Raw genomic sequence first — 71,088 nt, forward strand, 5'->3', positions numbered from 1 at the left:
AGAGATTAAACAGCAAGTTGTTGTTGTTTTTTTTTTTTTTTTTTTTTTTTTTAAAGATTTATTTATTTTGTCTACAGTGAGTATTCGCCTACAGGTCAGAAGAGAGCGCCAGATCTCATTGTAGATGGTTGTGAGCCACCATGTGGTTGCTGGGAATTGAACTCAGGACCTCTGGAAGAACAGCCAGTACTCTTAACCTCTGAGCCATCTCTCCAGCCCCTAAACAGTAAGTTCTAAAAGGACTGGCTACCACTTACGAGGGCATGAAGGGCTTGTTTTTGTTTTTGAATTGCGGAGTCTGAGATAAAACTCAGATGGCCTGGCACTGAACTGCCTACATCCTCATCTTGGGGTAAGTTCTAACTGGGTTGTTTGACTGGAAAACTTCTAATTTTACTCCCTGAGAAAGCTGAATGACTCATCAGAAATCATTCATAATAGGTCCAAGATGAAGATAAAAAGTTTGGCATGTTTTAGACCTACTATGTTTAAGAAACTTCTTTGCATTTCCCCCATGGTGGTATGGACAAACTTTCTCTTGCTAATACAAGATTCTGAACCTTGGCAGTGGCATTTACTTATCCTGACAGAGCTTCAGAAATGGCCCAGGGATTTAGAGCATTTGCTGCTCTTCAAGATGACCAGAGTTCACAACCCCAGCACCAGGGTTACAACACCCTCTGTGGACAACTGCACACATGTACAGACAGAAACACAGACATAAATAGAAACAAATCTTTACAAAAACAATCAAGACAGGATGGGAACATTCCCAGAAGAGTAGAAGGCAAAGATTTTATCCACCTTCCTCGAGTCTAAACACTACCCTAACCTTGTGGAGTAAGAAAAAATGGATAGCTATTCTTGGTTGTCAACTTGACTATATTTGGAATTAACTAAAACCCAAAAATGGAGGGCACACCTGTAATGGATTTTTGCTTAACTTGAAGTAGGAAAATTCACTTCCAATCAGGATCTTGAGTTGAGAAGACACACTTTTAATCCACATCCTTTGAACTGGGAAAACACATTATTCTGGACCACACCTTCTGCTGAAAGCCTATTTAAGGACACTGAGCAACTACTAGATTATTGGATTTTCCATTCATGGCCAGCCACTGTTGGATTAGCAACACTGCAGCCTATAAGTCATTCTAATAAATCCCCTTTTTATACAAAGTTCTGTTACTCTAGAGAGCCCTAACACAGAGGGGCTTGGTTTCTGGCTGGTTGGTTTTGTATTATTAGCTATCCCTGGCTGCTCTGGAACTCACTATGTAGTCCAGGCCATGTTTGTTCTGTCTTGGTCAGGGTTTTTATTGCTATGATAAAACACCATAACCAAAGCAACTTGGGAAGGAAAGGGTTTATTTCAGCTTAAAACTTTCAGGTCACAACACTCCATCACTGAGGGAAGTCAGAGCAGGAACTGAAGCAGAGGCCATGGAGGTGTGATGCTTACTGGTTTGCTTTCTTATACCATCCAGGACCACCTGCCCAGGAATGGCACCACCTAAAATGGGCTGGGCCCTCCCACATCAATTTTAAATCAAGAAAATGTCCCGCAGACATGCCTACAAGCCCATCTTATGTATGTTCTCAATTAAGATTCCCTCTTCTCAGCTATGTCTAAATTTGTTAGGTTGTCAAAAACCAACCAGCAGAGAGATCCACTTGCCTCTGCTGAGACTGAGGCAGACTGAGGTACCACCAGGCCATTTTGTTTCGTTTGTTTTTCGAGACAGGGTTTCTCTGTGTAAATTCTGCCCATCCTGGAACTCTCTCTGTAGACCAGGCTGACCTCAAACTCAGAGATCCACTTGCGTCAGCCTCCTGAGTGCTGGAATTAAAAGCATATACCACCATGTTTTTTTTTGTTTTTTGTTTTTTTTTTGTTTGTTTGTTTGTTTGTTTTTTAAATATACTTAAATTTTCACAAGTCTACCAACCTACTTTTGGGACTGATCATGTATGATTTGGTCCACAAAGAGGGTACTACTTATCATTGACTGTGTCCTATCCCCAATCCTATCAACACCTACATACCAGGCTAGTATACTGTTTCTTGTAAATTCTCAGGTAGCTTTATCTGAGTTTTTTGATAGTGAAGTCTTCACCCATTGCTTTATTTGCAAAGCATACACAGTTTGTTAGCTAAAGGAATTCTCATGAATTGCATCATTAGAAACACTTTAATAATTTGTTTTATGAATTCATTTTTTTACCTAAGAGCAAATGAGTACAATGAAGTCTTAAGAAAATTACTTACTTTTTTTAAGTCGGGGTAGAAAATACACTGTGATGATGCAAGCCTTTCAAAAACACTTTATTAGTACGTTTCTCACAATTAGGGGAATCTTATTTACCAAGTAACAGAAAAATTCTTATTCTCCAGGAAGGAGAAAAAGAAGCACCATGAAGCATGAGGCACTGTAACTGCTGGGTGACAGGGCTACTGGTTTCCAGGATTTCTGAGCTCCACGTCACCCGAATCTAAAGCTTTCACAAACTCCAAACCCAGTAACTCCTGAATGACACACAGCAAGCACCACCACTCCTGTTTTTATACATTCACGCTCCTTAGCTGACCAGCACGGACCTTCTCTTGCAACTAAACAAATTAAATATACAATACTATCTTTCATGAAGCAGGATTACTAACTCTGGAGAAGAGCAAACATGAATGTACTCGTTGAATCAGTAATTCATTCTTTGTTCAGCTTCTGGTGTCCAACGATACTTTAAACCACTCTTCATTTATGAGAGAAATGTGCGCACAGTCCCCTTGATCGTGCCCCTGCAGATGGGGCACTTCCTCAGGGAAGGGGCACACTCCTGGCAGACTACCAGATGACCACAAGGAATGAACACAATAGAAACCTCTCTGTCCATACACACTTTGCAAGTTCGTTCTTCTTGCAGTCTCCGCAACTGCTCTTCCAAGGACAAGCCTAAGTTAGAGAAAAAGAGCATTGGTAAATGCAGCTTCTCAAGAGTGACAGAAACAATGTCGAGTATTAACTGTGCTTTACCTGAAACGTCTTCTGTTGGAATATACTTCATGTTCTTTTCCACTGAAAAAAGAAAGCATACAAAAATCTATCTCTATCAATACAAAACACTTTAAATCTACTATTTTTATATGGATTTTTAATATATATTATAAAGAATACAACCTAGACAGCAAAATACACCAGGTTTCTGTTTTTGTTTTGAATAGGTAAAATGTAAAGATTACAATTTAACTGGGTTTATTCTGCTTGCTCAACAGAGAGATGAACAAAAACCTATATAGCTATTTAAATAATTTTCCCAAAAAAACTCACCAAATAAGTTTTCATATAATGTGGAGTCAATTTCCTTCAGACAGTTTTTGAAGATATTGGCTGCAGCATTTCCTTTGACTAAAACAGTGTCAATCAGCTCTCGTGCTTGTAAGGGCACCTGTGTTTTCTGTCGGATGATATCATGTTCCTGTCTAGTGATTACACTGGCCTCAAGAAGATGATCCAGGATCGGAAGGACACACGTCAACTGTTGAAAGAGGGCCATCCTATTCTTCCGAATTAATGACAAGTCACCTTCAGTTCAAAACAAGCAAGAAAAAAGTGCATTACATTTCAAATGCCCCCAACTACACCCAACCAACCCTATGCACAAATGAGGCACTAAGCTGAGCTGCAGGAAACTGACTTGTGTGCACCTCGCTGCTGCCATCTCAAACTTCCAGATTAAACTCAGACGGCCCACAAAGCACATACACAAGCTTTCAAGTCTAAATACTGATGAATAGTAAAGCATGTGCCTCTTTTTCTTTCTCTTTCCCCACCATGGAATGCAAAAGTAATTTATTTTTATCTATATTATATCACTTTGCTTACAAGCAGAGGCACACAAATTATCATATTCAAAATGTCAACTATCTTCCAGATAGGGAGCCTCAGAATAGCATGAGTGGCTTGTCAAAGGCCACAAAATGAGCTGTCAACCCAGTCCTAAACTAGCTGAATTTTTTGGTTTGTTATTTACTAAGATAGGACCTTAAGTATTCAAGCTCCATATGTAGCCAAGAATGGCCCTGATCCTCATGACTCTTCTTCCCTTCTAAGTGCTGGGGTTCCACACATGAACCACTAAGCCTGGTTTGCATCGTGCTGACATCCTTTGTGACATCTATGAACTACAGCACTCAAAAGCTTAAGCTACAAGTCAAGACGGACTTAGCGGGCTCACAGTTAAGTCTAGCCATTCCCCTGCCATACACCTCAGCTTCCTGATCTGAAATATGAATAACAGCACCTTCCTTAAAGAGTTCAATAAAATACACATAAACCACTTAGCACAATACCAGGCGCATTTCATAAATCTAAATTTATAGTGCAGCTTTAGAAACTGAATCTAGCTTGTTCATAAGAGAATACCTTACTTCGGAGGTAAGAAACTCCAAATTTAGTTGAATGAGCTGCTTACCTATTAACCAAACAGGCCAGAATTTAAACGCCAATCTGTCTCAATCTGGAAGTTAGACTTTTAAACACGTTGCTATATGGTCATACAACAAGGCTATCTTGGACTAGTCCTTTTTTTTCCTAACATTTTCTTCCTGGGGGTGGGGGGGGGATGTGCCACATCAAGCAACTTGTAGGAGAACTGATCAGTTCTCACCTTCCACCATGTTGGTCCTGGCAGCAAACTCGGCCGTCAGGCTTGGCAGCAAGTGCCCCTGGCCTGAACTATGCCTACCTTTACTTAAGGACAAAGCTGTCTTCCAACCCAGTACCCCATTTACACTACACATACAGCCGCCACTTCTCTGTCAGCTCTTTTAGGGTTTTGTACTGTGTGTGTGTGTGTGTGTGTGTGTGTGTGTGTGTGTGTGTGTGTGTATGAGAAGCGCCATAGCAGCAGTCAGAGGACAGTCTGTAGGAGCTGGCTCTCTCCTCCGACCATGGCGTCTCAGGTCCTGAGCTAGGCTGTCAGGGTAGACAGCAGGCACCCTTCTCCACTGAGCCCCCTTACCGGCCCTCTGCTGGCTCTCAGACCGTCTTCTGTAACCTAGTTTTCCCAGCTGCTCTGCACGCTCGAGAGCAGCCAGCACTTTCACATACTTACCTCCGCGGTTCACATACTTAGACATATGAAAATATTTCTTAGATGTAATTACTCAGACTTGTTCTGGGAGGTTAAGATATGAAAAAAAAAATCTACACAAATAATCAAAATCCTTGGGTTGGGCAAAGGACCACAGGCCAGGATGTCACCTTAAATTGTTTTTTTGGTGTAAGAAGCACCTACCAAGGATTACTAGTAAAATACCATATAGATTTGAAGGAACTTTATTTAAAAAGTAGGAAAATCAGAATCTTTTAAAAAGAGATTCTTGCTATGTAGCCCAGGCAGATTGTGAACTTGGCATACTCCTGCCTCTCTCTCCTGAATTCCAGGAGTATAGGAATTAGGCATGTTCCACTACAACAAGCTCAGAATCAGTTTTTAAATACTGCTTTAGAAAAAAAAAAGTATTCATTTTTATGTGTGTGTATATGAGCCTGAGTGTATGTATGTATACCAGGTGCATGCAAAGGTCACAAGTATTCATTTTTGTGTATGTGTACGGGCCTGAGTGTATGTATGTGTACCAGGTCACAAGAGGGTGTCAGATACCCTGGAACTGGAGTTTCAGACACTGGACTGACTCCACATGGGTGATAAGAACCAACTCAGGCCCTTCGCAAGAACAGCAAAAGCTCTTAGTCACTGAGCTGTCTCCCCAACCCTTGAAATCATGCTTTTTAAATTTAGCTATGTAAAAAGAAAAACTGCAATATAGCTTAAGAAAAAAGTTTATTATGAATCTGGGTATGGTGGCACATATATGTAATCCCAGTACTTTGGTGGTGGGGTTAGGGAATTCAACGGCAGTACTCGCTACAGATCAAATCTAAAGCCAGCCTGGGCTTGGCAAACAGAGTTTAGAAATACTGGGGCGGGGAGCGGTGTCAGCAGCAATGCATGGGTGAGCTGAGGGTGCTGCCCTGTAACGTGTGACTGAGAAACTGTCGCCACCAACCCTACAATACCTGACGCCGCTTCTTCAGTCTGTCTGTCCCTCTCCTCCTCTCTTCTTTCATCCTCAGCATTAAGAAGTGCGGAGACAATGTCACTGACGGTCCTGTAATTGTCCCCGGTGGCCAGGATCTGACGCTGAACCGTCTGTCTCACCAGGCTCCTACTGAAGCCCATTTCCAAAGCCGCTTTAACCACGGGCGTGCTCATCATGACCGCATCTTCTGAACTTTCGCCAGGTCCAAAATGCACAACTGATCATAAACAAATTTGATAATGTTAAACTCCATATATTTAAAAGTATGGAAAATAATGACTGTAGCACCTTTATTCTCATATCCTGATAAGAGAGATATAGCATATGCATCAATTAAATTAAATTAACTTCAATAAAATTTAAACTTGATAATGGGTAAATGAGAGTCCAGTTAATGCACTATGCATTTAACAAATTACTTCCTATGGTTCATACATCCTAGACACACTTAATAAAAAGAATCTCTTAGCAACAGGCCTAGGCATCTGTGCTGTTAAACATTTCACCAGTGTTGAGGAGATGGCTCGGTGGTAAAGGCACTTCTTGCCAACCTGAAGTTCAAATCACAGGACCCATAAGGAGGAGAAAAGAACCAACTCCCCAAAGCCTTCCTCTTTTTTTAAAATTTATTTATTTATTTATTTATTTATTTTATGTGGACTGGTGTTTTGCCTGCATGTGTATCTGTATAAGGGCATCAGATTCCCCTGGAACTGGAGCCACAGACTCCAGTTGTGAGCTGCCATGTAAGTGCTAGAAATCGAACCTGGGTCCTCTGGAAGAGCAGCCAGTGCTCTTAACTGCTGAGCCATCTCTCCAGCCCCCAAAGTTGTCCTCTTAACCTCCATACACATGCTGTGGCATGGGCACCCACACATGCTGTGGAATATTCCTTTACACTGTGTGAATACATGTTGCTGTGATTGGTTTAATAAACAACCTGACTGGCCAATAGCTCAACAGGATACAGTTGGTGGGAAAGCCAAACTGAGAACAATGGAATGAGGAAGGGCAGAGTCAGGAGTCTCTGGCAAAATGCAGAGAAGCAAGATGAGAACGTCATACTGAGAAAAAGTACCAAGCCACATGGCTAAACATAGGTAAGAATTATGGGTTAGTTTAAGTGTAAGAGCTAGTCAGTAATAAGTATGAGCTAATGGTCGAGCATTTATAGGTAATATGAAGCCACTGAGTGGTTATTTGGGAAATAGCTGGTTGGAGAGAAACGTCTGACTACACACACATACACAATAAATAAATAAATACGCTCTTTTTAATTTTTCAAAAATTAAGCAGGCAAGATGGGTCATGGTACAAGTGTTTTCTGCACAAGCCTACCCAAATTCAATTCCTGAAGCTCACAATAGAGGACTGACTCCCGAAGTAATTAACCCTCTCTGTCTCTGTGTCTCTCTCACACCCAATTAAATGGAATACAAGATCTTCCTAAATGATTCTAATATAAATCCTTTTTAAAAAACTAATGTGCTAGCCAGGCGGTGGCGGCGCACGCCTTTAATCCCAGCACTCAGGAGGCAGAGGCAGGCGGATCTCTGTGAGTTCGAGGCCAGCCTGGTCTCCAAAGCGTGTTCCAGGAAAGGCGCAAAGCTACACAGAGAAACCCTGTCTCGAAAATTAAAAAAAAAAAAAAAAAAAAAAAAAACTAATGTGCTACAAAAATAAAGGAGTGAGAAATTACCTCCAAGCAGGAAAATCGGGGAAACTGAACATGTGACAGCAAAAATAAAGCCTTGGGTCCTTTCCTGACACTCAAAAACAAGATTTAATAAGCTACACCCTTAAAAAATAAAAATAAAAAAATAAACACAGGAAATAGGGTTAACATGGAGGTACAGCTCCTTGGTAGAATGCTTATCTAGCATTTGGTTGATAGCACATTAAAAATTTTAATTAAGAAATAGGGGTGTAGCCTAGGTAGAGGACTTGTCTGGCATGCTTGAAGATTCCATTTCTAGCAATCATATATCCATCTACTCCCTTCCCCCATAAAGGGATTAGGTGTGGGGCTGGGGCTTTGCACAGTGTGGTGAGTTCTTGCCAAGCACACATGAACACTTGGGCTGGATTCACACCACCAATGGAGATCTATCAGACTTGAAGATGAAGAATGTCTAAACAGGTACATAAATGAGACAGAAAAAACAACAAAGATGGGAAGCATAAAGAAAGAATGAAAACACATAGTTAATAAGCAAAGCAATGATATTCTAAACAGAGAGGCTATCGAGATGAAAATCTAAGGTGATGAAAACAGGAACTGGGAGGCCATTTCTGAGAGGATGGGCTGGGGAAGCATTTCTGTTAACGGAGTCAGTGCGAGCTCATCCTGTGCTGCGCTGTCACAGATAATTTTCCAAGACACTCTACTGCCATCTGCTGGAAACTGGTACAATAAACACACAAATGTCCAATGTCAAAAGTGTGGAGAGCAACCTCCCCAAAAGCATGTCTGAAGAGACCAAAACAGCCTTGATCTCTGACACCTCCTACAGAAAATAACACTGAAAAATAAATAAAATCTTGAAACTGATGTGATAAAGTAAGTGATGGAATGTCTGAAAGAGACCAGCAAGCGTTAAGTCTTTTTTTTTTTAAGATTTATTTATTTATTATGTATACAGTGTTCTACCTACATGCATGCTTGTAGGCCAGAAGGAGGGCACCAGATCTCATTACAGATGGTTATGAGCCACCACATGGTTGCTGGGAATTGAACTCAGGACCTCTGGAAGAACAACCAGTGCCCTTAACCACTGAGCCATCTCTCCAGCCCCGAGTTAACAGTCTTAAACAGGACAAAGCTTGGCATGATCAAGAAATAAAGACAGTAGTAGACAGTGAGGACAGCAGCCAATGGATGGAGTGTCTCCACCACCCCAAGTTTGCCAGAATACTCTAGGAGGGTCTTGAGCAGAGGACTATTCCAAAGGTGACTAGAAATGCTGCAGATGGGCTTGGGGCAACCTAGGATGAGGGAGAACTGTGCAGGCAGATCAGGTAGCACGGATGAGGCTGGCAGTGGGTAGTCGGTGAGCATCTGGACATCTTGTGCAGGCCCAGCTGGTTCTGTAGCTGGTGCTATGAACTGCAATGAGGAGAGTGAGAGCAGAAGCTCTGAGGAACAAAACTGAGGAACCCTGTGCTTTGGCGTGTTTACTGAAACGGCTCTTCAGCCAGAAATGGAGGCACTTTAAATTTAAGCGGGTAACTGGACATTGCCACCTGGCACCCATCTGACTGACACTTCATATGGTAGCCTGTCACTCAGAAATATGAAAAAGGAGCTAGCAAAGGAGACTGCTCAGAATCAACACAAGACACAGGAAAAACCCAAGAATGTCAAGGAAGCCAACCAAAGGGTGTGCTGAGGACAAAAGCCCACGTGCTGGAGTGTGCTTGTCACCCAGTGCTGGGGAGGAAAAGCTGCAGGATCCCAAGTTTAGGGCAGCCAAGAATACAGCACTCAACTGTACCAAATAACAGCTATCGCTAAGTAAGAGGCCTGCTAATACAGCAGTTTCCGGTGACCACGACACGAGGGGACCTTTGCCTCATGTCATTACCAAAGCTACATTTACAAATTGGCAGCCGGGGGCATGATCCAGAGGATGAAGCCAGGTATGACGGCATTTCCTGTAACAGAGCATGCAGAGGCAGAGCCAGAGGATTCAAAGTTCAAAGCCAGCTCGGGCCACATTATGAAACCGCGTCTCAGAAATGAACGAATAAAGGGGAAATAAAGAAAGAATGAACAGAGAAGAGTTCATGGAGACCAGTGGTTCTGATACGTAGACAAGAGTTCTCTTCTCATTCTTCTGTTTTCTCAGTGAAGCACATGACCTAGGAAAACTGTGGGAAGAGCCTAGTGCCGCTGAGATGTCGCCCAGTGGAAAGCACTTGCCAGGCAAGCCAGAGTGATTCCCAGACCCCACCCATGTAAAGCTAAGAGAACTGACTCCTGAGAACTGTCTTCTCATCTGTGTATGTGCACTGTCACACACACGTCCAAACATGCATCAGACACACATGTACACAATCTCTTACACATTCTTTTAAAAAGAATTTTGTAAATTAAAAACAGAAATCTGTGAAGAAAGAAAAGGTCCAACAGTCATTCTGAAGACTGACAAAGTGATTGTATCAACAAAAGTAAGATGTAAGTTTTAAGAGGCTGGAAATATAGCATGGTGCAGCATGGCATACACAAGGCCCTGGAGTCTAGCCTCAGCCCCCGCCTAAAGAAACACTAAATAAGAACAGGTACCCACTACTTCATCTCCCTGGTTCTTCTACACAGGGGTAGTACCACACACTTAGTACTCCTTCTTCCTTCCATGACCAGGTCCCTTATCTACTGCAGAGTCACAGCTTCCATGACTTCTAGGTCTTGGTCCTCTTTCTCTGTTCCAGCTAAAAAGCTGCCATTGCCTCTCTTGAAATGGTGAGCCAAAACTCCCCTTCTGATGTGATTCGCACATAAAGTGATAGTTACTCAACCACTTGGGGACCATGACACATGGAGATCACATACATCAACTACTGAGTATGGTTAAGATTCAGCTCTAGCCGGGCGGTGGTGGTGCACACTTTTAATCCCAGCACTTGGGAGGCAGAGCCAGGCGGATCCCTGTGAGTTCGAGGCCAGCATGTCCAGTTCCAGGACAGGAACCAAAACTACACAGAGAAACCCTGCCTTGTAAAAAAAAAAAAAAAAATTCCGCTCTAATCCAGAGACCCTGCACTGAATACTATGCACCTCCTTTATACTGACTTCTGGCCCCATCACAGATCAAGTGCACACTGGGCCTTTTCTAACACATTCGCACAGCAGCCTCGCCCTCTGGAGGCAGAGCGTACCCACCACACCTCTCACTGGCCCTGCTTCAGCCTGTTTGTTTTCTGCCTGTGTCCTGTTGTCTCACATGGAATGTCAGCACTGTGAAGACCAATAAACGTCCTTGGATCTTTGAAAATGTCACGAATCTTAGTGGACACCTAAATTTTCTAGTTAACATCCTGCAGTTCCCCACATGACTTCCTCTAATATACTTTCATTCCTAACATTCTTACAAAAACTCTGTTGTATTTGAGATGTTTTCCTACTTACTTGGAGGTTCAGAATTTTCTTCTGGGGTGTCTGAAGTGGACAACAGCTATGAAATAAGAGAACACTTGACAGGTAAATCAGAAATCTCAAACAGTCTAAACAGCACAGTCAGGGACTTGCCTTGCTGTGAGATAGGGTCTCACTCTGTTGCTGAGGCTGCCTAGAACTCATGGCAATCTTCCTGCCTCAGCTTTCCAAGCACTCGGATGACAGGGGTGAGCCACCACACCCAAGCAAACAACAACATTTACTTTAAGTAAATGCACACACCCTTTGGAAACGGGCTGGTGCAGACAGACATCTTAGGCCAGGTACGCTAGCACATTCCTGTAAGTGCAGCACCTAGGAGGTTGAGGAAGGAAGTTCAAGGCATCCCTCCCTCGGCTGCATGTCTCAAACCTCTAAAACAAATAATGCACGTGTGCACTGCACTTGGTTTTCTTTCACCATAATATTCGCACGGCTATGCTTACACTTGATCTACATCCAAGTCAGGATTCAAGTGTATCTCCACTTCAGAGAACAGGAAGATACATCAGTGGCTCCTCACTCCATTTGGAAAGTGATATTTCATTTGGATAACTCTTAAAAGGTTTAACTCCTAACAAGGTTTTTTGCTTGTTTTCTGGAAAAGACGAGAGACATTGAAGATACCTCTTCAACCCCATTAAAAAATTCTGTATATGGCAGAATGTAGTATTTTTCAAGAGTAAAAGTAAAAATCAGTATTTATAGAGAAGCCTGAACAGCAAGCTAGCAACAAAACTGCCAAGGATGCCGTTACCATAGCTACAAGACAATACCATGAACTCCACCGCTCTACTAAGCACACACCCACAACCTCATGTGTGTCTTTCTTTCTTTTTTTTTTTTTTTTTTTTTTTTTTTTTTGGTTTTTCGAGACAGGGTTTCTCTGTGTAGCTTTGCGCCTTTCCTGGAGCTCACTTGGTAGCCCAGGCTGGCCTCGAACTCACAGAGATCCACCTGGCTCTGCCTCCCGAGTGCTGGGATTAAAGGCGTGCGCCACCACCGCCCGGCGTGTCTTTCTTTCTAAGAACATTTCTTTTTCCTAACTATGGTGCTTAAAATCCGCTACAAGAACTTCTTGATCAACTCCAATTTTGCCTCAAAAATTTTGTACACAGAACTAATAAAACAGATATAAATAGGGTCTCTGTCTCATTCAACCTGGAACTCCCTGAATGGCTCGATTTTCTGGCCAGAGAGCTCCACAGATTCATTGGTCTCTAACACCCTAGTTACCGTGCATGCTGCCACACCCAGCTTCCGGTGCTGGGATCTGAACTCAGGGCCTCATATTGCCTAGTAGACACTTTACCAAATGAGTCTCTCCCCAGTGCTCATGTTAATTTGAAGAATCAGTTTACCTGTTCAAGAAGATGAGGATATCTAGCTTGAATCTCATCAACAAACTCCTGCCCCTTCATCCGGATCAAGAACTCACACCTAAATGTGAAATAAAAATGATTCTAAATTATTTCATATCAAACATTTTGATATTTCATATCATAAAATTATTCTAGAAGAGTAACTTTCAAATCTTCTGATTATACTCCACAGCAAAAATTTTACATCACAACCCAGTAGACACTTCTATCTAAGAGAACCCAAACACCAGCACACATTCGTACTGTGTTAGTACATTGCATTATTTTTCTGTCTCCTTCCACTTACACACAACAAAGGGAAAATTCTGGACTCATAAAGGGCAAAAGTTGGCAAGTGAAAAACAATGTTACAGACACTGTCTTTTTGTGCTTAACACTATTTCAAAAACTATTGTTCATTGTCTATTAAAAGTTTACTGTTCGAGGGCTGGAGAGATGGCTCAGAGGTTAAGAGCACTGACTGCTCTTCCAAAGGTCCTGAGTTCAATTCCCAGCAACCACATGGTGGCTCACAACCATCTGTAATGAGATCTGGTGCCCTCTTCTGGCCTGCAGACAGAACACTGTATACCTAGTAAATAAATAAATCTTAAAAAAAAAAAAAAAAAGTTTACTGTTCGAAATGTAGTAATGGCCAATCCTGCTCCAGAGTTCATGCTCCTATCTTGAAATACAAGCCACCACACTCCCTCCAGGAAACACATGATCAAGTGCTTTATCTCCACATTTTGTAGCAGTTTCTCAAATATTTAAACTATAACTTCTTAAAGGAAGTTCACATAACATCCATTGCCATATTCAAATTTTCTTTTAAAAGCACAAAAACAAAAAAAAAAATCTTGATCTACATTCATACTATGTGCAAAAATAAACTAAATATGAACTTAACTGTAAGAAAAGTCCTTTTGTCCTTCCTTACGTCGGACAGTTCTTCCATAAGAAGCTTGGAAGGAAGGCTGGAGACAGCTCAGTGCTCAAGAGCACTTGCTGCTCTTACAGAGAACCAGAGTTCAGTTCCCAGCACCCATGTCAGGAAGCTCAGTCTTCTGTAACTCTAGCACCGGGTGATCCAATGCTCTGGCCTTCTTGGGCATCTTCATTCATGTGCACATGTCCACATGTAATCACACACTGTGCTAGATAGTTTATGTCCATGAGCTCAAGCTGTGAGGCATTTTTATAAACAGTGACTGAAGGTGGAGGGCCCAGTCCATTGTGGGTGGGGCCACCGCTGGGGCTGGTGGTCCTGGGTTCTATAAGAAAGCAGGGGGAGGGGCTTGTTCCTGCCTCAACTTGATATGCCAGAGAGGCCTTATCCTCTCTGAGTAGTAGATAGGGGGGTGGGATAGGGGAAAGGTGAGGAGGGGATGGGAACTGTGGTTGGTATGTAAAATGAAAAATTAAAGAAAAAAGAAAGAAAGCAGGCTGAGCAAGCCATGGGGAGCAAACCAGTAAGCAGCACCCCTCCGTGGCCTGTCATCAGCTCCTGCCTCTAAGTTCCTGCCCTGTTTGAGTTCCTGTCCTGACTTCTTTTGATGATGAACTGTGATGTGGAAGCATAAGCCAAATAAACCTCACTAAATTGCTTTGGTCATGGTGTTTCATCACAGCAATAGAAACCCTACCTAATACACACATAATTAAATATGGTAAAAATAAATCTAAAACAAAGTAAAGAAGCCTGGTAGTATAGCTTCATCAGATACAAAGCCTTTGCTTAGCATGCTGAGCCCACAGGATTCAATATCCAAAAACAGAACTTTTAAGTAAGGGCCAAAAATATAATTCATAAAAGATAAAATGAAAGACATCTGCTCTTCAGAAGACTCTCTGTTAAAGGAATGAGGAAAAGGGAGGGGGAGCTAGAGAGATGGATCAGTGGTGAAAAGCAACTGCTGCTCTCCCAGGTGCCCAGCACCTATGTACAGGGCTCTCAACTGCCTGTACCCAGCTCTAGGAGTTTTTATGCCCTCCTCTGGTTTCCACAGGCACCTGTATTCACATGGTATACACTCAGACAACCCGTATACATAAATAAAAATTAAAAACCAGAAGTGAAAACACTGATGGACCAGACTGGCTCCATCTTAAAGATGGAGGCCATTTTGTTATAAGGTCAGAACAAGTTCATTACTGTTTGCTGCCAAAGTTGACCATGCGTTAACTGTTTCTGGAATGTGACACGCTCCCCACCCTATGGAGTTGACTCACATACTGAATACACCCTGATAAGATCAGATGGTCTGCCAAATAATGTTAAAATGTTCAGCCAAGTTCCTATGTAGCCAAAATTCCTCTGGAAATCCTCCAACCCTTGAAAACCCTCTAGTCTTACAGTTTTGGACTATAGAAACCCTCTTCTCTCCTGTGTCCAATGCTATTTTTGCAAACCCCACTTTAGGGAGACAGCCTGAATGATAGAAAACAAGGTTTGCTAAATTTAACCAGAGAATCTGGGTAATGGTCTTTACTCTCATTCGGTGGGATTAACAAATATAAACCACAGATTAAAGGAGAGTTTGCAAGAATGTTATCAGAAAGATGGCAAAGTAAAAGGTTCTTGTTTCCTTACTTCTATAACAAACCCAAACTAAAAGACAGCTGTCCGTGGAATACACAGCCTAGGAAGAGCTCAATAACTCAATTAACATAAAATGAAGACAGGTATGTGGGTGGAGACTGTGGCAGTGGTGGGGTGTTTGAATGCTCGAGGCCAGGGATCAATCATCAGGATCACAGCAGAAAAGAGAGAGAGAGAAAGAGAAAAAAAGAGGGGAGGGGGGTGGAGAGGAGGGACAGAAGGCCCACTGGGGAGGACAGGCTTAGCAGAGACATCTGGAAACAGGCGGGCTCAGAGGAGCATGGGAGTCTCTGTATCAGTAGTCTGGCAGGCAGACACCACCATGGTTCCTAGGGCCTTACTTTGGGGAGAAACCCAGAACCTTTGCCACTGAAGTCATCAACAACCTTGAGATAATCACCGACCTCCTGAGGTATCACAGCAAAAGACTCTCTAGTGTGCACTGGCACTGAATTCAGAACCTCCTCTGCCAAGGAGCAGCCAGTTCACACCACTACTGCTGAGGAACCCTGCAGGCAGACAGGAGCAGTTGCTGAAACACTCCACAAGGATCCACCTTCCTCCCTAGCCCATGCGCTGCATCCATGCTGCAGAATAGCCTGCATGTCAGAGCCCATCCTATATCCACTCTGGTCTTGTGCTCTAAGCCCCAGCCCTACAGCTGTTCTGCACACACCTGTGCTCCTCATCTACTCCAGCTGCTCCAGCTGTGTGTCCTCACCTCAGACATCAGCACAGCACAGCAGTCAGTGCTCTCTCCGCACAAACAGAGATCGCTCCGTGGCTGCTCTTCAGGCTCTCTAACATCAAGACAGACACCAGTGCCACTGCCCCCACCATTGACAGAACACTCCCAAGCCACAACAGGTATCAACGGGGGTCCCATTGGTCAGGATGTTTCTCATGACAGTAGAGAGCAAGTCTTCAGCCTTGCCACCAAAACCTTTAATGCTGCCCTGGACACTGAGTATCTCTAAAACCTTCACTGACAAAGACTTCAGCTAACAGAGCTGAATGGAGATTATGACACTGGACTTCACAAGGAGTCAGAGCATACCATACCCCTAACAAGCCCAAGCCCTCACCCACCTGCAGTTAAAGGTCTTTGCTCAACACAGTCACAAAATCTAAGATGCAAGACATTTAAAACACAAACAAAAACCATAACAAAGGAATGCAATAATTTTCCAAGAACCAATTCAAAAAAAGGAAGAGAGAGGCGCATACTGCCAGATAAGCAATTAATATTCATCTCCAGGGAGCTTGGTGAGTCTCAAGAGAACAAGACAGATAATGCAGGCTAAAGTGAAAGAACACAATGAACAATTCTCGAGAGCATAGCAAAGTACAAAATTTACAGGTGAAGACAAATACAAAATCACCCCATCATATACTTTTAAACTACTAACAATTTTTAACAATTTATTGATCCACTATAAATACTGCTACTTCAAAATTCCTGTTCAAAAATGACCAAAGGTCCTTCTAATTCCCTGAAGGAAGCCAACAGATTCCTCATTATTATGGAAGGCATGCACAGGTCCAAACTCCCTTTATTGTATGATTTCACTTATATGTGGTACCTAAAGTGAAAACCTCAGATACAGCAAGTAGAAGGGTGGTTGCCAGGGATAACAAGTGTGTGGGATACAGAGTTTCAGTTTGAGAGGATGAAAAGGCTCTGGACATGACTATAAAACAGTACACATGTACTTTATGCTACACAATACATTTTACATGGCTAAATTGGTATATTTTATATCATAATAATTAAAAATACCTAACATTACCCATTCATTTTAGAAATGAAGTCCAAGTTCACAGAGCTAATTGGTTACAAACACACAATTTCCAATTCCATTTCACTGACAACTGTGCCCCTAAAATCTTGTTTTATTTTGTTTGTTTTTTTGAGACAGAGTTTTTCTCTGTGTAGTTTTGGTGTCTGTCCTGGATCTCACTCTGTAGACCAGGCTGGCCTCAAACTCACAGAAATCCACCTGGCTCTGCCTCCCGAGTGTTGGGATTAAAGGCATGCGCCACCGCCATCTGGCCCCTAAATTATTTTACACAATAATAAAAATTAAGAGGTTAAGGATATACTTTAGGGGTATAGTACTTGCCTACCAGATGTGAGGCCCTGGGTTCAATCCTCCATACCACAATAAATTATCAGTTTTTAAGAACCAATTACCGGGGCTGGAGACATGGCTCAGAGGTTAAGAGCACCGACTGCGCTTCCAGAGGTCCCGAGTTCAATTCCCAGCAACCACATGGTGGCTCACAACCACCTGTAATCAGATCTGGCGCCCTCTTCTGTATACATGATAAATAAATAAATCTTAAAAAAAAAAAAAAAAAAAAAAAAAAAAGAACCAATTACCAAGCTGGGTGGAGGTGGCACACACCTTTAATCCCAGCACTGGGCAAAGGCAGGCAGATGACTGTTGAATTCAAGGCCAGCCTGGTATACAGAGCTAGTTTCAGGACAGCCAGGGCTACACAGAAAAACAAAAACCAGTAAACAAACAAGGAAACAAAGAAGCAGTTACCTTGGAAACCATTTGGCGTGCTCCACCCAGGGGTCGTCTCCAGACTCCCAACATCTCAAGCCACCATCACAGCAAAAGCACTTGACGTCATCATTGCGATCTAAACAAGAGAAAAAGACCAGAAACTGGTCATGCATATTCCCATAAGCAAATTAGATAAAACTCTAGTTCTGCTGCATCTTACCCATGTAGTAAAATCCAGCACTTGCAAGCTGCTCAGGCTGAACAGGAACACTAGACGGCCAGTACAAAAACGTCCTCATTCGAGCAGAGTGTGTCTGCATACTCAGATTTGATATACTAAATCTCTGTGTTTCTGAAGAATTTTCCAGAAATGGGCAGCTGGGGAAATGTCTCCGGTGCTCTGACATGGCGTCATCCTTCGGTTCCCAGTTGCTCAGTTTCCCACCACAGGCAAAGCAGGCCACCCTGTCTCCAGGTCCTACATAGTAGAAGCCGGCTCTGGCCAGGTCGGCCGGAGACAGAAAGGACAATGGCCACGTGTTGTAAGTAAGAAGTCTGGCCTCTTCAGTAGTCATGGTATGGCTGCAGGGACTCACCCTCGATGGGGAGTCTTCCACTGCTCTAGAACGGAGAGCGTTTGAGGACAAGCTGGAGTAAGTACCACCGCGTTCCGGAGGAGGTAACGACTGTGCAAACCCACTCCTCACAGGAGCTGTGCTCTTGGTCGGGGACGGCAGACTGGCGGGATTCAGAGTGTGGACGAAGCTGCAGCTGGGGTACAGCTGCCTGTGCTTTTCAACAGGGCTGTCCCCTTGCTTCCAGTTGTCCAGCATCAGGCCACAGCAGAAGCACTTGACCTTGTCGTTGACACCCGTGTAGTAAAAGCCAGCACGAGCCAGACTCCGTTCCGAGACAGGAACTCCAGCGGGGAAAGCCGAGTACGTGGACATTCTGTACAGCTCACACGAAAAGTCGTACTTCATTTTTTCTTTGCTCTCTCTTGTCCAATTTGGCAAGGTTGTGCTATTTTCCATTATACTTTTGGTTTTTTGGTGTAAGGTACCTTGGACAACTGTCTGGGAGATAGTTTTGTGCATGAGTAGTGACGGTATTTCTGACAGCTTAAACTGCCCTGTGAGGTGTCTCACCACTTCACACTAAGATCTCCACCACAGACAGAAATGGAATGGCGGGCTAACTAGGTAGAACTCACTCTGATTGGATTTATATAAGTTCACTGTCACATAGGACAAATCTGTCTCCTTTTCCAAGATACTACACTACTCAGGACTCTGGGACAGTATTAACTCTTGTGGGTAACCCAAGAGCTATTTACCCATAATTTACTTTCATGAAAAGTTATGAAGTCTAGATACTAAGTCAATTGCTGACTATATTGGAAAAATTATATGCAGGCTTTTTTTTTCCCTTATAAAGACTTTAATACAACATTCAAACTACTCTATTCATCTACCAAATACAAGTAACTAAACTCTCCACATGGCCACATTTCCTAAAAGCTAATTTCGTACAGCTCATCATGACAGCATTTTCTAAAGTGGGTCAGAATGATGTCAGTTACCTTCTGAAGTTAACACACAGCCCTATTAAGACTATAGACAGTATGTGCGGTGAATGACCTTTGCTTAAAGCTTAGACTGTTCTTCTTCTTACCTGCTAAATCTTCTATGTCACTAGCTTAAGCCTTCCTGTGTCGATCATTTTAAGACATCTGGTCAACAGACAGCAAACCTAACTAGACTGCATTTTAAAAAGTCCACCTGCACTTCTTTTAAGTCTGCTAGAATTAAGGATGAATCAATTTATTAAGACATAGCCTTCTTCTGTTATCACAAGTATCTAATAACCCTGCTTTACCACAGCATTCCTGTTGCACAATGTACCATACTTACTAGCACTCTGTGAGAACTCAGTATTTTATATAACTATTCATACACAAAAGGACACTCCACAGAATTCAAACTGGATTTTTTATAACACTTTTCAGATTTCTATGATTGGGTTTATTTCTAGGGAAACATGGGAGGAAATGAAGACTCTCAGTGATCTAAGTCTGAAAGGAAAAAAAAAAGATATTTTAGAAAACTAATTGCATAGCAATTATAGCCTCTTCAATTTATTCAGTAGTATCTAAAAATGTCTTTCTAGATAATGCATCCTAACTACAGCGGTTTCCCACCCAACCAGTCTACTTAGAAAAGGTTGAAATCAAAATATATGCTTGCAAAAAGACTTCCTAAAGCACTAATTATGCTTGTCTTTAAAATGCACAGCTTTATATATTTTATAAAGCAAAACTTTGAAGACAGATGGACATTTCCACCCAGGAAGAAAAACTGGTCCCCGATTTCACAGTTGTTGGTTTTATTTATTGTTTATTTACTGTTAGACAAAATGTACCATATTTCATGGGCATCATTTTATTTTTTGCAAGGACATGGTCTCAATCTGCAGCCTAGGCTGGCTAGAAGTCAATGTAAAACAAGCTAGTTTTAAATCTTGTTAGAAATCTCTTGTCTTAGCATCCCAAGTGCTAGGACCACACTACTATCTGGCTCCTTTCATTTCCTGATTTAGGTATTTTGATACGGCACTTCACTGGAGACAAAAGGCACCCGTGGGTAGTGGAAAGACAGTCTGCAGGGCTGCTGGTGTGGCTCCGTGTTAGAGCTTTTGCCTTGCAGGTAAAGGACCTGGGTTTAGTCATCAGCAATTACAAAAAAAAAAAAAAAAAAAAAGGACGAGGAGGAAAGCTGCTGAACAGAAAATTTCTGAGGCCTGCTTGCAATGTCAATCTCAACACTTGGAAGAAAAACCAGGATGAGATGCTCCACCAGTTAGAGCACTTATTTAGTCAAGGCTGAGTTGTCATCAACGCACTCCGTTAAGGACAACCATTCCCTAACAATTCCGAAGCAACCACCTCAGAAAGCATCTCAAAGCAAAAGGTACAATAGCTTGTAAAGCACTGGCCGGTATGAGGCTTCCACTGCACGCGTGGCTTAACCACACCAGGTGTTAAATCTCCAGCAAGCTCTCTGCACACTGAAGGGGAGAGACACCTAGGTCAGCAAGACAAGATGCATGTTACCCCACTAAACCACGGAGTTACTCCTCACATCACTGCAGAGCACAAGCAGTAAAACTACATGAGAACCGAGATGTCCCAGCCGCACAACTGTCTCCGTTTAAAGGCAGTTAAAAAAAAAAAAAAAAAATGCCTCGGGTAAGCTTAAAACCCTGCGAGATGGGCGTGGTGGTGCATGCTAGTAATCCTAGCACCTGGGAGACTGAGGCAGGAGGATGCCGCAAGTTGAAGGCCAGCCTGGACTGGCTCAAAAAAATAAATAAACCGAAGGGAAAAGAAAGCAAAACTGGAAAGCAACTCCAAGGACTGGGGGAGCGAGCGGCGGTCGGGCGGCCTTGAGAACAGAGGGGTTCTTACGGCACCAGCTGGACTGGCTTCGGGGAGCCGAAGGCGGCCGCTCGCCCCGCCGGGCCGGAGGGAGCCGCACTCACCGCGGAGCCGGGGCACTGGGGCCTCCGCGCCCGGGAAGCCGCAGCACCGGACCGTTCAGCCGCCGCCTTCCCGAAAGCCCCCGGAGCCAGCGGGACGTTGAGGACGCGCAGTGACGTCAGCACGGCGTGCCTCCACCGCGATGGAAGGAGGGGCTAAATTGATGCGCGCGACTGCGCCTGCGTGTTCGGGTTTTGGAAGCCGAACATCCGGGCCTCGCTGCCCGGGACCGGAAGAAGGCTGGGCCTTCAGGAACGCCGTTCCGGGCGAGCTGGCGCGCTGCCTCCGCGGCGTGCCTCGGGCTTGGCTTTGGTGTGGTTTACCGTGCCGCGGCTCCGTAAGGGCGGCAACCGTGAGCCGTGCTCGTGGCTCGGGAAACCCTGGGGAAAGCCCGGGAAGAGACAGGCGCCGCGGCGAAGGCGGCTGACGCGGGTGCCGCGGACCGCACTCGGGCGCACGAGCGTGGGAAGGACGGTGTTTTCTCTGGCAGGCGCACGGTGGCGCGCACCGAGTCCGGGAGCTCAAACCCGCCGTGGCCAGCACGCCCAGGCCACCGAGACCCCTTGGGCGCGGAGGCAGTTACGCATTTTTCTTTTTCATAAACGCAGCAGGCCCCAAACAAAAGATAAGGAGAAGGAGCAGGGGACTGCTCTGGAGGAGGGCTAGTGGTCTAAAGGGGGAGCGCATGGTCGACGCGCGTTACCTATCTGTGATGAGATGGTGGAAGAAGACATGTAAAAAGGGAAAGCTGAAACCTGGGTTCTTTGCGCACGGGCATGTGTCTCCCCACCCCACCCTCCGCTGCCGCTCCCACACAAAGCGCTAGCACACTGCCCAGGACTTCCAGTGTTTTTCTCTGCACTCCTCTGTTTGCATGTTTTGGTTTTGTTATTTGGTTGTTTGGGGTTTGCTTTTGCGGGGTTTTTTTTTTTGTTGTTGTTGTTGTTGTTGTTGTTTTATTGAGAAAAGATTTTACTGCAGGGCTCAGGCTGGCCCAGGATCTAGAATCCTACTTCAGCCTCCTGCATGCTGGGATTAGAAGCGCGCCACTAAGGGGGGGGGGGGGATCCTAGAGTTTAATTTACGTTGGGTTAGACGGTCATAACCAATGAAATCAAATCTCTCCGGGGAACTCCAGGGGGCAAACAGTTCAAAAATTTAGAAATAACAGGCCACTAGGTTAGGCAGCCAGGGGAATTCCGGGACCCTGAACCATTTCCCATTTCCTTTCCCCGTCATTTCTGCCTGCCAGTCAGTCACAGAACAAGGCAGTCTTCTGTCCCAATGTTGATAGTAAAAAGAAAGTATTTGTCACAGTTTGTGATACAGAGAAAAGACGTGTCGTGGTTACCAATGACTAACTTCCAAGCACACACGGATGCCAGTCACTACTTCTCGGAAAGTTACAAAACTTTTGTTTGGAGGTTCTAGCAGGGGAGCGCAGCTACTGGTATACCCTTGACTGAAGACCGGCCCTCCTCTATTCGGGGAAGGTCGTGCGGACGTGGCGCACGCCTTTAATTCCAGGCGGATCTTTGTGAGTTCGAGGCCAGCCTCGTCAACAGAACGAGATCCAGGAAAGGCGCAAAGCTACACAGAGAAAACCCGTCTCGAAAAACCAAAAACATTCCTAATATTTGTGGGACTCTAGCAAGATTTGTGCACATTGAATTCAAGAGTGTCTACTTTTCAGTTCTTGTCGTGACCAAAACATGAGATAGTGAGTCTACTTCAGTACATAGGCAATTCAGAAGCTTCAGAACTTACTACTTTTTTTTTTAATATTGTATAATCTTGGAGCCCACTCATTTATTTTGTTGACCATTGATTCAACTAGAACTTTCAATGTTGAGGTAGTTATGACATTTCATCTTTATATACAAAAAATATACGATTCAAGATATTTTTTGAAGAAAAAATAAGATTGAAAAGATTTCTGCCATGTAAGTTGTATAATAAAACCAGGGACTGGAGAGATAGTAGTTAAGAACACTGACTGCTGCTGCCGAGGACCCTGGTTCGTTTCCTAAAATCCACATCGTGGAGTTCCAAAGAATTGGACGCCCTCTTCTGGCCTCCGTGGGCATTGCATACAAGTGATGCAGTGCCCAAACATACAGGCAAATTACGCATAAAATAAAACATATAAATAAAGAAAAAAGTAAAATTTCAAGTTATTAGTAGCATGCCTTTCTCCACTTAGTAACTGCACACCACTCAGTATTAGCACATAGTGACGAACGTTATAGGTGCTGGTGATACACGGCAGAAGTACACCATAATATATTCAACTTTAACGATTTGATTCAAAAGCAATTAAGAGCCAGGAATAGTGGCTCAGGCCGAGGATTGCTGCGAGATTAAGGCCAGCCTGGACTACACAGTGAGTTCCAAACTAGCTTGGTTCCTTTTGTCTCTGCAGCTACGGTAGTAAGATTAGGTACCGCCAGGGGGCGTGTGCGCAAGATCCAGAGAAATAGTAGGTCCCTGAACCACGAAATAGCATCCCCGCCAGTGGGCCACAATGGTGTTACAGTGATGATATAAGGAAGACACAGCCAGCTGCCAACCTTCATGACCACCATGGTCCACTCTGCCCACCATCAGATAACCATGCAACTGCAGATATCAGAGCCATCCAGGCAAGACAGGCCTGTTACTGAAGAGGAGGTGAGTGGGGACGGCCAGGAGAACTTGAGCCCTCCACCTCTTTCCTGCCTGCCAAAAGAAGTAGAGCCAAGACCTGTTCTTTTTTTTTTTTTTTAAGATTTATTTATTTATTATGTACACAGAATAGGGCACCAGATCTCATTACAGATGGTTGTGAGCCACCATGTGGGTGCTGGGAATTGAACTCAGGACCCCTGGAAGAGTAGTCGGTGCTCTTAACCACTGAGCCATCTCTCCAGCCCCTCTTTTTCTTTATTTTCGAGACGGGGTTTCTCTGTGTAACAGCCCTGGCTGTCCTGGAACTCACTTTGTAGACCAGGCTGGCCTTGAACTCACAGAGATCTGCTTACCTATGCCTCCTGAGTGCTGAGATTCTAGGTGTTTGACACCACATCCTGTGACCTTTTCTTTACCAAAAGAAAAGTCAAAGTTTCCTCTAGCCAAAGAGAAAAAGTATTACCACTGATCTGGCTCAAGGATATTAAAAATTGAAAAGATTGCCCATGTTAAAAATTGGGTTATTTCTAGGCCGAGTGTGTGTGGTATATATAGCATTTGAGACAGTAAGTTGAAAGCCCAGCACTACAAGGAAAATACTAGAATGAGTTCTCTAAAGAAAAAAAATATTGTAAATTCAGCTACTTCCCCACTGACAGGCATTTGGGTGGGCCCCAACCTTCCACAAACACTATTGTAATTAGCAGTTTTGGATAAATGTCTGATTTTATAATACTTTGCTAGGAATGGGTTGTTAGCTTCCCGTGTAAATCATGTAATTTTGCTGGACACATCCATATGAGGGAATGTTGGCAATTGTAACCCAAGAAATGAGACAGGGTGGATCTCTGAGCCCGAGAGCATCAGCGATCCTGTCTTCTGCTCCACGTCACTGGAGCAACGCGTCACAGGCACTGGGCAGCCATGCCCAGCTGTTTGCTAAGGTGCTAGGGATTTGAACTCAGGTCCTCAAGCTTGTGCAGCAAGCCCTCTTAGGCGCTGAGCCATTTCTCCATCCTGAATGTGGCTTCTTCAGAGAGGGTAGAGACTGTAAGAGAGGGCAGGGATGATGGGAGGGCAATGATTCAGAACAAAGTGTAATGACACACATGGATGGAAAAGAAGTATTCCTCCACCATATGTGGGGTTATGTCTCTTGTCAAAAATTTCCAAACTGCCTGCAAATAGACTAGAACATCTTTTCCAAGATATTCATGGCAAGGTTGTGAACCCTGTTGTGATGGTGAATCTTCAAAGCCAAGCAGGCGTGGCTGTTTGTGTAGACGGACATTCCAAGGAGTACGTTAGCACCCTGGGACTCCACTTGGCTTGAGCCATGCATGCACTGCTGCTACGTGAACAATGTACCTCGCAACCTGTGGGCAACCTAGGTACCCTCTCTCAAATCAGCCTGCACGTGTACCTGCTTAAAACAACTGAAATGAGTTACTTCCCTTAGCAACCTCCTGATAATGCTCCATTTCTATTCAGATATGTCCAAGACACATCATGAAAACAAAAGAGATGAGCCACTCGGCCTAGAGGGGATTTGGGTCCGTGCCCAGTAAGACACACTGTATCCTTTGAGTGAACTTTTAGGGAAAATCCCCTATTTATTATCTTATGTTGGGTGTTCATTTGATTAAAATCAGATGCATCACAGGAAGGAACCTGTGCAGTGAGCAAAGGCTCCCATAGTCCAGTCCTATCAGTCCTAAGAGGGAGCCCTCACCATGTCCCTTTGCAATCGAGCTCTTCCCTTGAACCCCACAGCGCCCTAGACGAGCCTTGCTTACTCAGGTCACCACTGTCACTGTGACACTGTTTCTTTCTGACCTGCTGTCTTGCTCTACTTTGAAAAAAATATTCGTGCTACTTTGTAATCGGTGTGCCATTTATTTCATGCTCAATAAGATACCAAAGGCTGCAAATTCCCAACCCGGACCCAGATCACTGTGAGACACCCTTTCAAGCTCTTCGGTCCAGACTCTCCATCTTGCTGTTGTGCAGTGCTCTTAGACAAGAAAGACCCTGCTCTGGCTTCCTTCTGAAACTTCTCCCACCAGCTTTCTGTCTGAGCTGTGGCTCCATGCTGCTTCTCAAAGGCTTCCCCTGTGAGGACTTCCTGTTTGCCACGCTGTCTACCCCCGGGTCCAAATAAGGCTCCTTGCAAACTCTGCCACTGGGACAAAAGTGACTGAGACTAACCTGGGCAGGAAAAGGCTTATTTTGTTCATAGGTTACCGACCCTTACTGAGGGAAGCCCACACAGGAACCTGGAGACAGGAACTGAAGCAGAGGCCGCGGAGGAACGCTGCCTACTGACTTGCTTCCCAGATTTGCTCCGCGAGCTTTCATATACCATCCAGGACCTCGTGCCTAAGGATAGCACCACCACTGTGGGCTGGGCCAGTACCACAGGAATGAGCAACTAAGAAAATGCTCCAGATATTCCCTCAGGCAAATCTGATGGAGGCCACTCTTCCACTGAGACTCCATGTTCCCAGGTGTGTCAACTCGACAGCTGAAGCTATAACGCTAGCTTGTGAGCACATACTTACTTTGATTAGCTCCCAAATCTTTGAACTCAAGGGTGGCCTTCAGGTAAGAGCTTGCCTACTCTGTCATTTCTCTCTTGAGTAAACTGTCACCAGGTTCCCTTTTACATCTATTTCAAGATTTCTCTATGGATGGCAACAACCTGAAAACTGTGAAAGGGACTCTGGGTCCCTTCCCCCATCCACGGCAAACTCATGTATGACTGGGGAAACATCATTGCAAGAAATATCAGTGGCAAACACAAAACCAAACACCTTCTCATTCTGTACACATTTCCAGTCACCGAAGCATTGAGCTAGTTCCCAGAGACGGCATGTCATGCTGCCACACCTGACTTTATGGGGCTCTGGGGATCTGAACACGGTTCTCATGCTTTTGTGCTGGGTACCTCACTGACTGCACAGTCTCCTCATCCCCATCAAATAAGAATTCTTTAAATGGTATGGCAAGAATCTGGGTGCAACTAAACTGCCAGGGATCATAAAACAAACAAACATAAATAACGAGTAATTTTGTTGCTTTATTTTTCCTTACAACTTCTTTATAAAAACTCTATATCTCTAAGATGTCATTCAATAAATAACAGGTTTTTCCATGCATAAGACATTTAGAAAAGAAATGGAAAATCTGTGTTCCCAGTTCTTAAAGCAACTGGAAAAGCTTTCAAATTCTAAACCATAAATGCCGACATCGTAAATCTCTGAGAATTTCAGGAATGCAGGCAACCCCCACTTTTCTCTCGGCATCTGAACATGCACATACATATGCTTCAGATGTTTACAGGAAAGAGCCTTGTGAGTTGGAAATAAATAGCACTTTTACGGAAACCCACTCAGTTTAAGAGTTAAATTATTATATAGTTGACCATTCACTCTGGAGTTCAGACATTTTTTTTTACCCTTGTTCTCATTTTCACGGGTGTTTACTGATTTATTTTGAGGTGGTGTCTCATGCAGTCCAGGCTAGCTCAAGGTTCCTATGTGGCTGGGGGTGACACTGAACTTGTGTCCTCCTGCCTCCACCTCCCACACGCTGGGGTCGGAGCATCAGTCCGGGTCAGGAGAGAAATGTTCGCACTGTGCCCTTGATGGCCCCTCTGCAGATGGGGCACTTCCTCAGGGAGGGAGCACAGTCTTTGCAAACCACCAGATGGCCACAGGGAATGAACACGATGGATACCTCTCTGTCCATACACACTTTACATGTTCTTTCTTCCTGTAGCTTCCGCAATTGTTCTTCCATGGGTAGAGCTATGAAGAGGGGGAGATTTTTTATTTTAAACACTGGGTCTCTCTGTGGAGCCCAGGTGACCTCAGACTTTGGTACTCCCACATCCAATTTCCAAGTGCTGGTCACATGGCATCGCATGCCATGTGAGGCAAGAAAAAATTTTTAATGGAAAGCAATTTGCTTTTCCTCTAGTGAACTATCAATAAAATAAAACTGATTTTTTTTGCAGGTTTAAAGTGTTAGTAGTACCCTTACCTGCAATGTCATCTGTGGGAAGACGCCTAATGTCCTGTCGCACTGGGGAAGGAAAAGGGAAAGCATTACTATGGCAACCAAGGCTGGTTTTAGCTATTTGTTTTTGTTTATTCATTTTTGTAATGCAGGTGTTCAAACCCAGGGCCTGATGCATTCATGCTAGGCCAGGCTCTCACTGAGCCAATTCCACAGCCCAGAATACACTGTACAAAATTTTATTTATCTACTATTAATATTTATTTGAGACATAGACTTATTCTGTAATCCAAGCTGGGACTGAACTCACAATCTTCCTGCTTCAGCCTCATGAATTACAGGTGTGTATTACTATGTCCAGCAGCAAATTTATTTATTTACTTCTGAGTGTGCGTGCGTGCGTGCGTGCGTGCGTGCGTGCCCTAAGGATACCACAGTGATAATGAGATCAATGACTTTCAGGAATATTCTCTTTCCACAGTAGATTCTGGGGATCAAAGTCAGGTCATTGGATTTGTGAAAGGCTTATGGGTGTGGTGGTTGAAAGAAAATGGCTGCCAAAGGGTATGGCATTATTAAGAGGTGTGGCCTTGTTAGAGTAGGTGTGGCCTTGTTAGAGTAGGTGTGGCCTTGTTAGAGTAGGTGTGGCCTTGTTAGAGTAGGTGTGGTCTTGTTAGAGTAGGTGTGGTCTTGTTGGAGAAACGGTGTCATCAAGGAGGCAGGCTTTGAGGTCTCATATGTGCTCAAGCCACTCCCAGTGAGACAGACCACTTCCTGTTGCCTGTGCAAGATGTAGGACTCTCAGCTCTAGCACCAAGTCCACTGCACCCTGCCATGTCCCACCAGGATGAGCCTCTGAAGGGTAAGCCACCCCATTAAATGTTTCCCTTTGTTAGAGTTGCCTTGGTCACAGCAATAGAAACCCTAATTAAGACAAGGACAAGCACTTACCTGCTGAGCCATCTCACCAGCTCCCCCAGCAGATTTTAAACATTTTACACTTTGAACAAAAGCTCATAATATTAACAACAAAAAACCCTTAATTTTTGTGCAATTAGAATTTATAAGTTGGGCTGAGTTACTTTCAACAGTCCCTCCTAGAAAATTCCCCCAAATAATTTTCTAGCACTCACCAAATAAGTCTTGGTATAGCTCAGGGTCACTCTCCTGAAGGGAGTTTCTGAATGAGGCTGCTGCAGCGTTTCCTTTGGCTAACACAGTCTCAATCAGTGTTCTTGCTTGCAAGGTCTGCGGCTTCTGCTTGACAGCATCAGACTCCTGTTCAGTGATCGCCCTGGCACGTAGGAGACAGTCCAGGATTGGTGTCACACTCGTCAAATGTTGAAAAAGCACCATCTTGTTCCTCCGGATTAATGTTAGATCATCTTTATGGAGAGAGAGAGGGTGGGGGGTAGAGGGAGAGAGGGAGGGAGGCAGGTTCAAACGTGGTCACAAACTTCTTTCTGTACCTACATAACACGTGAATGAAATCATACATGTATGTATTTATTTATTTAAAGGCCTCCTGTACCTCAGGTTGGCCTCCAGTTTCACCATGGCATTAAACTTGTGATTTTTCTGCCACTACCTCCTGAGTGCCAGCTTTCCAGACGTATGACACCAAACCCAGTTTATGCGGTGCTAGGAATCAAACCCAGGGCTTTGTGCATGCTAGGCAGGCACTCTGCCAATCAAGCCATGTCTGTAGCCTGATGTTTACTTCCTCATCGTTTCTAATGTTCTATTTTTTACTGTAAAGCGATATCCATAAAATGATGGATACTAATACGAGGGGTCTGAAAAATTATTGTAGGAGAGGCAGTTAGGTGTAGGAGAGGCAGTTAGATGCCGTGAGTTTGTCGCCAGGACAGGCATGGACCCGTGTTAAGAAGAACAAAAGAAATGGCACTTAGTTAAAAACTCCGTCCTACATGTGCTTTTGTTCCCTGTGTCACAGGTTCTGTCTTTTCATGTAGCCCAGGCCAGCTCAAACTCACCTCATCACCTTCTATCTGCCTCTCCACCCGAAGGTGCTGCAGTTAAAGCATGTGTACCACGCCTAGGGCTAAACACAGGTGTCCACAAGTGCCTGGCAAGTTCTCCACCAATCAGCTACACCACAAGCCCGGCTTGTTTTGAGACAAGGTCCTAGGCTGCTCTAACCTAGGCTAGTCTGGAACTCACTTTGCAGCCCAGCACTTGGGAGGCTAAGGCAGAAGGTCATGAACTCAAGGCCAGCCTGGGCTACATAGCAAGACCCTGTCTCAAAAGTTAAAAGGCTCGTGCTCGAAAGCAGATCAGCGTGGCTTTGGTCTGCACCAGAGTGAGGAGATCAATCAGAACCAGAAGAGATCTGCACATGCCCAGGGGAAGGTGGTTCTGAGCACAGAACAGAGAACAGGGTCACAAACAGCTCACGTGATGGATAACTTGCCCTGGGGGGACAAGAAACAGACATTGTAAACTAAGACATTGTAGGGAAGGAAGCCAGCTCTTGTGTGGGCAGGGAGGGGACTTAAATAGGAATCTGTGCATTAAGCCAGGCACAGTGGTCCATGCCTGTCATCACAGCTCTTGGGAGGTGGAGGAAGGAAAATCAAGATTCAACTACACAGCAAGTTCAAGGCCAATCTGAGCTACCTGAGACCCTGTCTCAAAAAAGGGGTTGGAGTGGGGGGAGGCTGGAGGGATGGCTCAATGGTTAAGAGCACTGGCTGTTCTGGCAGTGGACCTGACACACACATGTTGACTAACAATCTCCATAACTGCAGTTCTAGGAGATCCAACACTCTCTTCTAGCCTCCAAGGGCTCCTGCACACACAAGGTACACATAAAACTCACACAAATACACATAAATTTAAAAATTAATTTAAAATGTAAACATTGAAGCCGGGCGGTGGTGGCGCACGCCTTTAATCCCAGCACTCGGGAGGCAGAGCCAGGTGGATCTCTGTGAGTTCGAGGCCAGCCTGGACTACCAAGTGAGTCCCAGGAAAGGCGCAAAGCTACACAGAGAAACCCTGTCTCGAAAAAACCAAATAATAATAATAATAATAATAATAATAATAATAATAATAATAAAATAAATAAAAATAAAAATGTAAACATTGTAGTCTAAGCCATACTATTATCCTAATATTCAAATTAATAATTCTCCTGGATCCCATCTCAATTTATGACAAAGGGGAATGATCCGTCTTGGGATCAAGAATGTGCTGTGGGTCAATAAGACGGCTCAGTGCAGAAAATGCTCAATGCAAAAACCTAATGCATGTCTTTGATACTTAGAACACAAAGAGGGTGGAAAGAGAGTTCTGACTCCACTAAGATGTCCTCTGGTCTCTATCTATGTGCCATGACATGCGTGTGTGCACATACACACACACATACACACACACCACACCTTCAAAATCGAGAACTGATTTGACATTATGTTGAAATCGAGCTCCTTAGTGCAAATTTCACTTTTAGAGGAAAATATGAAGGCTTGTTAATTGAAAAGATCTGTGTGCACATACAGAAAACAAAAATCACACATAGTGTGTGATTCTTTGGGGCTTTTAAAGGTTACTTGGCACTTAAAAAAAAAAAAAACCTGGTTCTTGTGACCTTGAAATCTGAAAGAAAAGTGTTAACGTTTGCTCAACATACACATTTTTTTAGATAATGAGAATTCGGCTATTTTTAATAGTGTGTGTGTGTCTGTGTCTGTGTGTCTGTGTGTGTCTGTATCTGTGTGTCTGTGTGTGTCTGTGTCTGTGTGTCTGTGTGTGTCTGTGTCTGTGTGTACATGTGCTGCAGCATGCATACAGAGGTCTGAGGAAACCTGTGTGAGTCAAATTAGTTTCCCCGTCCACCAGACAGGTTCCGGGGGTCAGGCTCCAGTACTCAGTATTCAGCAGGAAGCGCCCTCCCCACCCAGCCATCTCCTTGGCCCTGCACAATGCACGTTATTTATTTATTTTTTTCAGAATTTGAATTCAGAATATAAAGCATAAGACAGACCAGGCTGGCTGGATGAGCATCTTTTTAGAACTGGCAGAGGGTAACATTCGATCTCTCTGGAAAAGGGCCTTGGGAACTTGTACCTGACTCTGTTTCCTCAGCTGCCTGCTCCTTCTGTTCCTCCCGTATCTCATCTTCTGCATCAAGTAAGCCTATCACGAGGTCACTGACGGTCCTGTAATTGTCCCCGGTGGCCAGGATCTGACGCTGAACCGTCTGTCTCACCAGGCTCCTACTGAAGCCCATTTCCAAAGCCGCTTTAACCACAGGCGTGCTCATCATGACCGCATCTTCTGAACTTTCGCCAGGTCCGAAATGCACAACTGTATGAAAAGGGAGATTTAACAGACATCAGCAGTGCCATATACCTTTTGTTGTGCCTGCTGTTTTGAGACTCCTTCTAGCCCAGTCCAGCCTCGAGCTTATTATGTAGCCCAGGCTGATCTCAAATCCATAGCAATCCTCCTACTGCAGCCTCCCAAGTGCGAGGATTACAGGCACAAGCCAACACGCCTGGCTTCATAGACTTTAAATAGCCAAGTCATTGCAATATCAAAACCATGAAATCTGAACAATACATAGGCACTACACTGTATGCAGGTGGCTAACTTCATTTGGTGTTGGTGTTGGTGTTTTATTTTTTTACTTTGTTTTTCGAGACAGGGTTTCTCTGTGTAACTTTGGAGCCTGTCCTGGATCTCGCTCTGTAGACCATGCTGGCCTCGAACTCACAGAGATCCACCTGGCTCTACCTCCGGAGTGCTGGGATTGCAGGTGTGCATCACCACCGCCCGGCCTGTTTTGCTCTTTTAAGACAAGATCTCACTAGGTTACCAGGCTGGCCCTGAACTCACCCCCTGTAGGACCCTGGTGCCTTAGACTCCCAAATGCTGGGTTACAACCACACCCATCTTCACCTTCAATCTTAGTACCAAATGGCTCACTTTAATGCACTATGATCATTATACATACTTGGTGAGTCTTCGTTCTCATCTTCTGGGGTGTCTGACGTAGATAATAGCTACAGGAAAAAAATATACATGTTAAAATGTAAACTGCCTCCCACCACTGTGCTGAAAATGACCAACAGACCTGCTATTTAACCTACTACAAACTCACTTTGCCCGGTCAGAAGCAGTATTTCATGACATTCACCAGGAATTTGAACAATGGGGCTCTAAGCTAACAGCTTCCCCAGGGGGCTGCAGTGAGCAAAGCCTCCTCTCGTAGGATAGGCTGGATTCTGGATTCAGGAGAGGCAGCGGGTTGGCCTCGCATCTGCAGCTGCCATTACCCTAGTCATCTGCTGGGGTAGGTTACTTTTGAGTCGCTTCCTCTGGCCACAGCTGACAAGCTTTTGAGCCTCAGACTATGAAATAAGCTCTTATTTGGTTCTTCCAAAGAGTGATAACAAAAGCTTTCTCAAATCATTTAAGAAAAATTTACAGAGTAAACTTTTCCCCTCAAATGTAATTTATTAATTGCTTCAGAGTTTAATTCATTGCTGGTTGGTTAGACAAATGCTCAAAGAGAAATACAACCAACACTGTCTTCCATGTGGCTAATAATTGCAGATCTATTTTTCTCACCAGGGAGGCTCCTGGCATGATGATGTTGAGGTTTGTGAGGAAAGAGGAGAGGGGGTGTTGTTTTAAAACAACTTTCGCCTTTTCACTAAAATATTACTCTGTGATTTATTTTACAAATAAATTTTTAAAAATAATTTGTTAAATAATTAAAATTTTAAAAATAAATAAGCAGTTTCTCTGTTGGGAGGCACTAATTAAAGGGGAACAGAGACCTTTCCTACCTGTTCAAGTAGATGAGGGTACCCGGCTTGAACGTGGTCAACAAACTCTTGTCCTTTGATTCTTACCAAGAATTCACACCTGGAAGGTAAACATTGACGCTGTGAGCGCTCCTTAGCAGGACCACTTCGTTACTGCCAGCTTCAGAAGGACAGGTGCACTACAAGCCATCTTAGTATGCCCATTTTCATGATTAACACGTGACTCGGAATGCAGTGACAAACTCACGTCTAAGTGCTCACCTCGTGTGAGCTCTGGTTACCTAGGCAACAGTCACTAACTCTGCCAGGCTATTGAGGAGTAACTCTACTTGTGCCTGTTTGCCTTGTGAAGTTCCTTAAAGGTTCATTTTTTTGTTAGGTTTGTGTATATGTCTGTGTGTGTGCGTGTGTGTGCGTGTGTGTCTGTGTATGTGTGTGTGTGCGTGTGTGTCTCTGTGTGTGTGTGCGTGTGTGTCTGTGTGTGTGTGTGTGTGCGTGTGTGTCTGTGTGTGTATGTGTGTCTGTGTGTATGTGTGTGTATGTGTGTGTGTATATGTGTGTGTGTCTGTGTGTGTATGTGTGTCTGTGTGTGTATGTGTGTATGTGTGTGTATGTGTGTGTGTGTGTCTGTGTGTATGTGTGTGTCTGTGTGTGTCTGTGTCTGTGTGTATGTGTGTGTGTCTGTGTGTCTGTGTGTGTATGTGTGTGTCTGTGTCTGTGTGTGTGTGTCTGTGTCTGTGTGTATGTGTGTGTATATGTGTGCACACTCGCGTATGTGTGTGTATATGTGTCTGTGTGTATGTGTGTGTGTATGTGTGCGCGCACTCGCTCGCATGTGTGTGTATGTGTATGTGTGTGTCTGTGTGTATGTGTGTGTGTGCGCTCGCGTATGTGTGTGTGTGTGTCTGTGTGTGTATGTGTATATGTGTGTGTGCGTATGTGTGTTTATGTGTGTCTGTGTGCGTATGTGTGTGTATGTGTGTTCATGTGTGTGTATGTACGTGTGAATGCAGGGCCCATGGTGGTCCGAAGCATCTGGTCCTCCAAGAACCGAAATTTCAGGTGGTTGTGAGCTGCCTGATATGGTGCTGGGAACCAAATCGATGACCACTGAGCCATCTCCCTAGCCCTTGCGCATGAATTTTTGAATTTGCCGTTGTAAGGTGCTGTCTATTGAGGTTAGGGTGTATTTGATTGGCTTCTAGTACTTTTCATATACTTCAGCTGTTTTACAAAATTAGTTTATTACTTTATATTTTATAGTTTTATTAATCTAGCTATCTGGAGGCTGTTAACTGTTTCTCACGAGCTTGAACACACACACACACACACACACACACACACACACACACACACACACACACGAGTGCCGCACTGTGGACTTGGCACAGGGAGAGAGTGCAGTGAAAGGCGGGTGTTGGAAGGGAGGGTCAGCCGCTGTGCCGTCAAGGCTGAGCCACTGAGTGGTGGCCATGAGGAGCCCTGTTACCATCCTCAAGCCAAGCTCCCCAGCAGGCTCTGCTCGGAGCGCCTCCCTGCTCTCCACTCTTCTAAGATTCCTAAAATCACCCCTGAGCAAACGTGGAGGCAGAGAGGCCTCTGCGTGAGCCATCCGATCCTGGCCGTGACATGTCCGTGGGCTGAAAACATGCGAACAGACTTCAGGGGGAGGGTGGGACATTCAACACAGCCCCGCTACGGTGAGTCTGCCAATCCCTAGATAATGGAGATCCACCACTAAATGTAAGTACAATGTGAATCTCTGCGGCACTGAAGCAGACTCATGATTCTTCTTGTGTTTTTACAAACTACTGCAGTGGGGGCTGGCAAGATGGCTCAGTGGGCGCTTGCCACCAACTCTGGTGACATGAGTTCAATCCCACAGGGTAGAAGGAGAGACCAGCCCTTAAAAGTTGTCCTCTGACCTCCACACCACACACACACATAAAACAAATAAATAAGTATATAAAAAATTAACTAGAGTAATAGAAAGCACTTAAAAAATCTATGTGAATATTTTTTCTTTTTTTGGCTTTTCAAGGTAAATATTCTCTCTCTCTCTCTTTCTCTCTCTCTCTCTCTCTCTCTCTCTCTCTCTCTCTCTCTCTCTCTCTCTCTCTTTTTGTTTTGGTTATTCGAGACAGGGTTTCTCTATGTAGTTTTGGTGCCTGTCATGGATCTCGCTGTGTAGACCAGGCTGGCCTCAAACTCCCAGAGATCCGCCTGGCTCTGCCTCCCAAGTGCTGGGGTTAATGGTGTGTGCCACCCACCCAGCATAAGGGTGGCACACCCTTATTCTTTATAATCTTCATAATGTTTAAAATCTGAAGTAACAGGGCTGGAGAGATGACTCAGCAATCAAGAGCACTGACTGCTCTTCCAGAGGATGCAGGTTTGATTCCCAGCTCCCACATGTTGGCGCAGAACCATCTTTAACTCCAATCACAGAGGATCCAGTGCCCTCTTCTGGCCTCTGCAGGCACTGCACACAATGGTGCACAGAAATAAATATAGGCAGGCGAAACACTCACACACGTAACAATGAAACAGAATCCGCAGTACTTAGGAGGCAAAGGTGCTATAAAGGCAGCTAATGTATCTCATGAAAACCATAGAAGATGCAAAGGAGAACTTCAAAGCAGTTACCTGGGAAACCACTTGGCGTGCTCCACCCAGGGGTCGTCTCCAGACTCCCAACACCTCAGCCCACCATCACAGCAAAAGCACTTGACGTCATCGCTGTGTCCTAAAATGCATAAGTTTGAATCAAACTTATGAATACATAAAATTTGCACACTCATGTGTATAACGTAACACATGATGGATCTGTAAGAGTCTCAGATTAAGATTCTTACCTGTATAATAAAATCCTGCACTTGCAAGCTGCTGAGGAGGAACCAGAGCACCAGAAGGCCAGTTAAAGAACGTTCTAACACGGGCTTCCTGTGTCTGCATGCTCACGTTAGAGACAGTGTATCTCGAAGCTGACCGACTCCGATCTTTTAAGAATGGGCAGCTGGGGAAATGTCTCCGGTGCTCTGACATGGCGTCATCCTTCGGTTCCCAGTTGCTCAGTTTCCCGCCACAGGCAAAGCAGGCCACCCTGTCTCCAGGTCCTACATAGTAGAAGCCGGCTCTGGCCAGGTCGGCTGGAGACAGAAAGGACAATGGCCACGTTTGATAGGTGAGTAGTCTGGCCTTCTCTGTATTCATTGCAAAGTCGTAGGGACTTGTCCTCAAACTAGGGCAATCTGGATTTGCTCTGAAGTTCACAGGGTCTGAGGGAAAGCTGGAGTAGGAGCCACTGAAATAGCCAGTGTTCTCCAAACTTGCACCTAATGAAGGCATGGTGCTCGGCGCTGCAGACGGAAGAGAGGACTTGGGGCTGGCTTCCAGATGGTTGGCGGGATTCAGAGTGTGGACGAAGCTGCAGCTGGGGTACAGCTGCCTGTGCTTTTCAACAGGGCTGTCCCCTTGTTTCCAGTTGTCCAGCATCAGGCCACAGCAGAAGCACTTGACCTTGTCGTTGACACCCGTGTAGTAAAAGCCAGCACGAGCCAGACTCCGTTCCGAGACAGGAACTCCAGCGGGGAAAGCGGAGTACGTGGACAGGCGGTACAGCTCACACGAAAAGTCGTACTTCAACTCAAATGTGTCGGCACTCTTCCTCAGCTTGGACAGGACACTGTCTTGAACCATGTTCATGACGAAACGATGGGGAGGGGAAGGGACCAGCCTTCCTCTGGGGAGGTAGTTTTGTGCATGGCTTTTGGTCAGTTTTACTACTAGGCTGAACACCTAAAATAAGAACAAACTCATTTTTTTCCTTCTATGTATTTTGGGATTCAGTAGGATGAGAGTGTAAATCCTACCCTGATACATTTTAAGGCACAATTACACACAACCAACCACACCTTTGTACAATCTTCATGCACACAATAAAAACTAGATTCTGCCTAACAGCCAATGTGTGACAGAAGTTAGTTCCATTCTGGAAGCAGAGTGTTTGGGCACTTTGGGCCAGGCATCTTGGGGGCAAGCCTGCTTCTCTTTGCCAGGAGGATGCACCAGCGGTTCATCCAGCCTGCACGAAGTCTGATTCATAAAGAGTGAAACATGGTTCAGATGCAATTGAAAATAATAAGCCACTTCAAGACTGTTGCTTGTTTTTTGTTTCCTTTCAAAGGACCAGGATCAGACTTATTCACTGATCCTCTACCCTTTCCCTCATCTTCACAGCACTGGAGATCGAGCCCAGGGCCTTGGGCTCACAAAGCCTGTGTGCCTTACCACGGAGTTACACGGCACGCCTCAAACTTTGTGTTTTCTTTCCTTCTTTGTCTTTTTTTTTTTTGAGACAAAGTTTCTCTGTGTAACCTTGGCTGTCTTAGAACTCACTGTGTGTTAATATTCTGATATCATAACACTCTGTAGACCAGGCTGGCCTCGGACTCAGAGATTGGCCTGCCTCTGCCTCCTGGGTGCTGGGGTTAAAGGTGTGCACCACCACTACAAGCTTGTAACAGAAATTTTTAGTTTTGGTCAGAAATTATCTCACAGAGTGTTCACTGAGCACATACTTATCAAGACACAAAAAATTCTACTACCATCTGAACAGCAGAGACCTTCAAATTGGGAATTTCTCACATAAGGTTTACTAGACATTAGCAAATCCGTCTTATGTCACGGCCCAGGGCTTTGCTGCCACTGGCCGGTATGGCTTCCTGCAGTTCCCAGAAAGGCAGGTTCTCTACACGGACAGCAATTCATCATCTGCACAGCTGTCACCAGGAGCCTCCTTCAGGAGGCTCTGTCTGACCTCACTGCCCCTCCACAGGGTTATGAAAACTCGGTCGTTCTAGGACATTTCCTTCTGAATAAACTGCTTCATTTATCAGAACAACGCAGCTGCCGCTGTTCTCAGGCGCAGTCTATCTACAAGACCTGCAGAGCAGAGCTTTAAAATGCCAACGGCCTTGTGGGTGGACAGTTTCTCAGCTCTCAAGTAATGTCTGTCTCACTTCCTCTGTACTTGCTGTGTCCCAGAACATTTTCCTCCTGTTTCTTCTCTGCCATTGTCGCCATCTCTCGGCATGTCAGCGACCTCATGAGCACACTTCTCTACTCCCGAGTAAGCCTGATGACTCACTTCCTCTGGATAACCGGCACTGTGCTTGGATCTTGAACAGAGGCACTTTTTTAAAAATGCCAGCCAGTGGGCCAGGCAACTTCAACACTGCACCCACCACAGAACTCCTTCCCTTCTGGGAGTCAAATTCACAACCAAATCATAAAAAGCACACCTCAGAGAATTAGACCACATGCTTTAAATGAGCATCTTTGAACAACAGTCCCAAAAGTCCACTTAGAAATTAATTTGTCTGTCCATGCACAAAACTACCTCCCAAGGTTAGGCTACGTCCCTTTTAAGGGTTTTAGGCCTCCATTTTGAGATGTTTTGGTTTACAGAAGAAACTGAGAAAAAAACTACAAGTGGTAGAGGTTTGTGTCCTTTGTCAACCTGTTTAAAACAGAGAAATTAAGGTCAAATAACTCATGGTGTAACACAAGGTCTTTTTTCTCCCTCTCTCCCCCACTCCCTCTTTCTGGAGCCTGGGATTTCCTGACGTGGTCTAAGATGGCCTCAAATTCACAACCTTCCTGTCGGCTTCCCAAACGCTAAGGTGACCAGCAGGCTCCACCATGGTCTTTCCCTTAACATGTTTTCTCCAAAATGGAGGCTGGTGTGTAGCAAGAAGCTATGCTAATTTGGGCTGGAGGTGTGGCTCAGTGGTAGGGAACGTGGATAGCACACCCAAGGCCCTGCCTCAGTCTCCAACACTGAGAAGACAATGCTACACTGGACATCGAGCCAAGAAATCTCACACAGAACTCAGGAGTTACAGACGGAGCTCATGGAGATCCATATATAGGAATATATATGTGTGTATACCTAGAAATTAATTTATACTTTAAAAAAACTTGCAGAGTTCACACACACTTTGCACTCAGCTTCCCAAAATCAACATCTTACATAACAACAGTACAGTTACAAAACTGGAGGGAAACCCCTTTATTCCTGACTGTAAACGCAGCGTCCGGGGACTCCTAACCACTGGGCCAGCATCTCCATGCTCTTTGCAGCAATTTCTCACGAGTTACAATACTTTACTCTTCATGTGCCTTTTGTTTTGTTTTGTTTTTTGAGACAGATACTCACGCTACAGCTCGGGCTGGCCTAGTACTCAGTCTGTAGCCCAGGCTGGCCGTAAACTCACAGTAACATGCTGCCTGAACCTCCTGAGTTCTGAGGTTACAGGCATGAGCCACCAACTCAGCCTCTAATTGTTTTTATTAGAATTCCTAATGCAGGGGCTGGAGAGATGGCTCAGAGGTTAAGAGCACTGGCTGTTCTTCCAGAGGTCCTGAGTTCAATTCCCAGCAACCACATGCTGGCTCACAGCCATCCATAATGAGATCTGGTGCCCTCTTCTGGCATAAAGTTATACATGCAAATAAAGCACTCATACATAAAATAAGTAGATATTAAAAAAAAAAAAAAAAGAATTACTAACGCATATTGATTAAACAAGTTAGTGGATCTGATTGTGACATTTACACATTTGCCCATGCTGTGCCTTGGTCCTTTCTTCAGCCTTCTGTTGCCCCTCCTACCTCTCCAGCTTTTTTAGTAACAGTCCCTCTTGAGAGAAGTGAAGGCATGCTTGTCTTTAAACCTCTGCATTCTTTTGCTTAACACAATTTCCTGTTCCATCTATTTCTTCAGATGATACCTTTAATTCTCTTTACAACTGAATATTACTCCAGTGTCCACACACACACACTTTCTTTATCCATGTATCTGTTCTCAGGCATTCAATCTGTCCCATTTGTGAACAGTGCAATAAACAGCGTGTGGTGGTCTGAAGGAGAATGGCCCCCATGAGGTCATAGATCTGAATGCCTGGTCTCCAGGTGGTGGACCGTTTAGGAAGGATTAGGAGGTGTGTCCTTGTTGGAGGAGGTGTGTCACTGGGGATGGGCTTTGAAGTTGCAAAAGCTCACACCAGGCCCAGGTTCTCTCTGCCTGCTGCCTGCATCCTGTCACTCTTCTGTAGGGACGATCATGGACTGAGCCTCCGGCACTGTGAGCAAGCCCTCGTTAAAAGCTTTCATAAGTTGTCTTGGTCATGTCCCCTCACACAACAGTGCAGTGACTACAACCTGGGGCACTCAGGAATCTCTCCCAAGTTGTCCTACATCCTCCACGTGCCTATCCAGGAGGAGGCGAGCTGGGTCCTATGGTAGTCGTGGTTTCGGTTTTCTGAAATGTTGCACTGATTTCCATAGACACTAGACTAGCTTCCCTTCCCAGCACCGGAGGGCTTGTTCTCTTCACATGCTGACCAGCATCTACAGAAACATCTGGAGCCCTCGGCCCCCTCCAATTTCCCTTTCTCACATTGACTCGATTGGCTCTCTTCTTCAGAAAAGAGGTGCAGCCCTCTGCCTGCCTGTGTTCACAAACCTATTGGCCACTTCAGAGAAACAACTGTGCCTCATGGACCTACCCTCTCCCACTGCTTTGACCAGACTCCACTTCTCTTCAAACCCTGCACAGCCCTGGGCCTTCCACACAGTACTCACGCTGAGTCCCTGTCAGCTTCCAAAGGAACACAGCCTGCTTCCCACTCCAGCCTCTCCTGGGGCAGGCCCTCCCTCCACAACCAAGCCAACAGAACATCTGTCTATGAACCACACCTCCACACAACCACAGTTAGTCCGTGTACCAACATCCCTTCAAACACTCTCCACATTCATAACATCAAATCCACAGGAAGCACTGGCATCTGCCACTGGGGCCTACTTCCTCTTCAACGTGTCCTGATCCCGGGCCCTGTCCACATCAGTGTGTGGGAGTCCTCTTTCCTTTACAGTGGTTCCTTCCAGACGAGCTTGGTGCTCCTGTCTCTTCTCTGCTTCCTCTACCATTTCCAGTAGACCTGGAGGGCTGCTGGGTGTCCTCACCCTCTGGGGTAATCAGCCTGATCACCTCTCCGACACAGCAGAGTAAATGTGTCTGTTTCCCTCTCCTTGGACTAGATCTCCTTCAGAAAAGGAAGTACACTTTCATTTCTGTAGCAGCCACAGGACCTAGCAAAGACCCTGAGGCTTGCTGCTGTTGTGGGAGACATATAACCCAGGCTGGCTTTGAACTCCCAATCCTCCTGCCTCTACCTCCCAAGTGCTAAGATTACAGGCCTGTGCTGCGAATCCCACCAAAACTTCTTGTTGCAGAATTCTTTGCACAGCTGACAGGGCCACCGTGTCCACCGCCCCTTCTTTTACTAAGGGCATTTCTCATGACTGCTAACTTGGCAGTTTACTTCCAGGCTCTGGAATCAAACATCAGAGGGTTTCAAGGAAGGGTGTCAGTCCCTTTTACAAGGGACACCACCACGTGGCCGGACATACCTTTAATCCCAGCACTCCAGAGCAGAGGCGGGTAGATAGATATCCATGTTCCATTGAGTTCAAAGCCTGTTCTACTTACGGAGTTCCAGGCCAGCCAGGGATACATAGTGATGCCCAGAAAAACCACATGCGTCTCAGTTTCCTCAGTGCAGAATGGAGATAATAACGGCGCCCACTTCTTACAATTGATGATTAAATGTAAAATATACGTCCAAGTCTTCAGGGCGGAACTTGGCGTGTGGTAGACAGAGAAATGACTACAGCCATTTACTAACTAGATTAAGAACGCTGAAGCCCAGCACTCAAGGGGTTAAGGCTGGAGGATTTTCCAGAGTTCAAAGCCTGTCTCAGCTATAGTGTGAGGCCAGTCTCCTACGTACATCACTTTCCCAAAAGGAAGAGCCCTGGTGTTTTTCCAGGCTCATCACTAACACACCCCACTGCCCGTCTGAGCTCACTGTATCAAGTCCGCCCCCCCCCCCCCCATGCCTCTTGAAGCAGTCGAATTAAAATTCCACGGCCTCACTCCAAAAGGAGACAGACCTTGAGCTCCAGGCAGGCGCGAGGATGGCAGCGGGGGGCAGTGGGGAGAGCTGCAAGTCACCATCCCGCAGGACCGAGGTGCACACAGCCGGCTCTGCAGGCCTCGGAGCCACCCCTGGGCCACCTCGGGGACCCTCCCCCGCTCTCCACGCGCGTACTCACCGCAGCCCGCTCCCCAGGCTCCCCACGCCAGCAAGGACGCCGACCTCCGGGGTGGCCCCTGCCGCCCGGCCTGTGGGGTGCGGCTGAGTGTCACGACGCCTTTAAGTGGTGCCCGCCCGGCCCGCCCCCGCCCTGGCCCGCCCTGGCTCCTGCCGGCTCGCCCAGGCTGCTGCCCGCCCGCCCGCGGTGCTTTCCTCCCAGGCTCGGGGAACTCCAGGGTGAAAACCACACGCACTTCCTCCTCACCCGCCGTGGCAGCCCCGGACGGGGATTTCCGTGGCCTTCGGTGCGTGACTTCCTGGGCCCAGCTCGACAGCGTGGCGTTTACTGAAAGTTCTGACTTCTTGGTGGCCAGCTCATTGGAAGCCTTGAAAACAGATGTGCAGCCTTTGGGTCCGCATGCCTGGAAGAGGCCCTGCCCTCCCCCCCCCCCCCCCTCGCCTGCAGCCTCCAAATCCTTCACAGTGAAAAAAAAGGCCACAACTTTCCAGTCTACAACTGCTGAATTAAAAAAAAAAAAAAAAAAAAAAAAAGGCAAAAAAAAAAACCCTGTAACTCTCTGGTTATTTTCACTTTTTGTTTTGGTCAAGAAAGAGATGAACGTTTTTTTAAAAACCATGTAGATCTCTTGTTCAGTTTATCTTTACTGTTTTAAAGATCAGAACTAGAGCTGCAGGTGGTAGCTAACGCCTTTAATCCCAGCCCCGGGAAGGCTGAGGCAGGAGGATCCCTGTGATTCCAGGTCAGCCCCGGCTACACAGTGAGACTTTGTTTTAAAGAGGTTAGAACTATGTTAGTTCTGGAATTGAAAGGATTGTTCGGGGGCGGGAGAGACCGCTAAGCAGCGGCTGCGCTTGCAGAGGTTTGGGCTTCTGCTCCCAGCATCCATAGGTGCCTCACAGACCCCTGCAGCTCCAATTCCGGGGGTGGGGGTGTCCAACGCCCTCTTCTGGCCACCACAGGCACTGCACCCGCATGCGCACAGGCGTGAAGCTAAACAAACATACTTTTGGGGGGGGGGTGGATTTCGAGACAATATTTCTCTGTGTAGCCCTGGCTGTCCTGTAACTCCCTCTGTGCATCAGGCTGGCCTCGAACTCAGAGATCCACCTTCCTCTGTCTCCCAAGTGCTGGGATTAAAGGCATGTGCCACCACCCAGCCATACTTTAAAAACAAACAAACAAAAAAAAAAACTGTTTTGATCTGTTTTAGTGGGTATTTTCTTGTATTTTTGTTTTGTTTTGCCTTGCTGTTCTTTGTTTTATAAACAGGATGAATAGATCTAGAAAAACAAAGTTCTTTCCTTTCGATTTTTCTCTTATAAGAGATGAGCTAAGCTGTATCTGCTCTAGGAAAATCTTGGCGTTTGTCGTCTAACTCGTCTGTCTTCTTCCATTTTCAGCGGGTTGGCAGCAAACTTAAAGCAGCTTTACTCTGAGGTGAGGGGCCCACTCTTCATTCTAGGAATAGGAGGCTGGACTGTGGGCTCAGCTGAGGTGAGTGGGGTTGTGGTGGCTGCCTCTGACCGCATAGCAACCACTGGAAGTCTACCAGATAGCTTAAGTTTGTCAGTCCCATGGAGAGTTCCATCCACCTTTGAGCCTCTTTTTGAGGGCAGAATCACATCATCAGTCTCCCTTGCAATGTTTGCACATTTTATTGCTGACTCTTTTTTAGTTATTAAGCAAGGTGTGGCTCTAAGCCTGTGAACAGGACTTGATAAGCTGGAGCAGAAGACAGCTGTGGCCTCCAAGGCCACCTAGGTTACACAATGAAGTCCAGGGCAGCCTGGACAAGAGTTAGACTATTCCTCAAAACTGATGATGAGAATTAAAGTTATTTTCTGGATAAACTCTAACTTGCGTATGGGCAGGGACAGTATGTCTTTTATTCTATGCTTTATTCTAGCATCAGCAGGATGCTTGCTCATGATAGGTGCTTAGTATCTTGATTAATAAACTGAGCCAACCAATCCTCTGGGTTTTCTCCATTCTCAACTTGCATTCAGATCTTTAAGTGTAGAGCTCTTCTACTATTGATACTCCAAATATATTTGCTCACTAAATAGCCATCTAAAGTTATTATTAACTTATTTTTAAGTTGGGTGTATATGTATGTGTGCACACGGTAGTGCAATGCTTACATGAGCCAGAAGGGTCAGTAGATGCCCCAGAACTGAAGTGACAGAAGGTAACTCAAGTGCTGAGTCCCCTGCAAGAGCAGATGCTTGAGTTTCTAGCCATCTTTCCAGCCTAAAATAGGCTTTTCAAGCAGGAATTATTAAGGAAACATTTAAATAAAGAAGAAAGGTAGCCAGGCAGTGGTGGTGCTTGCCTTTAATCCCAGCACTCGGGAGGCAGAGGCAGGCGGATCTCTGTGAGTTCAAGGCCAGCCTGGGCTACAGAGGGAGTTCCAGGATAGCCAGCACTACACAGTGAGACCCTGTCTCGACAAAACCAGAGGAGGAGGAGGAGGAAGAGGAGGAGGAGAGTAGACACAAAACCATTGTTTTCTCTGCTCAGTTTCCTCTGCCATCAGTACCCAGCCAGCTGAGAGTGGCAGGGATTGCAGACCCTGGCTGACACACGGCGATGCATTCCCAGTATCTTATTAAATCATCCAGTGTATTTTCCCTCAAAGGCCATCACAATTTCTTCCTAAGTAAGAATTTCACATCAAAAAATAGTATAAAAACTTTGCTCAACCTTTCCCAACTGTAACTTTTAAAGTTTTAACTTTATTTTATTTTATTTTATTTTATTTTATTTTATTTTATTTTATTTTACTGATACAGGTTCTTCTCTACATAGCCCTGGTCATCCTGGAACGCTGCATAGACCAGGCTGGCTTCAGGCTCACAGAGATCCACCTGCCTCCACCTCTCAAGTGCTGGGATTATTTTTTTTATATACGAAGATTCTAACCAAGAGCTTAGAATCAAAAGTGAGGATAAAATCCAACTGGAGCCATGGCACCCTGGCTCCAAAGTAAGTGACAGGGATTTCCTGGTTTAGTGACAATTTCATGATGTCCTGTACACAACCAGGGTGAGGCACAGTGATGCACCTTTAGTACCATCACTCGAGAGGCAGAGGCAGGTGGATCTCTGGGAGTTTGAGGCCAGCCTGGTCTACACAGCAAGTTCCAGGCCTGTCAGAGCTATATCATGAGTCCCTGTCTCAAAAATAAACAAATAGATAAATATAACCAGATCAGTTTTAACAAAGTCCTCATAAAGCTCCAATTGAGAAAAAAAATTATTTAATATTAATATCAATATTCTGTAATGATGAAATTTGCCCCTTATAAATTGCAGCTTACTTTAATCCTGATGATACTATCATGAAATGAGGTTTATCTGGCATCAAAGCACACGTTTTTTATATTACATTTGTTTATTTACTCATTTATTATGTGGATGTGTGTGCATGCCACAGCACACACATGTGAAAGGACATTTTGTGGGGGTTGGTTCTTTCCTTCCACCATGTGGGTACCAGGGAATTGAACTCGGGCCACTAGGTTTGATAGTGATATCAAGTGATAGATAATGATACACGAGCCATCTTCCTGATCTTTAAGTGTACACCTCCACAGGTTGTTTGATTGTTTGTTTGTTTTTCTAATAGGGTTTTATGCAGTCCAGACTGGCCTTGAATCTTTGATCCTCCTGCTTCCTCCTCTGGAGTTCTGGGACTGTAAGTGTGCACCACTGCTGCGGGCCGCAGGAATATCATAAGAACTCAGCTGGTTATGGCAAGGTCACTACCTGGAGGGATCATGGAATTCCTCCAGAGGAAGCCAAATTCCAAGGAGCTTTTGGTGTTACTTGGCTTGTTGTATATCAGCTGTCTTCTGTTATGAAAATCATGTGTGCCTTCAGAGTTTTCTCAATTGTTTTTTCCCTAAGAAGGGCTAACAATGTGGACTGATCACTATCTGGACATATACATTCAAGGTGTTTGGAGAACAGCCTCAGGAAAGGCTTCCTTCCTCCCAGCCCATCTGTTTCTCCCCTTTCAGCACTGGAATCAGACATCTCCCTTAGCCACTTTCAAGGACTAACAGAAATAACAGTTGAGACCACCACATGCTAGTCTCCTGATTTAAGGTGAATTCCACAAGGAGATACCGCCTAGGTCAGGTGGACCTTAAGTAATAGCTTTACACAATTTAGCTCAGACCCTCCTTTTCTTACAGCCTTACTAACTTTATAGACCTCTAACTACTTACCTAACTGCTGTGGATATTGCTCTGAATAAATAAAATGCTGATTGGCCAGTAGCCAGGCAGGAAGTACAGGTGGGACAAGCAGAGAAGAGAATTCTGGGGACAGGAAGGCTGAGTCAGGAGACACTGCCAGCCACCGCCATGAGTACCAACATGTAAGATACTGGTAAGCCAGGAGCCATGTGGCAAGGTATAGATTTATAGAAATGGGTTGATTTAAGATATAAGAACTAGATAGCTAGAAGCCTGAGCCATTAGGCCAAACAGTTTAAATAATATAAGAGTCTGTGTGTTTATTTTATAAGTGGGCTGTGGGACTGCTGGGGCTTGGCAGGAGCTGGAGAGAAACTCTCTAGGTACACCTAACCACTTCTAGGAATGTAGACTGAGCACATAGACCCCCTTTTTCATATACTAACTGGTCATTAGCACTCAGTTGACCTCTTCTTTCACCACTCCCATTTTGGGTTGTAAAAGAAAGCCTGACTTCACTGCCTGAGGGAAATTCTTACCTGCCTGCATGAACCCCTAGAATTCAAACCTGGTGACCTTGCTTGACCAGGGGATTGACATTGCTTGGGTTTATAACTGGATTCCAGAGAGACTTGGGGAGAGTTAGGAGGTACATAGACAACTGAGAGAACTTAGAGATGGAGAACAGAGAGGGATAAGGAAGATTTTGACCAAAGAGAATGTGTGGACAAGATGGAAGATGAGGAAGAGCCAGATGGGGAAGTACTAGCTGGGTAAGAGCAAGATGAAAAGGACCTAGATGAGGGAGAATTAAGATAGAACTTGGAGGGAGCAGTAGATGAATATAGAGAGAAATCAGGCAAGAAATGAGCTAAAAGATAATAGAAGCTGTGTAGAGAGAGAACTCACACAGAATAATAAAGTGTATGGACCAAGGAGTTTCATGTACATAGATTCATTTCTTTTCATCAAAGATTAATTATCAGCTGGTTGTAGATTCTTCCTGGACCCCCTAAGTCCTCGATACATCACCATGCCTATTTATGTGGCACTCGGGTGAAACCCAGGGACTTACACTTGCTGGGCAAGCGCTCTACCCACTGAGATCCAATGCCATCCCAGATCCACGGATTTTTTTTTTTTTGAGATGGAATCTTATTGTGTAGCCCAGATTGCCCTGGAACTCACTATGTAGCCAACGCTGGCCTTAAACTTATGGCGATTTTCTTGCCTCAGTCTCCTACGTTGCCCCTCAGCCCTCACAAGCCACAGATTTCATTTGTCTGTTCTTGAACACCTTTTTCTTTCTTTTTTTTTTTAAGATAGTTTCTCTGTGTAGCTTTGGAGCCTTTCCTGGAATTCACTCTGTAGACCAGGCTGGCCTCCAACTCACAGAGATTCGCCTGACTCTGCCTCCTGAGTGCTGGGATTAAAGGCGTGTGCCACCACCACCTGACTCTTGAATGTATTAAGACTGGAACTATTGATATGTGTTCACACACCTGCTTCTGCCAATCAATACAGTTTTCAGTTTCATCAATGTTGAAGTGTATCCATAGTTTGTTAATCTTTATTGCCGACTTGATTGGATTTGAAACCACCTAGGAGACACACCTTGGATTTGGGTCACAGACTGAATAAAAACAGGGGGAAGAAAAGAGGAAGCCAGCTGGACACCCCGTCCTTTCTCTCTGCTGCCTGGCTGTGAACACATGACCAGCAGCCTTACAATCCCGCCACCATGCCCCCCATTTATGGTAGAGTGTATTGCGTCAAACCATGAGCCAAAATTAACATTTTCTTTCTTGCATTGCTTCTTTGTTGGTATTTAGTCACCACAGTGAGAAAGGTAACTAATACATGGTCCTTTTTATTACCTCATAGCATCCCTTCCCTGTACGCCACCGTCCATTTATGCACTCTCCTGCACAGACAATTCGAGTTTCTTAGTTCAGTCCCTTGTGAAGAAAGTGGGATGCTATCTCAGAAGAAAATCAAACGAAACAATTGCCTGAAGTTTTAGTGTATACTGTTCTAAATTCCCTCAAGCAAGGTGTAAGAAGGATTTCTGTGGCTTCACAAACTTTGCAAAACTTAGCATCCTCAGCACCTGCCACTGCAGCTCAGCAGATAAGGGGCTGCTGCCCCCTGCTTTGGGTCCTGGCCTCTGGTGGTAACAATGTCAAGCACATGGTGGTGTGTTCTCTGGTGGCTTCGGTGTCTTTTGTGATGGTTTAAATTTCAAAGCTACCCTTTGATGTTTGGTTTGTTTAGTTGTTGTTGTTCACTTTTTGAGAAAAAGTCTTATGTAGCACACCTGGCCTGTGATGACATCATAGTATGAGCCGCCATGTCCAGCTATTTCTTTCTTTTTGATGTGTGTTCCTTTTATTTCTTTTTATTTAATTACCACTTTAGTTAGAACCTCGAGTATAATGAATAGATGTGGCCTGTGTTACATCTTTGCTCATCCCTAACCTTGGGGGACAGTAGTGCTAATTACAGTTTGTGATAGATATTCAAACTGAGGGTGAGTTTTCTTTGGGGGTGTTGAGACAGGATCACATATCTCATATATCTTAGGGTCTCAAACTGCCTAAGTAGCTGAGGATGGCCTTGAATTTCCAATCCTCCTGTCTCTACTTCCTGAGCACTGGAGTTACAGGGGTACACTACTGTGCTTAGCGTATGTGGTGCTGGCGATTGAACCCAGGGCCTTGTGCATGCCAGGTGTTCTAGTGTCATTTTTCTTGTTGTGATAAAATATCCTGATGAAAAGCAACACAGGCAAAGAGAGGACTTATTTGGCTCACAGTTCCAGGTCACAGTCCATCCCTGAGGGAAGGGAAAAGCAACAATTTAACATCACATCACAGTCAGGAACAGAGATAATAAATGCCCCCATACCACCTGCTCACTCGGCTAGCTTTCCTTCATCTTGTTATATTGAGAACCCCACGTTGAGAGCGGTGTCTTCTGATATCAGTGATCAAGGCAATCCCTCCCATAGGCATACGCACAAGACAACCTGATCTAAATAATTTCTCCACTGAAAATCTCTCTCTTCCCAGATAGTTCCAGGTTGTGGCAAGTTGACATTTAAGACCAACCATCACACTAGGTAAGTACTCTGCCAACTGTGTGACACCCTGAGACCCTGACTGAAGTTTGCAGGAGCCAAACCAGCTGAACACAACTTCCCAGTGACAGGCCAAGCATTGGGTCTGACAGCCCCCTAGGGCATAGTTATCCCAGGTCAGGAAACCTTGATTAGCACAGCCAGATGGGCTGAGACCAGAAACAGCAGGACAGGAATGTCGTCAGAGAGCTGTGTGTACTGTCCACGACTGTGAATGTTTGTCCAGTTCACTTCATGGCCAGCTTGCTTTCTTTCTTTCTTTTTTTGGTTTTTTGAGACAGGGTTTCTCTGTGTAGTTTTGCGCCTTTCCTGGAACTCACGCTGTAGTCCAGGCTGGCCTTGAACTCACAGAGATCCCCCTGCCTCTGCCTGCCTCCCGAGTGCTGATATTAAATGCTGAGGGCCGCAGGAATATATCATAAGAACTCAGCTGGTTATGGCAAAGTCACTACTGAAGGGTTCACAACACGCCTCCACGGTCGCATATACCAGGTGGACACTTCCACCTAGCCAATTCCAGTCAGGATAGGCATTTCCGGGTCAAGGCATCTCTCATAACCAGGATACCTGGCGGACCTGGACACCTCCGCCTAGCCAGTTCCAGGTCAAGATAGCCATTTCCAGGTCAAGGCGTCTCGTGTAACCAGGATCCGTGACGTTACATGGCCACGTAAGCGTGCAATGTGACCATGTGATCTATGCACACACGTGGAGTAGTGACATGACCTGGCCACGCCCCCAGCTGGTTTTAAAGCAGAGTGCCATGTTCCTGGTTCCCTCTCCTCTCTTCTTCTCCACGCACATGTCTCTCCCACAGACCTGCGCACTCTCTATCCCTTTATCTCTAATAAACTCTTATAAGCGGATTCTGTTGTGTTTCGTGACACTTCCTTGCAGGGTAAGAACACAACGCAGCTAAATAACTAACATTTTGGTGCCGAAACCGAGCCGGCGTTTCTGGGCGCCCTGCACCTGGAAGCCCTCAAACCGGGGAATCTGCTCTGTACGAGACAGACCGCTCTCCATTCACCTGAACCGCGTCCAAATTGCATCCAACACTGCTTTCTTCGATTGGTGAGTTCCCCCATCTTTTGGCCAGCGTAAAAGGTCTCCTGAACCTGTGAGAACAACCGTTGATCGTCTGGCGCCTTACACGTGTTCTTGAGACGGGGGCGGGGTGGGGAGGGGGACGGACCCGACCATGGTCTTTATTGGCTATGGTCGGCCCCTATCGCATGCCTAACTTTTCTAGCCGTCTCCCAAGTCTGCAGCCTGAGATATTTCTCGCGTTAGGGCCGTTGGTGCGTCCTGGGAGCCACGTGAGGTCAACGGGTTCATCCTCTCGACGGAGGGGCAAATGCCGTCCGGATTCTCGGAGAATCCTTTCCTTCACTGTGGAGGGGGACACTGCTTCTGACTGATGAGTGGAGAAGCAGGCTGCGCCCGGGATCCGCCCTTGACCCTGGGGACGCCTGAGGTCTTGGCTCTAGATCACGTTTATTTTTTATTATTTTTTATTATTTTTCTGCCTCCGCTGCAGACATGGAAAACAAGGCTTCTAACCCTGTTAGTCCTTCCTCTCCGTTAGGCTGTCTTGTTGAAGCTTTAAAACCTCTCAGTTTAATGCCTTACATAAAGATTTCTAAGCTAACTCGTCTATGTTCAAAAAAGTGGCCAAAGTATGCTTTAGAGAATAACAAAAAATGGCCGCCTAGCGGCTCCTTGGATCCCGATATTTTGCAGGAGCTATCCAATTACTGTCAGCGTTCAGGCAAATGGAAAGAGTTACCCTATGTGATAGCGTTCTTCTTTCTCAGTGCTAAACCGTCTCTTCTAGATTCTTTTTCTCCTGCTCATATGATGTTAGCTATGCCTAAACTGGAGGATTCTCCGACTCCGGAATCTCTAACTTTAGACCCTGCTAATGAACCTCCACCTATCCGACCTCCGGCTCCAACTTCTAGAACAACTGTTCTTTCCGCTCCCCCTCCAGACTCTTCCTCTTCTAAAGCTGTTTCTTCCGAATGCCCTGCCAGGCCATCAACAGCCTTGTTAAAAGTGCCGCCTAGAGAGACAGAGTCAGCTGACTGCCCCCAGGCACCAAGATGCATGGGTACATCAAGCTAAGACCTCCAACAGACCTAGGCTTGGCTACAGACATGGCAGGGAACCCAGACCACAGCAGGGAAGCGATCTGTTTCTTTCCTTCTGGACACCAGAGCCATTGAATCAGTCCTGGGAGTTTTGGGATGCCACCTCCTTTATTGTCGGGTACAGAGGACAGCCTTACCTGCCTCATCAGACACCACTCAATTGTATTTTCAGAGGCATCCCTCTAACACACACATTCTTAGTGGTGCCAAGCTGCCCTGTACCTTTAATGGGGAGGGATCTCCTAGCTAAGGTAGGAGTGTCCATTTCTTTTGCTCCACACATTCGCCTCCTCCCAGACACGCCAGCAGCTCTCCTACTTCTCCTCCTAGCCACTAACTCTACAGACTCCAAATATGCTTATCATATCCTCCTGTCCCACGCTGCTATTTGGAGGGAGCGTGGACTTCTCACAGCAAAAGGAGGATCCGTGTCTAACTCAGGCCATATAATGGCCATGCTGGAGGCTTCCCACCTCCTCAGGGCTACAGCTCGATTTTACCCATATGCCCACTGTCAGGAAAAGTTAAATATCTCCTCAGACCAGTTCTAACACCAGGTCTTTTTTCCAAGCCTCCAAGTGTTCCAGATAGCCTGTTAACTCCTCTTTTATGTCACCTAAGGTCTATTCTATGGAGCTATGCCGACTGTTCACTGCCTCAGCCGTGTGACAATCCTTGCCCATCTCCAATACACATTGGGGATCAGGTTCTTCTCTTTCCTCCAGGCCAGCACCCTTTACCCCTTTCCCCTAAGTGGCAGGGACCCTTCAAAGTAATTCTTGTAACCCCCACAGCTGCTAAACTCGAGGGCTTTCCTCACTGGGTCCACCTGTCTCATCTAAAACCTTTTATCTCACCTCCATCCCAGAAAAATCTCTCTTCATATACAGTGAAACAAACAGGGCCTCTCACTCTCAAGCTCCAGAGGACATCAGGATCCACTGCCTTGTCACCAATTCCAGAAGAATAAGGTATCACCCCTTCCTTTCCCAACCAGGGCCACACAGAGCCGGAGGCAAAAGGACCATCAAAAATATCCAGGCGGTAAGGAATAATGTAATACAACAATTTATCATTGTTCAATACTCAGCAACTGATCACCTGCATTTCCTAAGTGCTAACCTAATAAGGGAAACAGGTGCCTTAAATGAACTACCTCTAATGAGGCTTGTCTCAGATAGAAATTAAGCAGAGTACTAAGGCCAGATCTACCTCAGGTAAATGTCACATGCCTCTGTCTGGGCAGGCCAGATCTACCTCAGACAAATGCCAACTCCAAAATAAAATAATAATGATTCTTTCTCTCTAAGCTCTTTCTATGTCAACAGTATCTTGTCAAAAAGAAGGTCCCCAGCCACAGCACGGATGGACAGCTGCAGAACGAGGGGACGGCAGAACGTCATTCCAGGATGTCCACCATCATCCCAGGACTTCACAAGATACCCCTCACCCCCCCAAGAGCCAACCAACGCCCATTATTCAGCTGGAAGCAGTCTTTGAGAGAAACGTAGCCCCCATACCCAGTCAACCACAATTTTTTCTTTTTTAAAAAAGGAAAGAGTAGGGAATGAAGGGTTCACAACATGCCCCCACGGTCGCATATACCAGGTGGACACTTCCGCCTAGCCAATTCCAGTCAGGATAGGCATTTCCGGGTCAGGGCGTCTCTCGTAACCAGGATACCCGGCGGACCTGGACACCTCTGCCTAGCCAGTTCCAGGTCAAGATAGCCATTTCTGGGCCAACGCGTCTCACGTAACCAGGATCCGTGACGTTTCATGGCCACGTAAGCACGCAACGTGACCATGTGATCTACACACACGCGTGGAGTAGTGACGTGACCTGGCCACGCCCCCAGCCGGTTTTTAAAGCGGAGCACCATGTTCCCAGTTCTCTCCCTACGCACTCTCTATCCCTTTATCTCTAATAAACTCTTATAAGCGGATTCTGTCGTGTTTTGTGACACTTCCTTGCAGGGTAAGAACACAACGCAGCTAAATAACTAACAACTACCTGGAGGGATCAGGGAATTCCTCCAGAGGAAGCCAAATACCAAGAGTTTTTGGTGTTACTTGGCTTGTTATATATCAGCTGTCTTCTGTTATGAAAATTATGTGTGCCTTCATAGTTTTCCCAATTGACTTTTCCCTAAGAAGGGCTAACAGTGTGGACTGATCACTCTCTGGACATTCCAGGCATTTGGAGAATAGCCTCAGGAAAGGCTTTCTCTGGAATCAGATTATCTCCCTTAGCGACTTTCAAGGAGTACAGAAAACACCACCCAGGGGGGCGCCCAACTTCCAAGGACTAACAATGATAACAGCCCACATGCAAGTCTCCTGACCTACGGTAAATTCCACAAGGAGACACCGCCTAGGTGAGGTTAAGTAATAGCTTTACACAATTTAGCTCGGACCCTCCCTTTATATACCGGGACTTCCAGGGCACAAGACGGAGAAGAGAAAAGAGAATGGAAGAACTAGATGAGTAAGAACTTGAGAGGAACGAACTGAGATGGGGAAGAACTAGATTGAAGGGCTAGAAGAGAGGACTAGAGGAACGAGATGGAAGATGAGGAAGAGCCAGATGGGGAAGAACAAGATGAGGAAAGCCAGATGAGAGAGAGGGAGACGAGAGAGGAGCTGATAGGGGAAAGAACTAGATAGATGAGAACCTAGAAAGGACAGAACTAGATGAAGGAATTGAGATAGAACCTAGAGGGAACAGTAGATAAATATAGAGTAATTAGGCAAGAAAGGAGCTAGACATGAGAGCAGAATAGAAGCTGTGTAGAGAGAGAACTATCGCAGAATAATAAAGTGTATGAACTAAGGAGTTTCGTGTACATAGATTCATTTCTTTTTATCAAAGATTATCAGCTGGTTGTAGATTCTTCCTGGACCCTGGGAGGGGACTATCAAGGGGCTGGACTCCCATAGTCCCCAATAATTAAAGGCATGCACCACCACCGCCCGGCTATGCCCAGCTTTCTATATGAAGTATTTCTTACCCATATAAGCCTAGCACAGCCCTAAGAAGCTTTAGCTGCTGACAAGATGAATTCAAGACATTTATGGCCCTTGTTTCAAACCTTTGTGCCCACTGGGGAGCATGGGTGATTTATCAGGATCTCTGGGTCCACTGGACTGTTGATCGGAAGGGCGGGTGCAACCACAGTCCCTTTCTCAAGGGCACAGGAGTGTGGCAAGAGAGGAGGAACATGAGTGCCAGACCCATCCACCCTCGTGGTCACGTGACACTGTCCCAGCTCTGCAGAAGTATGAAATGCACACCCAACCCCCTGAGAACATGGAGGAGAGAAGCAGGGGAGGGCTATCCAACCGTTCCTGCACATTTTCTCAAAAACAAAAGCTCTGACCACTCCAGAAAGCAGGAGACTTGGGCAAGTCACAGCTCTGCTGGACAGTATCCAGGGCAGGAGCAGTGAGCTCGAGCAGGACTGTGTGGCCACGCTGGGGCTGCAGCTGGGCATGGTAGAGCACCGGCCTTGGGCTCAATGCCCAGGTCTTCAAAACAGTAAAGAACAGCCCAGCCTTTTAAGTGTCACAGCTAGAGCCCACATCAGAACTCTTCTCGGCTTTTGTCTAGCTGTGTGACTACTGTGGTCACACAGGATCAAGGTCACCCACCCACACCACCCCCGGGTCCCTGGTGCTTGAGAGCTGCTTACACCTGTGACCTGTTCAGTGGCTAGAAAAGGCGGGTACCACACCCCCGCCTGCTGCCAAGACACCACCATTCCTCTGTGCAGGACTATGCCTAGCTGCCTTCCTGCTCAGCCTGTGCCCTGTCACGTCTGGCTACTCCGACCCGGGACAGACTTTCCCAAAGAGTAGTCCCTGCAGTCGGGCATATGTTCCTAAGTCCATCCAGCTCCTACAGTCTCGATGAGTTACCATTAGGCACCAATCTCTACTTCAGCTGGGAGGTGGGAGTTAAACATGCCCCTTAGGGAGAATTGGGAAGATTAAGTAGCTGATACTTTTCGATACTGTATTAGTTACTTTTCTCCTTGCTGAGACAAAATATCTAACAAAGCTAACTTGAGGAAGGGCTTGTTTGGGGTCATGGTTTGAGAGCACCACCTCTTGGGGTAGGCATGGTGGCTAGGGCAGCAGGAGCATTATGCAGCTGGCCACATTCTGTTGCCGGCTGAAACGCTTCCCTGTAAATACAGATTTATGGTCTGGAGAGAAAGCTCAGTGGTTACAAGCATTTGCTTCCCTGGCATAGGACCCAAGTTCTGTTCCCAGCATCCATGTCAGGCAGCTCACAACTGCCTGCAACTCCAGCTCCAGGATGTCCTATACCTCTGTCCTGCAAGGGCATCTGCACTCATGTGCACATACCCACATACACACTCACATACACATGATTTGAAATACCAATTCATACAGGATACAGTGGGGCATGTTCTGTCTGCAGAAAACATTTGAATAACTCTATCACCATATTAACCATCACATTTAAGCCATCTTGACACCAACTAGACTGGCAATGTATGCATGACTTGACACATTTACTCACAATACACAGCACGATGTCACAATAACTGCTGACATACTGCACCAGTCCAGATGAAAGGCAGTCCTGTCAAAACAGCACAGCTCTGTTAGTGGGAGAAATGAGCTTAAATTTGTTCACATTTGTTTATTTAAGAGGCAGGACCACAATTACACAAGATAGCCTGAAACCTACCAACATAGCCTTGAACTCACAGGCACCATCCTGCCTCAGATTACAGGCATGTGCAGCAGACCTGGCCTGATTTGTTTAATTTTGACATTTTAAATGCGAGTTCATTCAAATTAAGCTGAAATTAACAATTCATTCTCTTAGTGGTGCTACTCCCCTTTAAAGTACTCAGTGTCCCTGGCACTAGTGGTTGCCAGTTCTGATGCAATTTCTCTCACCCCACATTTCCTCCCTCAATGGCTTAGTCTGATTTCTGTTGCAGTGATAAAACCTTCTGACCACAAGCAGCCTGGGGAAGGAAAGAGTTGTTTAGCTTACACTTCCATGTCATAGTCTGTCATGGAGGGAAGTCGGGGCAGGAGCCTGGAGGAGGGACTCTGGTTACTAGCTGCCTGCTGACATGGGGGGGGGGGCACCACCCGCAGTGTGCTGGGCCTGTCACACCAATCATAAATCAGTACATGCTCCCACAGACAGGCCCAGGACAATCGGACTTCGCAACTTCTGAGTTGAGGTCCCCTCTCCCGAGATGACTCTGGTTTGTGTCAAGCTGACAAAAACCAACCAATGCAGCTTCTGTCTCCTTTTTACATGCTTGATTTCTGCTTTTTCAAGACAGAGCCTCATGTAGCCAGGTCTGCCCTCATACTTACTATATAGCCAAAGGAAACCTTGAACTCCTGATCTCCCTGCCTCTACCTCCCAAATACTAGAATTACTGCAGAGGCACCACCCCAACTTCAGGCTTGCCTTTCAATTGAGTTTCCACCTTACTCTTCGCTCAGCCCTGGATTCTGTCCTTGCAAGGCAGGAGCTGAGGGCAGAAAAAATGGAAGAAAGGCCTCTAAGAAATAAGGTCGTCAAGGTGCGTAAGGAGGAAGGGCTGAGGATACAGCTCAGTTGAAAGCGTGCTTGCCTGACACTTCCCAGCACTAGAAGGTAGGGAAGGGATATAGGCAGGAAGATCAGAAATCCAAAATCATCCTTGCCTACATAGCAAGTTCAAGGCCAGCCTGGGCTCCATGAGACCCTGTCTTTTTAAAAAGATATATATAGGACTGGAGAGATGCTTCTGTCGTTAAAGGCTAGGCTCACAACCAGAAATATAAAAAATACATACAGAGGCCTAAAAAGGCAAATAGTAGTTCTAAGTAATTCCTGGATTTTGTCTTGGATGAATAACTTTGAAAAAAGATACAGAAGATAATACACAGCCATTAGCACAATAACTTGAAAATCACACAAAGAAGTGGAAATACATCAACGTTAATTTTCAGGGGGAAGAAAAATCCTACAGAAAATCCCACTTACACACATTTATGACCGTCTGAAGCAAGATCCCCATATGAACTTGCCAAATTGTGGGGTTGGGAGTGTGATCAGAAATGCAGCGGTCACGTTCTTAGTGAGGGTTTCTACTGCTGTGATGAAACAACATGACCAAAAAACAGGTGGGGGAGGAAAGGGATTATTTGGCTTACACTTCAGCATTGCTGGTCATCACTGAATGAAGTCAGGACAGGAACTCAAAACAGGGAAGGATCCAGGAGGCAGGAGCTGATGCAGAGGCCATGGAGGGTGCTGCTCACTGGCTTGCTCGCCATAGTTTGCTCAGCCTGCTTTCTTATAGAACCCAGGACCACAGCCCAGGGATGGCCCCACCCACCATGGACTGGGCCCTCCTCCACTGATCACTAATTGAGAAAACATCCTATGGGCTTGCCCACAGCCCAGTGTTATGGAGGCATTTTCTCAATTGAAGGTTCCTCCTCTCTGGTGACTTTAGCTTGTGTCAAGTTGACATAAAACTAGACAGTACACCCTCCATCATGTATAGAGAGAACACTCTGGACCCAAGACACCTTCTTCCTGTTTTGCTAAACTATGAGACTGGTGGTAATGCTGCAGATGCCTGAGTTTCACCAAAGCACCTGAAAAAGCTTCTCACCAAGCAATGGGCACAGACCATCACCAAGCCTCTGCCAGATGACAGTGCTGTTGGCTCTCCGGTGTTCAGTCAGACTTGGGACTCATTTATTTATTACAATGCTCTGTCTGCATGTATGCCTGCCGGCCAGAAGAGGGCGCCAGATCTCATTACAGATGGTTGTGAGCCACCATGCGGGTGCTGGGAATTGAATTCAGGACCTCTGGAAGAGCAGCCAATGATGCTCATAACCTCTGAGCCATCTCTCCAGCCCCCAACAGGTTTCTTTCCTATGGCAGAAGGTTTGTCGAATGTCTCTGAGGAGGTGACGAGTGGGGACCTAGTACCAAATCTGTTCTTGGTGAAACATTAGAGAATATAACCAAAAATAGATTGGGAACCACCACATTTGGTGGCACACACCCTTCCTTAATCTCAGCAATCAGAAGGTAGAGGCAGTCAGATCTCTTGTGAGTTCCAGGTCAGCCTGGTCTACACAGCAAGTTCCAGGACAGGTAGGGTTGCATAGAGAGACCATGTCTCAAGATCAATCAGACCGGTGACTAGGAGACAACCCAGCGACTTTGCTCTCTTAGCTTGTATGAAGCCTAAGAGAGGGTTTGGTCTTCAGCACAGTGGGCGTGTGGGGAGAACTACTGGATAAAGACTTTCTACAGCATTTTTACAGACAGAAGAAACCTGGGTTTGAAAGCCAGTGAACTGGATAAAGTGTTTACAACTCGAGAAGATCTAGGGTTGGAGAAGTAGCTCAGTTGGATCAGCTCTCCCTTAGTATGCAAGGAGGCTGCACTGACCACAGCACTGCACAGCTGTGCATGTGGTACACTCCCACAACCCAAACATGGGCGGGGAACACGAGAGGATGAGGATTCAAGGCAGCCCTCCACCGCTTGGTGAGTTCTTAGCCGGCTTGGACTATAAGAGACCATGTCTCAAACAAAAAGGGGGAGGAAGAGGAGGACTGTAATAATTGGGATTTATGTTTAAAATTCCTGTCGTCAGGGCTACTGCGAGGACAAGCAGGAGAGGAACTGATCTCAGGAGCTGGACTCCAGACCGGGCAATGCAGAAAGACTTAGTCTCAAACAAAACACATTTGCTTCACTATGGCATAAGCTAGGCCAAGACAGAACTGTGGAGATGTGACACACAGTGTACCTTGTGTTGACCTGTGACCACACAGGCGTGGAGGAAGCAGGGTGTGGAGAGTGCTAAAGTCTCCGGAACACAGATTGTGACGCCAGCAGTGTCTGGAGACTATAATCTCTCCACCCATATGACTCCCCAAGACAGAACCTGGGAGGCTCCTTTTTCTCCCAGTGGACAGTGATAGTCACCTCCTAGCTGGCATTGATGTGGCCAACATTGTTGCCTTGTAACCTCTGCCCTTTGGGTGGTCACAGGTTGCAGCCTCCACTGCTGAGGGTTGTCTCAGGTTGCAGCCTCTGCCCTGTGGGTGGTCTCAGGTTGCAGCCTCTGCCCTGTGGGTGGTCTCAGGTTGCAGCCTCTGTCCTATGGGTGGTCTCAGGTTGCAGCCTCTGCCCTGTGGGTGGTCTCAGGTTGCAGCCTGTGTCCTGTGGGTGGTCTCAGGTTGCAGCTTCTGCCCTGTGGGTGGTCTCAGGTTGCAGCCTCTGCCCTGTGGGTGGTCTCAGGTTGCAGCCTGTGTCCTGTGGGTGGTCTCAGGTTGCAGCCTCTGCCCTGTGGGTGGTCTCAGGTTGTCGCCATTGTTCCATTCCTGCTACACCCCCAGCCACCTCCTCTGTCCTGCTGCTCTCGGTCAGCTCCCGCCAGACTTTTCAACCGCTCCATGTCCTTGGTTTAGTGCAGAATGGTGACTTTCAAATATCAAAACTTTTGGTTGCACATGATTGGGCCTGTCATCAACATCCTGTCATGAGAGGGGGAGAGACTCACAAGGCCTGACCCCTCCCTGAAGATCTACAGGCAGTTCATGGTCACTGGGGGAAGGAGATGGAGAGACACTTTAAGTGGAAGCCACTAGAGGTGTGCATGCTCCAGTAAGTAACCGTTCACTTGTGCTCTGTAAGCACCCCTAAGGAAACTTACTGAGCCTCTCTCTCTCTCTCTCTCTCTCTCTCTCTCTCTCTCTCTCTCTCACACACACACACACACACACACACACACACACACACACACACACACGCTTGTGCGCAGCCACACAACCGTAGAACGAGAAGTAGTTAAGAGAAAGGAGTCCAGCAGGAATAGGGGAGGACAAGAGAGGGTAATGAAGAGGGCTAGGTAATATGATTTAAATTCATTAAACATATATACATGTATGAAAATGAAATAAATTAATAAGATGTAATAAAGGTAAAATCTGTATCAATTGTTTTTGTTTGTATGGAAGGGTACTCCCATGCCACAACACAGGTGTGGAGGTAAGAGGGAGACTTCCAAGGGTCTCTTCTCTCCTTCCGTTGTGCTGGCTTCAGGGATCAACCCAGGCCCTCCGGCTTGGCAGCAAGTGCCTGCGTACTGTGAGCCTGTGATAAAAAAGGTTTTAAAACGAGCTTTCTCACAAAGGAAGAACGTTTCTTCTCTAGAGGACAGAAATGAAAGTTGATTTCAGGAAACTGTGATTTCATATCTGAGCTTCCAGTTTCTCTGTGAAAGGGAAAGTCAGTAGCCCCCTTGAGAGTCGCTCCCCGCCCTCCAAAGGTATTTACTGACCAGCAGCTTTAGACCTGACCAGAAGTTGAACTGATGAGAAGATAAGGCTGGAACAATAAATCTATATATCCTGGACTTGACAAAATAGGATATGGGGAGTAATGGACTCAACTGACCAGAAACTGAACTCATGGGAAAACAGGACTGAAGCAGTAAACCTGAATGTATCTATCCTGGGCTCAGCAAAAGCAGGACATAGGGAGTAAGAAATTTATATCTCTGTAGATACCCTGCATCCTGTGAGCCATCAGTAACCTCAGGCTTATAGTTCATCCAGTAACTTCAAAGAACTACCTCACCCCAGCCCCCTCATCCAATCCCGAGATATGTAACTCTCTGCACATAAACCTTTCCTATATAAACCTCGAAGTGAGTGCTGGAGCCGTTCTCCTCCACCCGCTGTGTCCAGTGTTGAACACGGACAAAGCCCGGGCTTGCTTTGTTTTTTTGTTTGTTTGTTTTTTGTTTTTTTGGGTTTTTTTTTTAAAGGTTTATTTATTATGTACACAGTGTTCTGCCTGCATGTATGCCTGCACGCCAGAAAAGGGCACCAGATCTCATTACAGATGGCTGTGAGCCACCATGTGGATACTAGGAATTGAACTCAGGACCTCTGGAAGAGCAGCAAGTGCTCTTAACCTCTAAGCCATCTCTCCAGCCCTTGCGTTGTTATTAATAAACCCCTGTGTGCTTGTATCGGATATCGGCTCTGTGGGGGTCTTGTGACCTGGGTACAACATTTGCAGATCTACCAGTGCTGACACTGGAGGGCTCAGGGCTCTGCCCACCACTAAGGACCCTCCCTAGCTGATAACATGTCTAACTGTTCTGGTGGAAGCCCCCACCTCTCTGCCCAGACCCTGCCTCTCAGAAAGTCCCGCCAAACACAGCTCCTCCCGCAGAGATGCTCAAGACCACTCCCACAGGGTATTTAAACTGCCCCCCAGAAAACAGACGCATGGTTTTTGGTCTCTCTTTCCTGTCTCTTCTGTGGGGCGGGCGGGGGGGGGGGGGGGGGGGGGAGAACACGTTACCCGTTAAAGCGGGGCTTTTTCTAATTTGGTCTGATTTGGATTGTTGGGGGGCAAAAACTTTTCAACAACCACAATCGATATTCCACATCTCCCAGCGCTGACATCGGAGGCCTAGCAGCTCTGCTCACCATCGTGGACCCTTACTAGAAGATGGCATTTAAAACCATGGTCCACATTCCTGCCCTGAAATCTGCTGTTTTCCTTCCTGGTATGTGCTATTCTAGTATATTTAGTATAGTCCAGAGTGCCGCCTGGGTGGGGCATCTCTTTGGTTCATCTGGTCTTCACGCCTGTCTGAAGGTAAATGAGCTGAGGGAGGAACTTGCATCCTTAGCACACAGAACCCAGACCTTTATTGGATGAATATACATTTTTCTCATTAAGGGATAACTTTATTTCAGAATTTAAGACACAGCCAGGTGGTGCCTCCCTGCACTCTCAGCACTCAGGAAGTGGAGGCAGAAGACAGAGTTCAAAGCCAGGCTCTGGTACTTATGGACTTCAAGACCAGCTTGAGCCCTATCTAAAAAAACACATTTCTAGGAAATGTCATTAACTAAAATGACTTAAAAAAGACACCCTGAGAGGCCTCCCTCTAACTACTGGTCACTGTTTGGCGAGCATATGCAAGGCCCAGGTTCCCTCCCCAGCAACCAAGAAGGGAGCATGTCAAACTGAGCAAGCACACAATCCTTTTTACAAAAAACAAACACTACTGGGTGATGGTGGTGCACGCCTTTGATCCCAGCACTTGGGAGGCAGAGTAGGGGATCTTTATGAGTTCAAGGCCAGCCTGGTCTACAGAGCAAGTTCCAGGATAGGCAGGGCTACACAGAGAAACCCTGTCTGAAAAAACAAGCAACAATAAAACAAAAAAGCCCACCAGATCTAAGAAGTTTTACAACTTATTCCTAAGAAATATTCCATGCAGTTCAGGAAAAGCAGTGCAAGAATTCCCATGGAGCCACGAAAGACCACGAATAGCCAAAGCACTGTCAGTCACACACAGCCGGAGGCGTCACGACATCCGGCCTCAAAGGATAAACATGTCCGTACTGGGAAGAGAACAGACAGAATGGAGAACCCAGAAGAAAACGGCAATAATTTTTGACAAAGAAGGCAAAAACTGGAAAAGACTAGTCTGTTCAACAAATGGTAAGACTGTCCTCCTACCTGGGAAGAATGAAATTAGATTCTCATCTTTCCCCTTGTGCAAAAATCAATTCCAAATACATTGAAGACCGTAATTTAAAACCAGAGACACCCAGCACTTACGAGGCAGATCTCTGTGAGTTCAAGGCCAGTCTGGTCTACAAAGCAAGTTCCAGGACAGCCAAGACTACACAGAGAAACCCTGTCTCAAAAAACCAAGCCAAAACAAAACAAAACCAGAAACACTAAAACTTCTAGAAGAAAGCATGTGGAGGATACCCTCCGAGATATTAAGACAGGCAAGAACTTTCTGAATGGAACACCAACAGCACAGGGACTAACCCCAAATATCAACAGATGGGACTACATGAAATAAACCTTGTCTGCACAGTGAAGGAAGCCATCAGCAGAGCACACTGCCCATGGAATGGGAGAACATCTTAACCAGCTACACTTCAGAAGAGGTTAATACCCAGAACGTACAAAGAATTGCAGAAATCAAACACTAAGGAACTGATACTGCCAATCAAGTAATGGGGCAAGAGAACTGAACAGGTTTTTTAAGCCAAGAAACACAAAATTGCCAATAACATTGTTTAAAGTTCAGTTCCCATTGCTATCAGTGAAATGCAAATTAAAATTACTTTGAGATACCACCTCACCTCAATCAGAAACCTGACAATAAATGTTGAGGAGGATATGGGGAGAAAGGATCCCTTACTCACTCATGGTGAGATACAAACCAACAGAGCTGTTAGGAACAGAACCACTGTGACTGAACTATTCCTCTCCTGCCCTATCCCTAGAGAACCCCATACTCTACCATGGAGATGTTTACACCCCCATATTTATTGTTGCTTTACCCACTATTGCAGAGTTGAAATCAACCTCTTTGTCCATCAACAAATGAATGGATAATGAAAATCTGGTTCATATATAAGCCGGAATACTACTCAGCTCTCAAGAAAAATGAAATCACAATACTTGTAGGTGAATTTAGAATGTCTAATATTAAGAAAAGTCACGGGCTAGAGACATGGCTCAGAGGTTAAGAGCACTGACTGCTCTTCCAGAGGTCCTGAGTTCAATTCCCGGCAACCACATGGTGGCTCACAACCATCTGTAATGAGATCTGATGCCCTCTTCTGGCCTGCAGTCATACATGCTGTATACATAATAAATAAATAAATCTTAAAAAAAAAAAAAGAAGAAAAGAAAAGTCACAACCTCTGAAAGAAAAGAATAGTATGTTCTCCCTCATAGACCCACCCTAGTCTGTAACACCTATGACTATGTAAACAAGTGTTTGTGCAGGGGCAGTGTATCGTGCAGAGAGAACACAGAAGGGTCATAAAGGTGATATAAGGCTCTTGCTAGTGTCGACTTTTGTCATAGATTGTTCGGGGCGTGGAGCTGCGGAGCGCCAGGGCAGCTGTCCTGGCGGTAGGAGAAGCTCATTCACACGTGGGCTCTGGCTCTGCCGATGTTTCTCATATGCAAGTTCTTTATAGTGAAGTACTAATGAATAAACAGAGGGAAAGGACAACTGTAACTGATGTCTAACACTAAGAACACACAGACAACTGGGATAATTGACGACAGAATTTTCTGCCTATTTCTGTATGCTCAGCACTCTTTAAAACTATGTGTGTGTGTGTGTGTGTGTGTGTGTGTGTGTGTGTGTGTGTGTGTGTGTGTGTGCTGACTTGCTCACGTGGCCAATGACATGAAAAGAGCCATCACCTTCATATTGCTGAGGAGCTGAGAGCACAGAGGGAGTGTTCTTTAAATCCCCAGGTCACACAACTAGACATAACCATATTTTTTTGTACTTTCACCCTGTCATTTAATTCTTTAGATATTAACATTAAAACCATGTAAAGTGCAGTTATAATTTAACAGTATCACGTGGCTTAGCTTCCACAGCAATAAACATAGCTTCGCCATCATTCACGGTTACAGAGTTCCACTACACAAAGCTGCAGCAGACCGTACTGCACACTGGAAAGATAAGCACCTTAACCACTCATTCCTGGCCATTGTTCTGACATGATGGTGCAGGTTTTGAGACGCATTGTCACTGACTCCAAGAGTATGTGTCACACGGCCTGTCTGAGGGCAGCAGCTGCTTTTGCTGATGCTGTTTTCTTAGGCTTTATTTACTTATTTGTTTTATGTGTATGGGTGTTTTGCCTCATTAGTAGTGGCCAAGATGGAGCTGGAGAGGTAGCTCATCAGTTAAGAGTGCTCTCTGGGGGTTGGGGATTTAGCTCAGTGGCAGAGCACTTGCCTAGCAAGCACAAGGCCCTGGGTTCGATCCTCAGCTCCAAAAAAAAAAAAAAAAAAAAAAAAAGCCAGGCGGTGGTGGCGCACGCCTTTAATCCCAGCACTTGGGAGGCAGAGCCAGGCGGAGCTCTGTGAGTTCAAGGCCAGCCTGGGCTACCAAGTGAGTTCCAGGAAAGGCGCAAAGCTACACAGAGAAACCCTGTCTTGGAAAAAAAGAAAGAAAAAAAAAAAAAAGGAGTGCTCTCTGCTCTTGCAGAAGACCCCAGGTCAGTCCCCAGTACTCATATCAGGCAACTCACAATCACCTGTAACTCCAGTCCCAGTGGATCCAGTACCATCTTCTGGCTTCCATGACCACCAGCATGTATCTGGTGCATGCACATACACACAATTTTTTTATTATTGAAAAGGTTTAACACTAAAAAGACTGTAGTTTTTTTTCTTTTTTTAACTAAGATAGTTTGAAGCCACTTCAGAGCATAATCTCATCATAAGTACAGTTTTGTCAAGAATAACCATGCCAGGCACTGTGGCACACCTCTTTGATCCCAGGATTGGGGAGACAGAGGCAGGAGTATCTCTCTTAGTTCAAGGCCAGTCTGGTCTACAGAGCGAGTTCCAGGACAGCTGGGGTTACATAGTGAGATCCTGTCTCAAAAACAAACAAACAAACAAAGACCACGGTGTTTCAGAGGGAGCTGGTGAGGTGGCTCCGAGGGTAAAGACATTTGGCATCAAGCCTGATGCTCAATCCCCAGGGCCCCTCCCACATGGTGGGAAAAGAGAAATGATTCTCCCTAAGTTGTCCTCTGACCTCCACGTGACACATTAAGCAAACACACAATAAATTAAGTAAATAAATATAAAGGAATTAAAGATACTTCTGAAAATTTGGAACTGTGGACTTCTCATAATGCTGATTTATAAATGTCCACACAGCCTGTGCCTGCAGGTCATCCATTACTCTGTGTCTGGCACAGCATCACACCTGGCCCTGAGACCTGACACTGATGATTAGTAGAAGAGGAAAGAGAAGAAAATGTGCCTGGAAAGCACTGAAGAGCTCACGTCCCCTACTACCTCCAGTGCGTTCCTGCAGCAGACCATGCAGCACAACTCTGACCTCCCTAAATAAGAGCACGAAAGCGGGAGAGCTGGCACACATCTGCAATCCTGGCATTGTGCAGACAGAGACATGAGGGTCAGTAATTTGACTCCAGGATGGGCTGTACTGTAAGTTCCAGGCTAGCCTGGGCTACAAGGTGAGAATGAGGCAGGAAGGGGTCGCATAGGCTGTGTGCACACTGTTAAAGATGATAAGCAGCTCTGGTTACCAGCGCTGGTTACCTCGCAGAAAGGTCACAGGCACGACAAAACCCAGTATCAGAGCTTTATTTGGGGACGGGGGCAGAAGAACCAGGCCTAGGGGAGGTGCACGTGCAGAGAGCAGAGAGAGAGAAGAGAGAAGAGAGGGGGGAGGTCTGTGTCCAGCTTTTTAAGGGTTCCTGTGAATTTGTGCAGGCAGACTTACAGAGCTACAATACACATGCGCTGACTTCGCGGCCATGAGCTGTGTGCACGTAATCACCAGTGCGCACTGATGACGTAAGACGCAAGACCCCTTGCTTACCTCCTGAACTGCGCATGTGCAGTCTCGCAGCTGGAGTGAGGGCAGAATCCCAACACACTCCTTTCCTAACAGTGCACTTGGCAGCCTGGGCCCCTCAGCTGCACACACGCATGCCACTTTGAGCAATGGTGGCTCCTCCTCTCTGACAGCTGGAGGGCAGTGTCCCATTTCCCTTCAAGCACGTCCCAACACATACCCGGGAATGGAAGACAGGGTCTATCGAACCTAAGCAGTTCCAGGTGCATGTATTTAAGGCAAAGCCTGTCCCCCGTGTGAGCTCCACTCCCTCCCAGGCCCCATAAAAGGAGGACTCCAGCAGCAGTCCCGTACGCTTCAGCACCAGGCTCAAGTAGCCGCCTGTGTCTTGCAGAATGTCTTGTGCTGTCTCTTGAGGTAAAACTGCTTGCTAGTTTCTGTTTGTGTGTGCATTTTCACTTCTTTGAATAAGCTGCCAAGAACCTGAAAACATCCAGACAGTGACCCCCAGAAACAAGACCCTGTCTCAAAAACCAAAGCAAATAAAAAAGACTACATTGACAAGGAGCTCACAGTAAGATACCTACACTTTATTCTAGTGTTAACAGACTAAATGTTTGAGCTGTGCCCCTGGTATTCATAAATTAAAACCACGATTCTTGAGTACATTGTTATTAGGAGGCAGGAGTTTTAGGGTGATTAGGTCATGGTGTGTGTGTGTGTGTGTGTGTGTGTGTGTGTGTGTGTGTGTGTGTGTGTGTATAAAATACTCATGAGTTGGATTTGTGCCCTTAAAGACACAGAATTTGCATTCTCACTCTCTACTAGTGAGACTACCTTCCAGACACAGGATCTGCAAGAATTTCAGTTTAGGGCAGTCTCTCTAACCTCCAGAAACATGGGAAGTGTTTTTGTAAGCTGCCTTGTCTATAATAGCTTAGCATAACACCCTACAACATGGGAAGCCATAAGATATTAGAAAGAATGACATGATCCCAATAACTTGAAGGTCATCCTTAAAGGTTCCCTTTGAAGCTGACTTACTGGAGGGCATGGCCTCTGACTGGGATCTGCTGGTACCCAGCTCTCCTCATCCTAGGATTCCTATACCCTCACATCCCCACAGGCTCCCAGAAGTAACTTCTGCTGGTCAGGGCAGCAGCTATTGCTAATGCAGCCTGATGTAGCCTGGGAGAAGCATGGCCTCGAATATATCAGTCATCAGCAGCATGGGATAATACCCATCTCTGAGAGCTGCTGTGGGAGCTGGTGCTTGGCATGGTACCTGGACCAGTGACGACTCTATAAGGCTTCCAAGAAACGGAGAAAAATCCACTTGTGGACCTGATGTCAGCCCCCACAGGCCTTCAGGAAAAACCACGGTCAGTCATTAATAGTCAGTTGGATGACAGCTTTCATTAGTGCCTTTGGGTCCGGCCACACATTAGCTGGAGGTATGCTCTTCCAGGAGGGGCCCTACAGCCTGGAAACTTTTGCCAAAACAGGCCATTATGTCCCAGGGGTTCTTGTTAGGGAGACCCCATTTGCCACGCTGTCTGTAGCTCTCTTCCAGGTCCCCTGTCTCTGTAGTCTGGTCCAAACGACAGGCCTTTGTCTAGAATGTTCCCTCTGTGCTTCCAAGTTCCTGCTCAGCCTCCCAGGCTCAACTCCAACTCAACTTCTTCATGGAGTTTTCAGGAAACTTCAGCAGTCAGTTGTTCCTCCTCTGTGTGCCCATAGTCCCCAACTCAGCTCAGCTCATACCAGAGAGAGGAAGAAAGAAAGGACATGTGTTCTCATTTTTGTTTTTGGGGGAAGTGGGTTGTTTTTGTTTTTGATTTTTGTTTTTCTCAAGACAAGGTTTCACTGTGTAGCCCTGGCTGTCCTGGAACTTGCTCTGTAGCCAAGGCTGGCCTCAAACTCACAGAAATCCACGTGCCTGCCTTCTGAGTGTTGGGAGTAAAGACATGTGCCACTACTGACCAGAAAAAGAAGATATTTTGAACACTCGCTTTGAGTTAGAGATGGATGGAGGTATGCCTGTACACACACACACACACACACACACACACACACACACAGTCTGAATTTTCATACTAGTTCGGGCAAGGATTAGTAATCTTATTTTGTAAATAAATATTTTTGCTGTAGTGACCTTTATTCCAGAGTATTTTTTTCTATCAAAAGACCTTACTAAAAAGAAAGAAAGAAAAAAAAAAAACAAAGAAAAAAAAAAGAAACAAAAAAAAAAAAAAAAGACCTTACTATTTATTTCCATTCCAGTGGTGGGTGCTTAACATATGTTTTGTGTGATTTTGGTGGGTGCAGCTAGAGGATAACCTCGGGAACCATTCCTCCAGAGCCACCCATCTTAGTTTTTAGAGACAGGGTAGGTTGTTTAACCATCAAGGCTCAGGAGTCTGCCTGTCTCTGTCTCCCCAACAAGGGGATTACAAGCACATGTCACCCACCATGCACACTATTTTACAGGGCTTGCAGGTTGGGACTCGTGTACATACAAGGCAAGCACTTAACTAACCAAAGCGTCTCCCAAGCCCTTAAATTATTTTCCCCTAATTGCATGTCTAATTTTGACAATGAAATGCTTTGTTGGTTCTTGTAAACAAAAACAGCCCTGGTTCTCTGTGATAGGGAAGAGAGAGAAGGTTACTGTTTGAGTAAGTGACAGCTGCCGGGTTGTGAGTCTCTGGGAAAGGTGCATTTGGATAACCCTGCTGACATGCGGGGCTGCAATTAACACGGGATCAGCTGTGACAGAGCTCATCTGCTGAGGCACGGCTCCATGAAACTCAAGCCACTGGGATCCAGGAGGCCGTTCTGGAATTTGCACTGGGGCCTTTCACATTTAAAAATCTTGTCACTCACCACGAGGAGAGAGAAAAACAGGCCAGCTGGCGTCAAAGCTGGTCTGAGAGTCAAACTTTACAGCCAGCGGAAGTGCAGCAAGCAAAGGAATCTCAAAGTTTCTCCAGGAATGGAAAGGAAACTGCCAGTCCACACACAAATTAGGTAGGAGCATTTGCCTGTAACCCAGCACTTGAGAGGCGGAAGCAGGGGGATCAGATGTTCAAGGGCATCCCTGGCTACAGGACTACAGAATAAGACCCAGGCCAGCTTGGGATATGCGGGGCGGAGCTGGAAGTTTAATGCAATGGTTGAAGGCTGAAGGCTTGCCTGGGATTCAGGAGGCCCAGTGGT

General features: G+C 45.8%; 2 protein-coding genes across 9 annotated transcripts; both read right to left on the minus strand.

Annotated features, from left to right (window-relative positions):
- Nucleotides 1-2,305: 2,305 nt before the first annotated feature.
- On the minus strand, nt 2,306-21,729 carry Birc2 (baculoviral IAP repeat containing 2). Of its 4 annotated transcripts, none has more exons than XM_006983773.4 (9): nt 21,278-21,729; nt 17,958-19,811; nt 17,774-17,873; nt 12,620-12,698; nt 11,232-11,277; nt 6,081-6,320; nt 3,327-3,581; nt 3,033-3,074; nt 2,306-2,951 (listed from the first exon to the last, which is right to left on the minus strand). In XM_006983773.4, the coding sequence occupies exons 2-9, from the start codon at nt 18,832-18,834 to the stop codon at nt 2,758-2,760; spliced, it is 1,833 nt and encodes a 610-aa protein (XP_006983835.1). In that variant the 5' UTR covers nt 18,835-19,811; nt 21,278-21,729; the 3' UTR covers nt 2,306-2,757. The 4 variants fall into 4 exon arrangements, with proteins under 4 accessions (XP_006983835.1, XP_076431737.1, XP_076431738.1 ...); XM_076575622.1 differs by having other exon boundaries at nt 21,204-21,368; XM_076575623.1 differs by having other exon boundaries at nt 21,041-21,349.
- A 5,272-nt stretch (nt 21,730-27,001) lies between these two features.
- On the minus strand, nt 27,002-43,290 carry Birc3 (baculoviral IAP repeat containing 3). 5 transcript variants are annotated; one of them, XM_076575620.1, is made up of 10 exons: nt 43,173-43,273; nt 42,938-43,007; nt 36,613-39,278; nt 36,404-36,503; nt 33,779-33,857; nt 32,941-32,989; nt 32,052-32,291; nt 29,096-29,347; nt 27,987-28,028; nt 27,002-27,751 (listed from the first exon to the last, which is right to left on the minus strand). In XM_076575620.1, exons 3-10 carry the CDS (start codon nt 37,460-37,462, stop codon nt 27,558-27,560), a joined length of 1,806 nt encoding a protein of 601 aa, XP_076431735.1. In that variant the 5' UTR covers nt 37,463-39,278; nt 42,938-43,007; nt 43,173-43,273; the 3' UTR covers nt 27,002-27,557. The 5 variants fall into 5 exon arrangements, with proteins under 5 accessions (XP_076431735.1, XP_076431736.1, XP_042136332.1 ...); XM_076575621.1 differs by having other exon boundaries at nt 43,184-43,271; XM_042280398.2 differs by lacking the exon at nt 42,938-43,007 and having other exon boundaries at nt 36,613-37,555; nt 43,184-43,290.
- Between the last annotated feature and the right edge of the window lie 27,798 nt (nt 43,291-71,088).

The sequence above is a fragment of the Peromyscus maniculatus genome, chromosome 7 (assembly GCF_049852395.1).
Source record: "Peromyscus maniculatus bairdii isolate BWxNUB_F1_BW_parent chromosome 7, HU_Pman_BW_mat_3.1, whole genome shotgun sequence".
NCBI classification, from domain to species: Eukaryota; Metazoa; Chordata; class Mammalia; order Rodentia; family Cricetidae; genus Peromyscus; species Peromyscus maniculatus.

Excerpts from the sequence above, each read along its gene's own strand:
- Birc2 (XM_006983773.4), bottom strand. The coding sequence starts at position 18,834 with ATGCACAAAACTATCTCCCAGACAGTTGTCCAAGGTACCTTACACCAA. Across the intron at positions 11,278-12,619 it reads ATCCTCATCTTCTTGAACAG|CTGTTGTCCACTTCAGACAC; the intron begins GTAAACTGATTC and ends CTTATTTCATAG. Across the intron at positions 3,582-6,080 it reads GACTGAAGAAGCGGCGTCAG|GTGACTTGTCATTAATTCGG; the intron begins GTATTGTAGGGT and ends TTTGAACTGAAG.
- Birc3 (XM_042280398.2), bottom strand. The coding sequence starts at position 37,462 with ATGAACATGGTTCAAGACAGTGTCCTGTCCAAGCTGAGGAAGAGTGCC. Across the intron at positions 36,504-36,612 it reads TGCAGGATTTTATTATACAG|GACACAGCGATGACGTCAAG; the intron begins GTAAGAATCTTA and ends TATGCATTTTAG. Across the intron at positions 29,348-32,051 it reads AGCTGAGGAAACAGAGTCAG|ATGATCTAACATTAATCCGG; the intron begins GTACAAGTTCCC and ends CTCTCCATAAAG.